This window comes from Mustelus asterias, chromosome 6, assembly GCF_964213995.1.
Source record: "Mustelus asterias chromosome 6, sMusAst1.hap1.1, whole genome shotgun sequence".
Taxonomy (NCBI): Eukaryota; Metazoa; Chordata; class Chondrichthyes; order Carcharhiniformes; family Triakidae; genus Mustelus; species Mustelus asterias.
Genome location: NC_135806.1, coordinates 112,562,581 through 112,623,528, shown reverse-complemented (window position 1 = coordinate 112,623,528; position 60,948 = coordinate 112,562,581). Strand labels below are relative to the sequence as shown.

At 44.1% G+C, this 60,948-nt stretch overlaps 1 protein-coding gene across 1 annotated transcript; it reads right to left on the bottom strand.

Annotated features, from left to right (window-relative positions):
- Positions 1–930: 930 nt before the first annotated feature.
- s100z (S100 calcium binding protein Z) lies at positions 931–28,032 on the bottom strand. The gene is made up of 2 exons (XM_078215442.1): positions 27,892–28,032; positions 931–1,092 (listed from the first exon to the last, which is right to left on the bottom strand). The coding sequence occupies exons 1-2, from the start codon at positions 28,030–28,032 to the stop codon at positions 931–933; spliced, it is 303 nt and encodes a 100-aa protein (XP_078071568.1).
- Between the last annotated feature and the right edge of the window lie 32,916 nt (positions 28,033–60,948).

Below are 60,948 nucleotides of genomic sequence, written 5' to 3'. Positions count from 1 at the left end.
GGAGGCATTCATTATGTGGCGGACTGTACAGATTCAGATTGCTGACTGGGAGAATTGTCTACAAGGTGGATATATGAAAGAAGCAAAGCAGCATGCCTTTGATTTCCTAATACACGTATCCAGCTTGTAAGGCACCCAACTGGCAGCATGCGCTCATTAACATTAGATGAATAAGTGTGGATAAAAGTTCATGACACTAGAATGGAATAAATTTAATATTTCGCAGTTCGTCTCACTGCATCATCTACGTAGAAGATGAAAACCTATTTCAAGTTTAATTTTTAATAACATTTTAATTGGGACAGACAGGAACCACAATAGATCATGCTATATTCTACATTCCCTTGATCATTCTAAGGTTATTTATTAGCGTCACAAGTAGGCTTACATTAACACTGCAATGAAGTTACTGTGAAAATCCCTTAGTTGCCACACTCCCGGCGCCTGTTCGGGTACACTGAGGGAGAATTTAGCATGGTCAATGCACCTAACCAGCACGTCTTTCAGACTGTGGGAGGAAACTGAAGCACCCGGAGGAAACGCACACAGACACGGGGAGAATGTGCAGACTCCGCACAGAGAGTGACCCAAGCCGGTAACTGAACCCAGTCCCAGGCGCTGTGAGGCAGCAATGCTAACCACTGTGCCACCATGCCACCCACTCTTTATGACTAACTGAGGGAGAAGTTATCATCCATTGCACTCTGGATTTTAGGGCGTTTTTAAATATAGCCTGGTGTAAAATAACTTTAAAAACACTCATTTGTGCAACTTGTAGACATTTTATTGCCTTCAAATTGAATCATATATTAGTACTTACAAAATACATAGACATTGAAGTTATAGCAGTTCTACAAAGGAAAACAGACAGGCTTGTATCATTTTTTTAACGTGTTCACCAGATACATGTTTAAGATATGTTTAGTTCTATTAGGCTGTGCCTTTTTTTCTAAGCTGTTCTTCAAAGAAATCATTGCAGGCAACAGTCAGAGCAGCAACCAGAATAACAAATTCATTGAAATCCACCTCATTGTCTCTATTGGAATCGAGATCTTTCATGATATTGTCCACTAGACATGGATCCTTCTGAGCCTGGAGAAAGAAAGGAAAAAGATAATTAGACACATTTAACTTAATCAATGGTACAACTCATTGAAGACAATTAATGTCAATCATACAGCAATTGTTTAGATTCCACACAACACATTGTTGAATTTTTTTAAAAGAAGGGAAAAACTCATTACAATAGCATAGGGAACAAAATGTATAATTAATTTTAAAATGAAAATTTGGCCCCAACATTTCAGTTGCAGTTGGGTAGTCTGTCTCACCCCTTGTACACTATTAAGTGTCACAAAATATACCCAGGTAGGTAAATGCTTGAATTCAAGCTTTACCCAGCACTTAGACAAGATCTGCATCAAAATGAAAATAGCTGCGATATCATCATGGGTTAACAAGTTAAGGTTTGCATAAATACATGTTCCAGTGTTAGGAAACTGTTCGCTGAATTATTTCATCATGCATTTCCAAAAAACTGTGCTTTTAAGCATATCAGGCATGTACATTTTAGCTGACTGTCAGTAATTTTCTTTTGAAATCATTAATTGCCTTTGCTTCCACCATGCTCGTGGGCATCGAATTCCAGCACTGTTCCTGCACTTTCCCAATTGTTCGAAAGAATAGGCAGGATTTTGTCCTTTAGGTTCATGGGGATGGGAATCACACAATGTTGTGAACTGTTACCCAGCAGTCATTTTGAGGTGCCTCTCTCCAATTTATTAAAACCTTTACATTTAAAAGTGTCTTCAGCAGCTGGGCCATTGCATTGGAGTGGGAGGACCTCCACTGGGCTGCCCGAGGCTACAGCTGTGGCCAGGCAGGTGGGGAAGGCCACAAAGCCTGCCTGGAGTTGCTGGACCCTAGTCTACAGTTGGGAGGCTGCCACCGTACAGCTGGCCTGGTTCCCGCTGCTTCTGGGGTCCCATAGTTGGCCTCTGGCATCAGGCCTAATAAGGCCTTTGAGGAGCCTTAATTGGCTAGCTGTTGTTTGCTGGCAGGCGGCCTAAACTGCCTGACCCCCATTTCCCTGCATTGTAAAATGGCTCAGGGCAGGATGGTGCCAGCAAAACAACACACTGGCCAGGCCGTGAATTTTCACACCTGGCTGCCTCCTCACTCACCCCAATCAGGGCCTTAACATCCTGCCAAAAAACATTTAGCAACAAAGTGGAGTATTGAAAATAGAGAGCAGGATGGACTTTACTTAAACAATTGCTCTGAGATCTGTTTACTACACTCTGAAACAACGATGTATAAATCAGATAGTTGGCTTGTTTTGAAGAAATTTCAATTATCACCAAGATCTGGTAATGTTTTCAATTCGTTCATAGAATCAAAGCGCCACAGAACAGTTCCAGCACAGAAGGAGGCCATGTTGGCTCATTGCAGAAGGAACTCAGCTAGTTTCACTCCTATGTTGTTTCAACATAGCCCTGCAAATCTTTCTCTCAGGTTCTTATCCATTTTCTTTTGATTGAATCTGCCTGCCCCACACTCACAGGCATTGCATACAATTTCTTTCCACATGCTGCGTATAAATGTTTCTCCTCATGTCACCTTTGCTTCTTTCACCAATCACCTTAAATTGGTGTCCTTTGGTTCTCAATCCTTCCGCCAATGGGACTGCATTCCCTCTATCTATTCTCTAGATCCACACGATTTTCATAGAATCATAGACTCCCTACAGTGCAGAAGGAGGCCATTCGGCCCATTGAGCCTGCACCGACCACAATCCCACCCAGGCACTATCCCCATAACCCCATGCATTTACCCTAGCTAGTCTCCCTGACACTAAGGGGCAATTTAGCATGGCCAATCCACCTAACCCGCACATCTTTGGACAGTGGGAGGAAACCAGAGCACCTGGAGGAAGCCCACGCAGACATGGGGAGAATGTGCAAACTCCACACAGACAGTGACCCAAGCCGGGAATCGAACCCTGGTGTGAGGCAGCAGTGCTAACCACTGTGCCACCGTGCCATCTGCTCTTTTTCATTCTCACATTGATGGAACACAAATTGTATAGTCTGCTGGCTGGCAATCTTTTGATAGGATTTTAATGGGATTGCAGTTGATTAAAATCCAGCCAGAAAAGGGACATTAGAAATCATATCTAGAAATCACATCCTCATAACACATCTGCACCCCCTTCCTAACCAACTCACGGTCTGGAGACATGCTTGGGGTTACACGAGTTGAGAGTGTGCTGATGTAACTATTTTAAATAGCAGCCCATGTTTGTGCGGAGCTTCTGGATGATTCAGAGTGAATCAGTATAATTGAGAAAGAGAAAATTGAACTGAGTTATGATAAAGGGTCACACATTATCATTAACCACTTTAGATGCTCATCAATGTGCTTCGCATTTCAAGCATTTTCTCCTAAATGAAGTCATAAATTGCCATTGGGGATAAAAGCAGATAAAGGTATACTCTGCTCAAATGATAATACTCTAATAGTGATTTAACTTGATCAACGTAACAGCTTTAATGGCTGCCATTAATATGACAGATGAAGACAATTATTTAAATGCATCATCTGCTATTATTGTGAAGAGTTATCTGGTTTCTGCTTTTTTTGTGCTTTAAGAAAGAGTTCTTCTGTTGGAAATGCAAACCTATTCCACTGTGCAATCATTAAAAAGTACACCAAAAATTGTGCACAAATATGTATTTCTGGTGTCCCTGTTTCCCTTGATATCAGAGAGGGAGTGAAAATTCAGCTGCCCTTATTCCCTGACTTCACTCCGTTTTAGATTGTGGGGACAGAATCATTTAAGTATTTGGTGGGAGGAACCTATTCTTACGGAGGTGCAATTGAGGTGACCACCGCGATACCACTCCAATGGGTGGAACTGGAGAACCGAGCAAGGCCAAGGAAGGGACAGTTCTATTTTCTTCCCCTTGGGAAGGCTTCATGGAGCAAATGATCCTTCCTTACATGTTCCTGTGGGTGTTGCCTGCTCTGGTATGAATGATGTGAGTTTTATCACTGTAAAGGTGCATCCACCATGAGCGTGAAGCTGGTTTGGTTAATGTGGTGCACATTGACTTCTAGAAGTCTATTCAATAACATGCCGTATAATAGACTTGCCAACAAAGTTGAAACTTGTGGAATAAAAGGGACAGCGGAAGCTTTGATGCAACACTGGCTGAGTGACAGAAAACCGACAGTGTGGTGAATGATTCTTTTTTGGACTTGAGAAACGTACATAAAGATGTGCGGGTTAGGTTGATTGGCCATGCCAAAATGCCGATTGGCCGCCTTCTGCACTGTAGGATTCTATGAGACTCGCAAACTCTCCCCCCTCCTGGGGAGCATGAAGGACTCCATTTCCTGTTGACTTTTATACAATTACTCTTCAAAAGTTTCTGAGATGAGCCATCAAAAATGTAATTACTTGTTCTACAATGACTACAACAGGCATGGTAATCAAATTCCTCTAGAATCTACAGCCAGCAAGGCTTTTTAGGAACTGTTTACCAAGTCAGAGTAGAGAGTGGAAAGGTTGCAAAGAGCCATGTCTCTCTCCCTCTCTCTTGGAAGTACTTTGCTCAGATATTGCAGAGTAAACATTCTGAGAAGCAATATCTACTGCAAAGCAAGATCTTTTGGGGATAAAGTCTGTGAATTTTCTCTATGCAGCTACACCCAGGAAGAATAAAACAGCCACAGTATGTGATCACTGCTTTGGGACCAGTGAAATGACATTTTACTGTATATTTCTTCATTATTTATCTTCTCTATGAACTGTAAAATATCTTTAAGTCTATCCTTTTATTCTACCAGTTGTATTAGTATGTGTCGGGGCGGGGGATGGGTGCGGGGAATGTGTGCAATGTAAGAATGAGGGTTACAATTTTCCTAGTTTTGTTTTACTTTTGGAAGTAGGGTCAACATACTTATCTTGTTCTTTGATTTAAACTTGGAAAACCCATCTGATTAATTCTTCATAATCTGAAAGCGTGCATAATAGGACTCCCACAGTATCGACAAAGCACATATTCGCTAAATTCGCAACTCGACCCTGTTATAGCTGTTACTGTTACTGCAGTGATGAATTAGGGGAATCAATTTCTACCCCTCCTCATGTGGCTGTATCAGATGCTGTAATAAACCAGCTTGTTTTGTACCTGTACATTGTCTCACTGCATAAGATTATGGTCGGTAAGCATTGTGAAATATTTTGGTTCACAAAAAGGCAAGACATATTGAGGGTCGGTTGAATGGATTTTTATTCATTTACAGGATGTGGGCAGCGTTGGCTAGGCCGGTGTTCAACATTTTGAGCATAATTTCAGAAGAAATTATGTTTAGCTCAAAAGGCAGAATTGCTGTAAACTCCAAAACATCAGAGGGCGGCACGCGGGCACAGTGGTTATCACTGCTGCCTCATAACGCCAGGGACCCTGGTTCGACTCCCGGCTTGGGTCACTGTCTGTGCGGAGTCTGCACGTTCTCCCCGTGTGTTTCCTCCGGGTGCTCCGGTTTCCTCCCACAGTCTGAAACACGTGTTGGTTAGGTGCGTTGGCCATGCTAAATTCTCCCTCTGTGTACCTGAACAGATGCTGGAGTGTGGTGGCTAGGGGATTTTCACAGTAACTTCATTGCAGTGTTAATGTAAGCTGACTTGTGACACTAATAAATAAACTTTAACTTTACAAATAAAAGAAGTGATTTTCAACTGTTGGCCACCTTTTTATTCGATGAAAATCAGGGTTGGGTGGGTTGAAGGGTGTGGGGGTGGGTGCGGGATTGGGGGTAGGTGATGGTTGCTAACTTGATGCCCCCAGTCTACTGCATGCAATCTTCAAGCTTCCCTGTCAAAGGGCAAATAACATGCAAACAGAAGGTAGGCTGTAGTTCTGCTACACTGTTTATAGGTCGCCGATTGCCATTTTCAGGAACAAATGGCCGCACTGTGCACTCCGAACACTCTGCCCATTTGTCCAGGATCTTTAAAGGGAAGATTGATAGCCGCTCAAAAAAAAATCAGCCCAGCAAACTTTAATTTATTTTTATTCTACTGAAGAAAATCACTTCACCACTTCCAATCTGTTCCTCACTAGCAAATGCAATGCCTGAATACACTGTGTACCTGCCTGCGTAGGTAACGTCAGCTTGAGCACCAGCAGTGTGAGTTGGCTGACTAAAAATAAAATCATTTATTTTAATTAGCCTGTAGGTTAGGTAATGACATTTGATTCCTAATTTAGTGGACCTGTAGTTCTATAGAATTGGTTCTATAAAGCTGGTTTGAGTGCCGATCCTTACTTTCACTGATTATCAGTAACGGTGATAGTGAAACCACTGGACTGTTGTAAAACCCTATCTGATTCTCTAAATGTCCTTTAGGGAAGGAAATCTGCCATCCTTTTCTGGCCTGGCCAATTATGTAAGTTCAACCCACATTAATATGGTTGATTCTGAACTGCACTTGGGGTGGTACGGTGCCATAGTAGTTAGCACTGCTACCTCACAGCTCCAGGGACCAGGGTTCGATTCCAGCCTTGGATCACTGTCTGCGTGGAGTTTGCACATTCGCCCCATGTCTGCGTGGGTTGCCTCCGGGTGTTCCAGTTTCCTCCCACAGTTCAAAGATGTGTGGGTTAGGTGGATTGGCCATTCTAAATTGCCCCTTAGTGTTAGGGGAAGTAGCAAGGTAGGTATGTGGATAGGACCTGGGTGGGATTGTTGTCGGTGCAGGCTTGATGGACCAAATTGCCTCCTTCTACACTTCAGGGATTCTATGATTCCTATGAAATGACCAAACAAGCCACTCAAGTGTCTCAGCAGCAATAAATATTTTTTTTAAAAGTCTAATCTTAGAGTCGGTTAGGCTGCAAAAAGAGTAAGGAAGTTACACAACAAGGAAGAGAAACACAAAAACAGGAGAGCAATCAGGACAAGCAGAGACTGTGGGCCTGATTTTCCACGCTCCCTGCGGTGTCTTTCGCGGAGGTGGAGGGGGACCACAATGGCCGGCGGCAGCGGCGAGATCCTCTACTCCCACCGCTGTCAGTGGGATTTCCCGATTTATGCTCACCCTCCCCTGCCGCCGGGAAACCCGTGGTGGGAGTTCGCCATTGGCAGGCTCGAAAGACCCCCACCGACTAGAACGGCCGGAAAATTCCGGCATATACTGGTGCCATCTGCTTGCACTGACATGGTTTGCCAGAATTGGATTCCTCAGCTTTTTGTTTGTGGCAAAAAAACCTCACACCTCTGTCCAGTGTTGCCAGATCTAGCACACAAGTTACTTTAACAGCCATTCTAACTGGTTGGTCTCAACAGATATTTTAGCCCGGCAGTATGCTGTACCAAAGATTGACTGTTCACTATGTATTCATTATCAGATATTTGGTCCAGTTTATATTGTATTTTTGACAATAACTTGGCTTCATGGGCCTGTTTCCCGATCTCTGTCAATGAAGTACCAATAGCCACAAAACAACAACTACTTGTATCCGTATAGTCCCTTTAACACCATCAAATACCTTAAGGAGCATTTTTAAACAAATTGTAACGCAGCGCCATACAAGGAGCTATTAAATCAGATGACCAAACGTTTGATCAAAACATTTTAAGGACTGTCTTAAAGGAGGGAAGCGAGGTAGAGAGCTATGGGAAGGGAATTCCAGAGCCAAGAGCCTAGGCAACTGAGAGTATGGCCCCTCAATGGTGGAACGATTAAAATTGAGGATGCTGTAGATATCAGAATTAAATGAATGCTGATATCTCAGGGGGTTGTCGAGCTGGAGGAACTTGCAGAGATATGGAGGGGCGAGGCCATGGAGAGATTTAAAAACAAGGATGAGAATTTTAAAATCAGGACCCTTGCTTGTCAGTGAGTATAGGGGGTGTGAGGTGAAAGAGACTTGGTGTGATGTAAGACATGGGCAGCAGAGCTTTGGATACCTTTAAGTTTCTGGAGGGTAGAATGTGGGAGGCCAGTCAGGAATGCATTGGAATAATCATGTCTAAAGCTAACACAGGCATGATGGAGGATTTCAGCAACAGGTGGACTGAGACAGGGATGAAGTCAGAAGTTCAAATGGATCACTTAATGATGGTGCAAATATGTGTCTGGAAGGTCATCATGGAGTCAAATATGATACCAAGGTTGCAAACAGTATGGTTTAGTCTCAAACTGTTTCCAGAGAGGGGGATAGAGTTGGTAGCTATGCAACAGAACTTGGAGGGATCCAAAAACAATGGCTTCAGTTTTCCCAATATTTATTGAAAGGATGTCCGATTAAGCAGTTTGATAATTTAGCGATAGTGGATGAGTCGAGTGGGATGGTGATGAGATATTTCTGGGTGCCGTCAGTATACATGTGAAAACTAACGCTGTGCCTTTGGATGGTGACGCTAACAAGCAGCATTTTTTTAATTCATTCATGGGATGTGGGCTTCACTGGATAGGCCAGCATTTATTTTCCATCCCTAATTGCTCTTGAAAAAGTGGTGGTGAACTGCCTTCTTAAAGTGCTGTTGTCCATAAGGTGTAGGAACATCACAGTGCTGTTAGGGAGGGAGTTCCAAGATTTTGACCCAGTGACAGTAAAGGAACAGTGATATATTTCCAACTAAGGATGGTGAGTGACTTTGAGGGGAGCTTCCAGGTGGTGGTGTTCCCAGGTATCTGCTGCTTTTGTCCTTCTAGATGATAGTGATCATGGGTTTGGAAGATCTAAGAAGCCTTGATGCATTCCTGCACTGCATCTTGTAGATGGTACACAATGCTGCCACTGTTCATTGGTGGTGGAGGGAGTGGACGTTTGTGGAAGGGATACCAATCAAATGGGCTGCTTTGTTCTGGATTATGTTGAGCTTCTTGAGTGTTGTAGGAGCTGCATTCATCCAAGCAAGTGGAGAGCATTCCATTCCACTCCTGACTTGTACCTGTAAATGATGAACACACTTTGGAGGGTCAGGAGGTGAGTTACTCACTGCAGAATTCCTAGCCTCTGACTTGCTGTAGTAGCCACAGCATTTATATGGTTAGTCCGGTTCCTTTTCTGGTCAATGGCACCTCCATGATTTTGAGAGCGAGCAATGATAATGTCATAGAATATCAAGGGGCAATAGTAAGATTCTCGTTTGTTGGAGATGGTCATTGACTAGCACTTATGTGGCATGAATGTTACTTGCCACTTAGCCCAAGCCTGGATATCGTCCAGGTCTTTCTGCAGAGAGGGGGTGGGGCCAAGGAGAGATTTTTGCTAGACACCAGCAAAGGAAGAGAAGTATTACAATGATAGCTGGGATGCAATTAGATACATAAGAATGGAACCAGCTGAGAGCAGTCCCACCCATCTGGATGACAGTGCAAAGGTGTTGAAGGATGATGGTAAGATCGTCTGTGTTAAATGCTGCAGACAGGCCAGGAAGGATGCAAAGGGAAAGTTTACCTTTGTCACTGTTACATAGGATGTCATTTGTGACTTTGATAAAAGTCATTTCAGTACCATGGCAGGTACAGAAACTTGATTGGAGGGAGGAATTCTAACAGTGAGTTTCAGGAAAGATGGGCACAGGTTTTGAAATAACCATGTGTTCAAGAACTTTGCAGAGAAAAGCGAGTTCAGAGATGGGGCGCTGGCTTTTAACAATAATGTCAGGATTCTCCTAAAAAAACCTTGAACTTATCACTGTTGAAAGCTACTGTCCCATCTCCAAACTCACTTTCCTCTCACTATATAAAGGGGGAGGTAGAGAGAAAACAGAATTATAGAGCAGTCAGCCTGACGTCGGTATTGAAGAAAATGCTAAAGTCCATGATGAAAGATTTAATAGCAGAGCACTTGGAAAACAGTGACAGGATCAGACAGAGTCAGCATAGATTTTCGCAAGGGAAATCCTGCTTGAAAACCTACTGGAATTCTTCAAGGATGAAACTAGTAGAGTTGATGGGAGGGAACCAGTGGATGTGGTTTATTTGGATTTTCAAAAGGCTTTCGACCAAGTTCCACACAAGAGATTAGCATTTAAAATTAAAGACCATGGGATTGGGAGTGGTGTATTAAAATGGATAGAAAGCTGGCTGGCAGACAGGAAACAAAGAGTCGTTTTCCAAGTGGCAGGCAGTAACTGGTGGTGTATCACACGGATCAGTGCTAGGATACCAGAAATTCTCAGTGTATATTAATGATTTAGATGAAGGAACTTAATGTAATATTTCCAAATGTGCAGATGACATAAAGCTGGATGAGAGAGTGAGCTGTGAGGAGGATGCAGAGGCAATTCAATGTGATTTGATCAAGTTGAGTGAGTGAGCAAAGGCAGGGCAGATGCAGAATAATGTGGATAAATGCAAGGTTATACTCTTTGGCGGCAAAAACAGGAATCATTATAGATTGAGAGAGAGAGGAATGTGCAACGAGACCCGAGTGTCCTTGTACACCAGTCGCTGAAAGTAAGCATGCAGGTACAGCAGGTGGTGAAGAAAGCAAATAGTATGTTGGCCTTTATAGTGAGAGGATTCAAGTACAGGAGCAGGGGTGTCTTGCTGTGGTTATACAGGGTCTTGGTGAGACCTCAGCTGGAATAAAGTGTGTAGTTTTGGTCTCCTTATCTGAGGGAGGATGTTCTTGCTATGTGGGGAGTGCAGCAAAGGTTTACCAAACTGTTTCTTGGGATGGTGGGATTGACATATGAGGGGAGATTGAGTCAGTTAGTATTATATTTGCTGGAGTTTAGGAGAATGGGCAGGTGGGCGGGGGGGGAGTGGAATCTCATGGGACCTATAAAATTCTAACAAGACCAGACAGGGTAGATGCAGGAAGGATGTTCCTGATGGTGGCGGTGACCAGAACAAGGAGTCACAGTCTAAGAATACAGGGTACACCATTTAGGACTGAGATGAAGACAAACTCCCTAACCCAGAGAATGGTAAGCTTGTGCAATTCTCTACCACAGAAAGCAGTTGAGACCAAAACATTATGTTCTCAAGAAGTTGTTAGATATAGTTCTTGAGGCTAAAGGGACCAAAGGATGTGGAGGGAAATCAGGAACGGTTACAGAGTTGGTTGATCAGCCATGATCGTAATGGATAGCTGAGCAGGCTCAAAGGGCCAAATGGCCTATTCCTACTCCTAGTTTCTATGTTTCTTTGTTTGCATTCCAGGACAATCCTGGAATAATCCTGGCAGTTTTTGCAGATGTGAGCAGGAGCTGATTGTGCTTAATGTGTTCAAGTCACATTTGATGTTGGATGGTTAAACCAATTAATTGTCTGCCATGTTCTTTCATGTCGCCGTCCCTTGAACTTAAGGGAGCGGAGATGAGGATGGTACCAGGTTAAAACATTGAGAGATGGTTAAGAATGATGTTGGTTGATTTGACTTGCCCTTCCATTTCCATTCTTCTGCACAATCTGGAGGAAATCTTCACTTCCATTCAGTCCCTCTCCTGACAATCTAAGTTCAGGATCTCATTGTGTACAAATTGATGGGTGAAAACAGAGGTTAAACCACTTCACTAAACACAAATAGACACAAACAGACCATCTCACATGTTATAAAAATAAAACACCATTGCCTGGAATTTCCATTGAAATTCTCCAGCGGGAGATTGGCAAACCACTTGAGTGATGTTGTTAGTGGCTAAAAATGGTTATATAGGTGATTTTTCCAGGATTCTATCACTATCCTTAGAGATCAGAAGAATACCACAGTTCAAGGTCCATCTACTAGATGCTCTTCTCTTCATTCTTGACTGAAGCATTACGATTGCAAGGTTTAGTTGGCAGAAATTAATTTTGGCTCATTTATTAATACAAAATCATTTTTCTCCTGATCATATTAAACTGATCATTTCAATAATGCTTATTTGCAGAGTATCACAGTGATACAATACATTGAAGCATTAATGCTTAGGTTTGTTAGGAGGTCAGGTTTTGCCTCAACAAATTTGTGAGTGTTTAGTAATGCATGGGTTAATCAGATAGCCAGTGCAGACTTGTTGAGTGGCAAGGTGTGTTGGACAAATTTAAAAGGTTTCTTTCAAGGTGACGGAGTGAACTAATGAAGGGAACAAAGTAGGTTTTTCTTCATTTAAGTAATACTCTTTTTTTAATCTTCCTGCAAAGATGAACAGCTTCACAATTTCCCCATGTTATACTCCATCTGCCAGACTTTTGCCCATTCTCACCCTATTTATATCCATCTGCAAACTCCTCATGTCCACTTCACAACATATTCTCCTACCTATCTTTGTGTCATCTGCAAATTTAGCTACCGTGCCTTTGCTACCCTCATTTAAGTCGTTGATATAAATTGTAAAGATTTTATGCCCCAATACAGACCCCTGCAGGACTCCACTCGTCACATCTGCCAATCAGAAAAAGACCCAGTTATGCATACTCTTTATTTCCTGCTGCCAGCCAATCTTCTATCCATGTTAACATGTTATTCCCTACACAATGAGCTTTTATTTTCTGCAATAACCTTTGATGTGGCACCTTATCAAATGAGTTCTGGAAATCCAAGTCTAGCTCAGGCACAGGCTTCCCTTCATCCAAAGCATGTTACTCCATTAAAGATCTCCAATAAATTGGTTAAACATGATTTTCCTTTCATAATTAAAAGCTGACTCTTCCCGATTATCTTGAGTTTCTCTAAGTGCCTAGCTATAACCTCCTTATTGATTGATGCTAACCCCTTCCTCATGACAAATGTCAAGCTAACTGGCCTTAAGTTTGCTGTTTTCTGCCTCCCTCTCTTCGTGAATAGAGGGATCATACTTGCTACTTTCTAGTCTGATGGAACCTTTCTAGAAACTAGCAAATTTTGGAAAATTAACACCAATACATCTGCTACCTCATTAGCCAGCTCTTTTAGGACTTCAGGATGAAGTCAGCACCCGGGGACTTTCAAGTCCACAGCTCTGTCTGTTTGCTCAGTACCGCTAGTGATTGTAGTTTCACCATGTTCCTCTCTCTCCTCCACCTCCTGATTTACATCTATCACTGGAACATTTTTTTATATCTTCTATAGTGAAGACAGAAGCAAAATATTTGTTCATTTCATCCTCCATTTCCTTATTATCTATTATGAACTCCCCAGTCTCATTCTCTAGAGCAGGGTTTCCCAAACTTTTCCAGCCGTGGAATCCTTTTGATCTCCCAAGAGGACGGAAGGATCCCATGAGAAACATTCTAATTGTGCTCAAAAGCCAAAACAAAATAAAATGATTGTTTTCGTGCAATAGGTACAAACATACAATTTATGGAAGCCTTTTTTGTTTCTTATATTATACGTTCACTATAATTGAAAAGTTTTTTTATTAAAAGTGCTCCTTTGATTCAAATGGGAAGCGTGCTGCTAGAATGCTGGACTCTCATAATGGATACACTCATCCTCAGTCTCTCACTCATCCCTCTCTCACACACACTCAGTAGGGAACCCTGATCTTGAAGACCAACGCTCACTTTACTTACTATTTTCCTGTTTAAATACATGTCAAAACTCTTGTATCCATTTTTACATTTCTATCTAGCTTCCTCTCACATTACAATTGCTTTCTCCTGATTCACATATTAGTCATTCACTGCCATTCTTTATATTATGACCAGTCACCTGACTTGACACTCAACTTTGCGCAGTTATATGCTTCTCGGTAAGTTTGATGTTTTCCTTAATTTCTTTAGTTAACCGTGGATGGTGCCTCCTCCACTTTAAAGTTTTTCTTTACAGTAGGAATATACTTACTCTGAGTATTCTGAAATATACTTCAAATCTCTGCCACCGCTCTCTATTGATCTATCCCCTAGCTCAGTGTTCTAGGCCACATAGAGTCTTAGAGGTTTACAGCATGGAAACAGGCCCTTTGGCCCAACTTGTCCATGCCACCCCTTTTTTTAACCCCCTAAGCTAGTCCCAATTGCCCGCGTTTGGCCCATATCCCTCTATACCGATCTTACCCATGCAACTGTCTAAACGCTTTTTAAAAAACAAAATTGTACCCGCCTCTTCTACTACTTCTGGCAACTTGCTCCAGATCTCACCACCCTCTGTGTGAAAACATTGCCCCTTTGGACCCTTTTGTATCTCTCCCCTCTCACCTTAAATCTACGCCCTCTAGTCTTAGACTCCCCTGCCTTTGGGAAAAGATATTGACCAGCTGATCTATGCCCCTCATTATTTTATAGACCTCTATAAGATCACCCCTAAGCCTCTTCCGCTCCAGAGAAAAAAGTCCCCAGTCTATCCAGCCTTTCCTTATAACTCAAACCATCAAGTCCCTGTAGCATTCTAGTAAATCTTTTCTGCACTCTTTCTAGTTTAATAATATCCTTTCTACAATAGGGTGACCAGAACTGTACACAGTATTCCAAGTGTGGCTTTACCAATGTCTTGTTACACTTAGTTGCAATATAGTTGCACTTATTTAATTTTGAAATACTGGTCTTAGACCCATTCTTCTGCCCTTCAAACTGGACCGCAAGGATCTACAAAAGGTCGTGAATGTAGCCCAATCCATCATGCGAACCAGCCTCCCAACCATTGACTATGCCTACACTTCCCACTGCCTCGGCAAAGCAGCCAGCATAATTAAGGACTCCATGCACCCCAGACATTCTCTCTTCTACCTTCTTCCTTCAGGAAAAAGATACAGAAGTCTGAGGTCACGTACCAACCGACTCAAGAACAGCTTCTTCCCTGCTGCTGTCAGATTTTTGAATGGACTTACTTTGCATTAAGTTGATCTTTCTCTACACCCTAGCTATGGCTGTAACACTACATTCTGCACTCTCTCCTTTCCTTCTCTATGAATGGTATGTTTTGTCTGAATAGTGCGCAAGAAACAATCCTTTTCACTGTATGATAATACATGTGACAATAATAAATCAAATCAAAAATGTAAAATTCAATCATATTGTGGTCGCTGCTGACTAGAGGTGCCTTTACTCTGAGGTCATTAATTAATCCTGTCACATTACACAATACCAAGTCTGATATAACCAGCTCTGTGGTTAGTTCCAGAATGTGCTGCTCTAAGAAACTATCTTGAAAGCATTCTATGGACTCAACAAGCAGGTTACTACTGCCAATTTGATTTTTCCAGTTAGTGTAAAGTCACCCATGATTACTATTGCCGCCCCCCTTGTGACAAGCACCCAATATTTCTTCTTGTATAATTGGTCCTACATCAGAAATGCAGGGCAATTAGGGATGGACACCCGCACTCCATGAATAGAAAAATCACAATCAAAAGAAATGTCTGTAACATACAACCACCATGAAAGTTCCTCACCCAGCCACTTTATATCCTAAAAATTAAACTGATAATTTTGCATGGTAAAATAAAAGCAATAATCACAAAATAACAAATGTTCCCATTAGCTTTGTTCCACCACACCCTTCAAGAAAGAACATAGTACACCTCAAGAACCTTTGGAAACGAGATTACAATCCTTGCCCTGTTTACCCTGTAACTCCCTGATATCTGGATGCACAACATAACAGCTCAAAAGCAATCAAACTAAATACAGCCAAGTAAAATCAGATAATCTAGAAATACTCAACAGGCCAGGCAGCATCTGTGGAGAGAGAAACCAAGTTCACATGCTTCAGGTCAATGACCTATCGTCAAAACTGGAAAAGGTTCAAGATCAAAGGAATGAAAGCGAAGACAGGTGGAGGCTGAAAGGCAGGAGGGATTAAAAGATAGAAGGGATGGTTGTGCAAGGTGGAAGGGGGGTGGTAATGGGACAAGTAAAGAAACAAGGGATGGGGTCTAGAGCAAGGTAACCAGCAGCTACAATCAAAAAACCAAACAAAATGCGAGCAGTTTATACACTGAAACTTTGACATCAGTGTTGAGCCCAAAAGTGCCTCATCAAAACAGCAATTTTCTCTTTTCTTCGTTTCCTCCCCACTTTCCCTCCCAGTGTACTTGTTTTAAGTCTGTCGCATCTTTAACTTGTTCCAGTTCTGATGAAGGAACCTAAACCTTTGGGTGGGATTTTACGACCTCGCTCATCCTGAAAGTTCAATGGACCTTTCCATGGTCCCCCCCTTGCCCTCTCCGATTCCCATGACGGACGAGATGGTAAAATCCTGGCCTTTAACTCTGCTTTTCTCTCCACAGACACTGCCAGACCAGAGCACTTCAAGCATTTTCTGCTTTCAGGGGAGTGACACTAATAAATCGCTCCTTCGGAGAGCTAGCACAGACACGACGGGCCAAATAGCCTCTTTCTGTGTGGCAACAATTTTGTGATTCTATTTCAGATTTCCAGCATCTGCAGTAGTTTGCTTTTGTAAAGGTACGCAAGCTAAGCTTCCCGAAAAGATCATAATCACCAGTAGCCTTTGCATGACAAGGGGTTACAATGCACATATACCAGAAAACATTTCATTTTCACAAGACCAATCTCTGCCTCAATGTATTAAACCATCTCTAATAAATGTCTGATTTTAATCATTTACTTCAGCAACAATCCTGCTGTCTCCTGGTCTCACCCGTAACCTGCCGACTGTACTTCCAACAAGTCAACCGGAAATTGCAAAAGTTGTGTTATTTCTTTTTGGTCAGGGCATTAAGGATGGGGAGATGCAAGATCCATTGTAAGTCATCAGCTAATTGAATGAATGAACGTGCCCAAGGGACTGACTGGCCTAGTCATGTTCTTATGTGTCTAACCTTTATATTATAGTATTAGTGCTTTCTAGCTACAGCTCTGACATGACTGCCTAATAGTCACAAGCAGCCTTGGGCCTGCATTCATAAATTCACAGCTTTGGCTTCAATTTCATCCTCTTGCCAACTCTATGCCCCTCGGCCCAGTCATACCTTCACCAGGCCTCAGCTGTTCCTCCTTCAAGATATCAGCAATAACCTTAATAAGTGGTGCAATTATTATAGAGACAATTCAGGACAGCAATAAGTGCATCCTACCAGAACTAATATACAGCTAGCCGATTGCTTGTGCTGATACTTGAAGTGAGTTGGCAGACACATTCGTTTTACAACCCAGATGCAGATGCCGTGTAGGAAATAATATCCGGCCACTGATTTACAGTGATTAAACAAACAAATTCTATTTTTATTATATAGTGCAGGAGACAGGTCTGGACTTTAGTAGCCCTGGGGAAATTCCCTTGACTTTACAGGGGAGGAATTCTGGAACTTGGCAGCACAGTGAGGTCATTAAAACGGGTAATGTTATGTAAGGGGAAATTTGGGGGGCTTGCCAGAGGGATAGAATGTCAGCTTGACAACTGCAGTTCCTGGTATTGTGCGTTATTTTGTTGTTTCCCCTGAGCATCTGTGCCCTTGAAACCCGTGTACATAACCCATGCTCACACTACACGATCTGGCTGCAGCTTATAAAGCCATGCTGTTGAGCAAATATACCAAGGCCAAGTAACATGAATAGGCTTTTGAGAGAGGCTGAGGCCTTCAGATAAAAGATTCAATTCAGCTCTGTTACAATTCACTGATATGTGTAATCCGAGTATTGGGAAATATGGATGCTTTTGAATTTTATTTTAAGTATGTGTATATATCAGTTGTTAAGAAAGAAAGTAAATGAATTTTGGATGATTTGATCATAATGTATTGATCATAAATTGTTGACATGTTTAGAAAGGGTTTCATGACGATAAATGTTTGCACAAGAACACAAAAAAATAAAGAGCAAGGGTTGACCAAATGGCCTGCTGAGGCTGCTCCATCATTCAATACAATCATGGCTGACCTTGGACTTCAACTCCACTTTCCCACCTGCTCCGTGTATTCTTTCCTTCCCTGAGAGAACAAAATGCTGTGTCTTCCAGCCTTAAATACATTCAATCCACAATCAAAGAACAAAGAACAATACATCACAGGAACAGGGCCTTCGGCTCTCCAAGTCTGCACCGATCATGTGCCCACTAGCCCATTCTTTTGTATCCCTCTATTCCCAGTCTGTTCATGTGGCTATCTAGATAAGTCTTAAACGATCCCAGCGTTTCCGCCTCAATCACCTTGCTTGGCAGTGCATTCCAGGCCCCCACCACCCTCTGTGTAAAATACGTCCCCATGACATCTGTGTTGAACCTTGCCCCCCTCACATTGAACCCGTGACCCCTTGTGTTCATCACCTCTGACCTGGGAAAAGGCTTCCCACTGTTCACTCTATCTATGCCCTTCATAATTTTATACACCTCTATTAGGTCGCCCCTCATCCTCTGTCTTTCCAGGGAGAACAACCCCAGTTTACCTAATCTCTCCTCATAGCTAAGACCCTCCATACCAGGCAACATCCTGGTAAACCTTGTCTGTACTCTCTCCAAAGCCTCCATGTCCTTCTGGTAGTGTGGCGACCAGAACTGGACGCAGTATTCCTAATGTGGCCTAACCATCGTTCTATACAGCTGCAACATCATATGCCAACTTTTATATTCTATGCCCCGTCCAATAAAGGCAAGCATGTCATATGCCTTCTTCACCACCCTCTCCACCTGTGCTGCCACCTTTAAGGATCTGTGGACTTGTACACCCAGGTCCCTCTGTGTGTCTATACTCCTGATGGTTCTGCCATTTATTGTATAGCTCCCCCTTACATTATATCTACCGAAATGCATCACTTCGCATTTATCTGGATTAAATTCCATCTGCCATTTCTCCGCCCAATGTTCCAGCCTATCTAAATCCTGCTGTATTCCCTGACAATGTTCATCACTATCCGCAACTCCAGCAATCTTCGTGTTGTCCGCAAACTTACTGATCACACCAGCTACATCTTCCTCCAAATCATTTATATATATATCACAAACAGCAGAGGTCCCAGTACAGAGCCCTGCGGAACACCACTAGTCATGATGTGGAGATGCCGGCGTTGGACTGGGGTGAACACGGTAAGAAGTCTCACAACACCAGGTTAAAGTCCAAAAGGTTTATTTGGTAGCAAATACCATAAGCTTTCGGAGCACTGCTCCTTCGTCAGATGGGGTGGAAATGTGCTCTCAAACAGTGCAAACAGACAAAATCAAGTTACAGAATACTGATTAGAATGCGAATCCTACAGCCAGCCAGGTTTTAAAGGTACAGACAATGTGGGTGGAGGGAACATTAAACACAGGTTAAAGAGATGTGTATTGTCTCCAGACAGAACAGCTAGTGAGATTCTACAAGCCCAGGAGGCAAGCTGTGGGGGTTACTGATAATGTGACATAAATCCAACATCCCGGTTTAGGCCGTCCTCATGTGTGCGGAACTTGGCTATCAGTTTCTGCTCAGCGCCTCCAACCGGAAAAAGACCCCTCTACTGAATACTTTGCATCGGTATTCACGAAGGAGAGGGACGTGTTAACCGGGAGTGTCTCGGAGGGAGGTGTTGACCCGTTAGAGAAAATCTCCATTACAAGAGAGGAAGTGTTAGGTTTTTTAGGGAACATTAAAACTGACAAAGCCCCAGGGCCTGATGGCATCTATCCTAGACTGCTCAGAGAGACGAGAGATGAAATTGCTGGGCCTCTGACGGAAATCTTTGTCGCTTCTTTGGACGCGGGTGAGGTCCCTGAGGATTGGAGGATAGCGAATGTGGTCCCGTTGTTTAAGCAGGGTAGCAGGGATAACCCAGGAAATTATAGGCCGGTGAGCTTGACGTCCGTGGTAGGGAAGTTGTTGGAGAGGATTCTTAGAGACAGGATGTATGTGCATTTAGAACGGAACAATCTCATTAGTGACAGACAGCATGGTTTTGTAAGAGGGAGGTCGTGCCTTACAAATTTGGTGGAGTTTTTTGAGGAAGTGACAAAAACGGTTGATGAAGGAAGGGCCGTGGATGTCGTCTATATGGATTTCAGTAAGGCATTTGACAAAGTCCCACATGGCAGGTTGGTTAAGAAGGTTAAGGCTCATGGGATACAAGGAGAAGTGGCTAGATGGGTGGAGAACTGGCTTGGCCATAGGAGACAGAGGGTAGTGGTCGAAGGTTCTTTTTCCGGCTGGAGGTCTGTGACCAGTGGTGTTCCGCAGGGCTCTGTACTGGGACCTCTGCTATTTGTGATATATATAAATGATTTGGAAGAAGGTGTAACTGGTGTAATCAGCAAGTTTGCGGATGACACGAAGATGGCTGGACTTGCGGATAGCGAAGAGCATTGTCGGGCAATACAGCAGGATATAAATAGGCTGGAAAATTGGGCGGAGAGGTGGCAGATGGAGTTTAATCCGGATAAATGCGAAGTGATGCATTTTGGAAGAAATAATGTCGGGAGGAGTTATACAATAAATGGCAGAGTCATCAGGAGTATAGAAACACAGAGGGACCTAGGTGTGCAAGTCCACAAATCCTTGAAGGTGGCAACACAGGTGGAGAAGGTGGTGAAGGCGGCATATGGTATGCTTGCCTTTATAGGACGGGGTATAGAGTATAAAAGCTGGAGTCTGATGATGCAGCTGTATAGAACGCTGGTTAGGCCACATTTGGAGTACTGCGTCCAGTTCTGGTCGCCGCACTACCAGAAGGACGTGGAGGCGTTAGAGAGAGTGCAGAGAAGGTTTACCAGGATGTTGCCTGGTATGGAGGGTCTTAGCTATGAGGAGAGATTGGGTAGACTGGGGTTGTTCTCCTTGGAAAGACGGAGAATGAGGGGAGATCTAATAGAGGTATACAAGATTATGAAGGGTATAGATAGGGTGAACAGTGGGAAGCTTTTTCCCAGGTCGGAGGTGACGATCACGAGGGGTCACGGGCTCAAGCTGAGAGGGGCGAAGTATAACTCAGATATCAGAGGGACGTTTTTTACACAGAGGGTGGTGGGGGCCTGGAATGCCCTGCCAAGTAGGGTGGTGGAGGCAGGCACGCTGACATTGTTTAAGACTTACCTGGATAGTCACATGAGCAGCCTGGGAATGGAGGGATACAAACGATTGGTCTAGTTGGACCAAGGAGCGGCACAGGCTTGGAGGGCCGAAGGGCCTGTTTCCTGTGCTGTACTGTTCTTTGTTCTTTGTACTGCTACCCTCTGTCTTCTATGGCTAAGCCAGTTCTCCACCCATCTAGCTCGCTCACCTTTTATCCCGTGAGATTTAACCTTTTGCACCAGCCTGCCATGAGGGACCTTGTCAAACGCTTTACTAAAATCCATATAGACTACATCCACAGCCCTTCCTTCGTCAATCGTTTTTGTCACCTCCTCAAAAAACTCAACCAAATTTGTGAGGCATGACCTCCCTCGTACAAAACCATGCTGCCTATCGCTAATGAGATTATTCAGTTCTAAATGCGCATATATCCTTGCTACCCTTCTTAAATAGCATTTGCAACCTCAGATTTTTCATGACATGTGAATATAAATTGTAAATCAGAAGGGCACAGTGACAATAAAATCAGGGTTGATATGCATTTCTTGTAGGTGCTGCCGTGAGCTGAAAGCGAGACTCATTCATAAAATAACTCAGATTTTGATTAAGATCTTGCTATTGCAACTTTGCAAACCAGAAACATGAGTTTGACCTTCTTAAGCTGCCTCTCAGCCGTGTTAATTCTTTCCCCTTCTCATTGAATCCCAACATTCTTCCCATATTGCCAGAGGAATCAGTGAACAACCAAAGGAGCCGTGTAGACCCTTCCCTTTATATTAATTTATTTTGATTTCAGCAAGAATAAAATGTTTGGAAGTGCAGCATACAGAGCGGCCAGTGATAGTGATGTGCGGAGACATCAGCGTGAGCTGCACGTCAGCACTACCAAAAAAGTGGTGATCGCCTGCCAAAGTGTATCATGTTCACAGTGTTGACAAACAGCATTATGAAATGAATTGTTCTGCGTTCAAGATTCAGCTAGCAAGTACCTGAGCGAGTGAGTCAGATTCCAACGAGCAACAGTTGACATTAATTATCAATTTATTAAAATGGCAAAGACAGAAGCTTTCCAAGATTAGTGCATTTTTACAACAGAGACCCTCCTTGAGTCAGGCAGGTGATTGCAGGCAGGTGCCTTACAGTGCAGCAAGGTGGCACAGTGGTTAGCACTGCTGCCTCACAGCACCAGGGATCTGGGTTCAATCCCGGCCTCAGGCGCTGTCTGTGTGGGAGTCTGCATATTCTCCCCGTGTCTGTGTGGGTTTGCTCCGGGTTCCTCCCACAGTCCAAAGATGTGTGGGTTAGGTGAATTGGCCATGCTAAATTAATCCCAATGTCAAGGGGATTAGAAGAGTAAATTAGGTTTATGGGATTAGGGCCTGGGTGGGATTGTGATTGGTACAGACTTGAGGAGTCAAATGGCCTCCTTCTGTGCTGTAGGGATTTTATTCTATGATTCTGCTTTACGCCATGTTTGTGAAACTCCAAATGTCCACATTCAGTGACACTGACTGACATCTGCTTGTGGACAAAATAGTGTTTAGGCACCAAAAGCACGCAGAAAACAAAAGGGATGAGTTGACATTGAACTACACATCCAGTTTTAATGTAATCACTTGACAAAATACCTGAAAATGTAACAACATGTAATCCAAGAAATACAAAATACTGACTGATATTTAAGGTGACAATTTTGTGAAGATCTGTCCAGAGCTACAGACCTGATTACAGATGTCCAATGATGATATTAGAAGCTGTCTTCAAGCACTACTCATGGCCCTATACAACTCCCACAGCAAAAACCTACAAAATTAAACTGGCGGCCTAATAATATTTCATCCCAAAGGTTACATCCTGTTGATGGGGATTTTCTTCCTGCTGACCACATTGAATAAAGCAAAGACTCTGACAACTGGCCAGATGTAGTGCTGAAGACTGATGCTCCAGATTAGGCTCTATCCAAGCTGTTCCAGTACAGTTACAACACTTGCACCAAACCAACAATGTGGAATATTGTCCAAATATGTCCAAATATAAATCCAAACAAGCCAATTACTGCCCCATCTAATTGCAATCAAAGTATTGCAAGGTGTCACCATCAGTACAGTTATGCTGCACTTACTCGCCACGGTACGGTACGGCGGCACGGTAGTACAGTGGTTAGCACTGCTGCTTCACAGCTCCAGGGTCCCGGGTTCGATTCCTGGCTCGGGTCACTGTCTGTGTGGAGTTTGCACATTCTCCTCGTGTCTGCGTGGGTTTCCTCCGGGTGCTCCGGTTTCCTCCCACAGTCCAAAGATGTGCGGGTTAGGTTGATTGGCCAGGTTAAAAATTGCCCCTGAGATGCGTAGGTTAGAGGGATTAGCGGGTAAATATGTGGGGGTAGGGCCTGGGTGGGATTGTGGTCGGTGCAGACTCGATGGGCCGAATGGCCTCCTTCTGCACTGTAGGGTTTCTATGATTCTATGATTCAATTACCTGTTCTCCAATGTTTAGTTTGGGTTCCATCAAGACCACTCAATTTCAAATCTCATTACAGCGTTAGTCTGAAGATGGACAAGAGAACTGAATTCCCAACTGAATAAGATGAAGGCAGCATTTGACCACATTTGTGGCATCAAGAAATCCTAATAAAATTAAATTAAATGGGAATCATGGGGAAAACTCTCCACTAGCTGGAGTCAAATCCATCTCAAAGGAAGATGGTTGTGATTATTGGAGGCCAATCATCTCAGCTCCAAGGCATTGCTGCAGAAGTTCTTTGGGATGGATTCCAAGATCAACCATCTTCAGCTATTTCATTAATCATCAAATACCCTACCATCAACATCTTGGGGTCAGCATTGACCAGAACCTTAAAGTTAAAGTTTATTTATTAGTCACAAGTAGGCTTACATTAACATTGCAATGAAGTTACCCACTCCAAAACCTGTTTGGGTACACTGAGGGAGAATTTACCATGGCCAATCTACCTAACCTGCACATCTTTAGCCTGTGGGAGGAAACCGGAGTACCCAGAGGAAACCCATGCAGACACGGGGAGAATATGCAAACTCCGCACATACAGTGAGCCAAGCCAGGAACTGAACCTGGGTCCCTGGTACTGTGAGGCAGCAGTGCTAACCACTGTGCCACTGTGCCGCCCTGGGTCAACTGTATAAAAAAAACTATGGCTACAAGAGCAGGTCAGATGCTGGGTATCCTGGATGAGTGACTCAACCTTTAATGTCTCAAATCCTGTCCACCATTCACAAGATACAAGTCAGGAGTGTGATGAATACTTGCCACTTGCTTGGATGAATGCAGCTCCAACAACATTCAAGAAGCTCGACACTATCCAGGACAAAGCAGCCCACTTGACTTGTGCCACCATTTTCAACATTCACTTCCTCCACCACCAGGTGCAACATGACTACAGTGTACACCATCTACAAGATGCACTGCAGAAATTCACCAAGCTGCCTTTGACAGCACCTTTCAAACTCGTGAACTCAACATCGTAGAAGGGCAAGGGCAGAAGATACATAGGAACATAGGAATTAGGAGCAGAAATAGGCAATTCAGCTCTTCGAGCCTGCTCTGCTTTCAATGGGATCATGGCTGATCTCTTCCTGGTCTCAAATCGATCTCCCCGCCTGTTCCCCATGTCCCTTTAACCCATTTTTTATAATCAAAAATATATCTATCTTCTTCTTGAAACCATTTAATAGTTCAGGCTCCACTGCACTCTGGGGCAGTGAGTTCCACAGATTCACCACCCTCTGCAAGAGGTAGTTCCTCCTCATCTCAGTTTTAAATCTACAGATACTCTCAACGTATACCTGTGACCTCTTATTCTAGATTGTCCCACAAAGGGAAACATTTGGTCTATGTTTACTTTATCAATCCCTTTTAAAATTTTATATACCTTGATCATATCCCCTCTCGTCCTTCTAAACTCCAGCGAGTATAAGTCCAAACTGTTTAGTCTCTCCTCTTATGTCAACCCTTTCACCTCCTGGTGAACCTCCTCTGAACTGCCTTCAATGCCACTACATTCTTCCTCAAATAAGGAGACTGGACACAATACTTCAGATGTGGGCTCACCAACACTCTATACAATTGCAACAATACTTCTCTACTTTTATATTCCAGTCCTTTTGCAATAGTGCTAACATTCCATTTGCCTTTTTTATTAGATGCTGTACCTACATACTGTGATTTGAGATTCATGAACATAGACACCCAGATCTCTCTGCCCGGATGCATTTTGAATCTGCTTTCCATTTAGGTAATAATTTGCCTTTCTATTTTTTCATCCAAAATGGATAACCTCACTCCTATCCACATTAAAGTCCCTCTGCCAAATTTTGGCCCATTCACCTAGCCTATCTATATCTGTCTGTAAAATCTTTATTTCCTCTTCACTGCCTGCTTTCCCACCTATGTTACACTCTGTCCCTGCTTGCAGATCATTTATATAGGTTGCAAACAGGTGCGATCTGAGGACTGACTCCTGCAGCACCCCACTTGTTTACCAGTAAGAGAAAGACCCATTTATCCCGACCCTCTGCTTTCTGTCAGTCAACCAATCCTCAACCCAATCCAGTACTCTAATCCCTAATTCCCTGCGATCTCACCTTCTGAATCAATATTTTCTGTGGCACCTTGTCAAACGCCTTCTAGAAGTCCAGATATACCACATCCACAGGTTCCCCATTATCCACCTTGCTGGTTATGTCCTCAAAGAACTCAAGCAAGTTTGTCAAGCATGACATACACTTCATAAAACATGCTGATAATGGTGGATTGAGCTTTCTCTTTCCAAATGTTCAATCATCACCTCCTTAATGACTGATTCCTGCAACTTCCCCACCACAGAGGTCAAGCAAACTGGCCTGTAGTTTGCTACTTTATGGCCCTCTCCCTTTTTGAATAGGGGCGTCACATTAGTGTGTTTCCAGTCCACTGGGACAATGTATTGGAACACAATCCCCTGTAAGTTCCTCTCCAAGTCACACGCCATCCTGACTTAAGAGTTATATCGTCATTCCTTCACTGTCACTGGGTCGAAATCATGGAACTTCCTTCCCAATAGCACTGTGGGTGTACAGTGGGTGTACCACAACACATGGACCACAATAGTTCAAGAAGGTGGTTTATCATCATCATCTCGAGGTAATTAGGGATGAGCAATAAATGCTGGCCCAGCCAATGATCAGCACATCTTCTGAATGAATAAGGTTAATTTGGAAATTATTGACTTTGTTTTAAAATAATGAGGCTTTTAAAAAAAAAATAGGCGACAGAAATGTTCACTGTTGTCTTAGCTCTATCTCCAAGCCTTTGTATAAATATCCACTCAGAAAAACCAGTCAGTGAGACCACAGCCTGAGGTTGGATTTGAGATTTGATCTGACTGCACAAATAAATGGAATAAACGGAGTGAGTGTACTGTAACAAGTAATGTTACTCAGACCAGGCTGCTGAAAAACATCATGCCTTATGAACACAATGTTTTGGTGAGAGAACCAAAGGAAAGGGATTTTTATTTGCTATGATTTGAGTTGTTATGATCTGAGGTAACACTGGCTGAAGTGGTGGTGAAGGCAGATTCATTGGCAACTTTTGAAAGGGAATTGGGTATATAATTGAAAAGTAACTATTTTCAGGGGAAGGGCAAGGTAGCAGTGTGAATTGATCAAAGAGGTCACAACGGGCTGTAGAGACTCCTGTGTGGATGATGCTATTATGGTTGCATTTTACCCATCCTCACTGGGAAGTAGAAGTGATGTGGAGATGCTGGCGTTGGACTGGGGTGGGCACAGTAAGAAGTCTCACAACACCAGGTTAAAGTCCAACAGGTTTATTTGGAATCACGAGCTTTCGGAGCGCTGCTCTTTCCTCAGGTGAGTGGAAGTAGAAGGTGTGGGAATGGGTTTCAGAGAGTAAACATTCATTGAGGCGGCAAGGGCAGGGGGTGGCACGGTGGCACAGTGGTTAGCATTGCTGCCTCACAGCTCCAGGGACACGGATTCAATTCCAGCCTCGGGTCACTGCCTGGGTGGAGTTTGCACATTCTCCCCGTGTCTGCGTGGGTTTCCTCCGGTTTCCTCAGATGTATTTATTTATTTATTATTTATTACTTCCTCCCACAGCCCAAAGATGCACGGGTTAGGTTGATTGGCCAGGCTAAATTGTCCCTAGTGTCAGGGGATTAGCAGTGTAAATATTGGGGTTACAGGAATAAGGCCTGGGTGGGATTGTGGTCAGTGCAGACTCGATGGGCCGAATGGCCTCCTTCTGCACTGTAGGGATTCTATGAATGGCCAGTCTGTACCTTGTTCTTATGTTTTGCTTTCACAGAGCGCTGGCCTTTGTTCTATTAGTAACACATTCTGCGAACTTGGGTGGGATTCTGCGGCCATTCATGCCAGCTGAATTCTCCTGTCCTGCTGCAGTGAATGGAGATTTGGCTGAGTGCCAAATTCTCTGTCCTCTCTTGCAGCGGCGACGCGGCTGGAGAATTTCGACCCTTATCTCTATGCCATTATCAGCACCTTCTTTAGTCTGTAACACTATCATTAACACTCCCTTTGTCTTGTACCCATGACACCTTGGTCAAATCTCTCCTCACCTACTCTCATCTTCTATTTTTCTCCACCTGTTCCACCCTCTCTTTAGCAGGACAAAATTCATCATGTTTCTACCTCTCTCACAGCTCTGAAGAAGAGTCATACAGCATCGAAACAGTAACTCTGTTTCTCTCTCCACAGATGCTGTCAGACTCGCTGGGTTTTTCCAGCATTTTCTGTTTTTATTTCAATTTCTAGCATTCGCAGTATTTTGCTTCTACTGAATAACTGCTATTTAATTCCCTTATAATTCCATCCCAGTGCTTAGCGTCTAACCCTACAGAACTGCAGAATGTGAGTCGCTGTGGAGAAATCATTCACTGTTAACTGAGGAGGTGAGACAGAGAAAAGGCAAGAGAGAGGAGCCTGTTGCACCAAGGTCAACATGTCCTTTCCCCTCTCATGTTCTTACCGCCAGGAAATTCCCCAGCTCACTCCGCAGAAGGTCCTTCAATTCGCCCTTGTTGAGTTTGTACTTGTCCCCCTCTTTACCGGAATAATTGTGGAAGATGTGGATTAGTGAATCCATGGCTCCCTCCAGCTGAGATGGCATCTTGGCAGGGGTCTGTGAAGCAAGGCACAAGCAGAAACCAGTGCGTTAGTGCAATGTAACTCTACCTGCCTCCTGCATGCACCAGCAGTAAGGATGTAAATGCACGTGATCCCTTTGAAGAGGGGTGGTACACACGATCTAATTATCAGAAAAATATAGCCTCGTAAAATATATCCCTGGCAATAATACAGTAATGCCAGTCCCATTGTATCCACCACCCATATGAATACTAACAGTAGTCTAAAAATGCTACATTGCAGAATGTCTGCAAATAATGAATGTATCCCCACTTCATAAACAATTTCGACCAGCAAATTATCATAAAAACGTGTTCACATAAATATATTAACTAACTGGAACATAAAAGAAGCTGAGTAAACTAGGAAGCAAAATAAGAGAGTGATTACCTTCTGTAGGAAAGACAGTTAGAATCAATCACCGTGATAATGGACTAACTAGCAACAACTCTCCTCTCACTCGATTTATAGCTGGATTGTGACTTGAAACACACCTATTCAGTTGCATCAACCAGTAATAATTACGAATAAGTTTGATTGGTTAAATACAGAAACACAAACAATTATCCTCCCAAGATACTGAACTAAATGCCCAGATTAGTGCTGGATCATCAGTTTGCTGGATTCAGGGACGTCACCTGTGAGGGTCACAAGCATTAATTTCCTGTCTCGGTACAGCCGATGTGTTCAGGTGAATTACTCACCAACATGGCTCTCCCGCACATTGTAAGCTAGTATCACAGAGGGCCTTTCATATCATTTCCAAAATCCTCCTCACCAACTTATAACCCACAATTTATACATTCATTGTAATCCAATGTAAGATAATTTCCTCACTCACTGCCCTCTAATTTACTAAACCTCCATTGACTGTATTCGCTTCTCGGTGTTTGTTATTCTCCCTACTTTGTGGCAGCTGTGTCAATCCCCTTGTTGGAAATACTTTTTCCTTCCTTTCTGTCCCTCTCTGGGAAATAGATGCATTCAAATATATCACCTATTATAAAACAATATCAATTAAATAATATCCCCCATTTCCTCTCCCTGGCTCCCCTCTTCTCTGTGCTGCAATATATTGCAGTCCTGTAGGCATTGTCCTATTGGGGGTATGTTACTGGCCTTGCAACCCAGAGGCCTGGACTATATCTGGAGATATGAGTTCATATTCCTACCACAGCAGCTGGGGAATTTAAGTACAGTTAATTAAATAGATATGGAAAAGCTAGTATCAGTGATGGTGACCATGACACTAAAATATCATTGGAAAAAAACGCATCTGGTTCACATCCTTTAGGGAAGGATAATTGTCTTCCTTTCCCAGTGTGGGTCTATGCGTGTTTCCAGACCCACAGCAATGTGATTAACTCTTAACTGTTCTCTAAAATGGCAAACCACTCCGTTTTGTTCAAAGGTGATTAGGAATGGGCAATAAATACCAGCCTTGTAGTGATGCTGCATATGAAGGAATAAAGAAAAAATATAACATCAATTTACAGTGCCTTTTAATGGAGCAAAATACTCCAAGCTGCTTCACAGGAAGGTTAGCAAACACAATTTAGCACTGAGCTATATGAAGAGATTTATTATTTGTGATTCCAAGATGAGCTCTCTACAACATATCTGTGCCATCATGAAGACCGACAGGTGGCACAGTGGTTAGAACTCGCAGTGCCAGGCACCCACGTTTGATTCCCAGCTTGGGTCACTGTTTATGTGGAATTTGCACGTTCTCCCCATGTCTGCGCGGGTTTCCTCCGGGTGCTCTAGTTTCCTTCCACAGTCCGAAAGACGCGTTGGTTAGGTGCATTGGCCATGCTAAATTGAACCTCAGTGTACCCAAACAGGCGCTGGAGTGTGGTGACTAGGGGATTTTCACAGTAACTTCATTGCAGTGTTAATGTAAGCCTATTTGTGACACCAATAAATAAACTTTAAACTTTATTCCCACCTCTGTAATGTCACTCAATGCTTCCCATAGCTCAGGTTACCTGCTGCCGAACCCCCTCATTCAGAACTTCGTTACCTCTAGACTTGACAATTCCAATGCACTCCTGGCCTGCCTCCCATTATCCTGCTCTCCGCAAACTTGATGCCATTCTGCCCATGTGCTAACTCTCACCCAGGTTCTACTCTCCCATTTCTCCTGTGTGGTTTGATCCACGTTGCTTTCTTATCAAAGCAACACCTCAGTTTTAAAATTCTCATCCTCATTTTTAAATCCCTCCATGACCTCACCACCTCTGCAATCTCTTCCAATCCCACAACCTCCCCATGGATCTCTGCATTCCACCAAAACAGGCCTTTTCAGTCATTGGTTTTTAACCTCTCCACTGTAGCGGTAAAAAGAGAAAGTTCGGCACTTTTTGTCTTGCACTTGTCAGGACATTTCTCAAGAATACCAGTGAAAGGATATTCTTGCTAAGAGTCCTAATGTGTGCAAGGTGAAAAGTTTCAACATGTCTCTTTTTTTCAGCCAACGACTGCTCTGCACGATACGTGGCTGGGTACCAGTTGCCCACTAAAGCCAAAGTTCTGGATGTTCCTCTCTAAATCTTGCTATCTTTCTATCTTGCTCTTCTCCTTAAAACCAAATGCATTAACCGAGCTTTTGGTCATCTGACCTAACGTCTCCTTATGTGGCTCAGTATCACTGTTTTGTCCCTGAACGCTCCTTGAAAGTGCTTTGGGCTGTTTTATTATGTTAAAGCTACTATAAAAATACAAGTTATTGCTGAAATAACTGGTATTTACATAATGTGGAGATGCCGGCCTCAACTGGGATCTAGGGTTCATGTCACACAATGTGTAACCCACACCATTTGGCCTGGGTTTGCAAAGTCCTACTAACTGTCCCGGCTTGAGACAATTCACACCTCTTTAACCTGCGATCATCCCTCTCTCCACCTGCATTTTCTGTACCTGCAAAGACTTGATTACCTGTAAAGACTCGATTCCAATCTTATCTTGCAGTTGAATCTGTGTCTATATATGCCCTGTTTGTGGACCCAACTCTCCACTCACCTGGTGAAGGAGCAGCGCTCCGGAAGCTCGTGATACCAAATAAACTTGTTGGACTTTAACCTGATGTTGTGAGACTTCTTATGGTTTTTGCATAGTGCTGTTTACATTGTAAAATGCGCCAAGGACTTTCACAGGAGTGTCATCAAGCAAAATTTGATTGATATTTAGTAATCAGAAGCTTAGTCAAAAAGGTAAGTTTTAGGCAATGTCTCAAAGAAGGAAGGAGAGGTAAATAGGCAGAGAGGTCTGGGGAAGGAATTCCAGTGCTAAGGGCCAGAGCCGCTGCAAGAATATTAGGCTATCCTTCTGTCTTGCTTCCCCCATCTCTATCAATGATGAATTCAGTAAATTGTTGCTGACACTTGGTCCCCCTCAGCCCCACTCTCACACAACGTTGTCAAACTCGCGGGTGGTTGTGATAGGCTCCAGCGTCAGCCTCCCACTATTCTGCAGCACGATGTTCCCTTGGTTCCACTCACCAGACTTACACACTTCCGTACCCCTCACGAGACCTCAACACCCAGATCACCGCAAGATCACCCAGGAGCTTTCTGATTTGTTGAAATCAGGGAATTTTTTGGTAACCGGCGGGAGCAGTGGCAGAGAGCAGGAAAGGGGGGAAAACTGTGATTGGAGGAGGATCAGTGAGCATGTGCGGGAAGGGGCAAGGAACAGGAAAGCCAAGACTGGGTGGTCGGCAAGCACGTGGACGGAACCAGGAGGCCGTGATTGGAGAAACAGAACATCTGATTGGGTGTGGAGCGGGGAAAGGGAAAGCTGTCATTGGTGGATCAATGAGCATGAAGGGGAATTGGAGGGTTTTGTTTGGTGGATTAACGAGCTTGAAAGGGAAGGGCAGATTTTGATAAAGACAAAATATTGCGGATGCTGGAATCTGAAACAAAAACAGAAAATGCTGGAAAATCTCAGCAGCTCTGACAGCATCTGTGGAGAGAGAATAGAGCCAATGTTTCGAGTCAGAATGATCTCCAAAGATATGCGAGTTAGGTGGATTGGCCATGTTAAATTGCCCCTTAGTGTTAGGGGATTAGAAGGGTAAATACCATGGGGTTACAGGGATAGGGCCTGTGTAGGATTGTGGTCGGTGCAGAGTTGATGGACTGAATGGCCTCCTTCTGCACTGTAGGATTCTATAGAATCTATGATTCTCTGAAGGGTCATTTGGACGCAAAACGTTGGTCTATTCTCTGGAAGTTTTGATTGGTGGATCAGTGAGCACGGAAGGAAAGGAAAGGAGAGGCTGTTATTGGTGGATCAGTGAGCACGGAAGGAAAGGAAAGGAGAGGCTGTTATTGGTGGATCAGTGAGCACGGAAGGAAAGGAAAGGAGAGGCTGTTATTGGTGGATCAGTGAGCACGGAAGGAAAGGAAAGGAGAGGCTGTTATTGGTGGATCAGTGAGCACGGAAGGAAAGGAAAGGAGAGGCTGTTATTGGTGGATCAGTGAGCACGGAAGGAAAGGAAAGGAGAGGCTGTTATTGGTGGATCAGTGAGCACAGGGGAAAGGAGAGATTTTGATTGGTGGATCAGCAAGCATAGAGGGGATGGGGTTGCTGTCATTGGAGGTTTAGCAAGTGGGTGGGCGGGGCCAGGAAAGACCTGCTTCAGAAAATTCCAGAGGTCACATCCATCTGAATTCCTCAGGGGAGTGTCCTCAGCCTGACCATGTCTCTCCATCATAAGGTCAAAAATGGGGAAGTTCGCTGATGACTGCACAATGTTCAGCACCATTCGCAAATTCTCCGACACTGAAGCAGTCCGTGTCCAACTGCAGCAAGATCTGGTTAAATACCAGGCTTGGGCTAATAAGTGTCAAGTAACATTCACGCCACACAAGTTCAAGGCAACAATTATCTCCAACAAGGAAGAATCTAACCATCGCACCTTGACATTCAATGGTATTACTATCGCTAAATCCCCCACTATGAAATCCTGGGGGTTACCATTGACCAGAAACTGAACTAGTCTAGCCATATAAATACTGTGGCTACAAGAGCAAGCCAGAGGTTAGGAATACTGCGGCGAGTAACTCACCTCCTGACTCCCCAAAGCCTGTCCACCATCCACAAGTCAGGAGCGCAATGGAATACTCTCCACTTGCTTGGATGAGTGCGGCTCCAACAACACCCAAGAAGCTTGGCACCATCCACAACAAAACAGCCTGAATGATTGGCACCATATGCACCAACTTCAATATGTGTCCCATGAAAGAATAAATAATTTTTTGTAAATCTGTGGGTGTGGAAACTTTTGGAAAGTTGCTCATATCATTTTAAAGCTCAGTGTGGTTTCAGTGAAGGTTTCTGCTGCCCCCTGAAATGCCGCTGCTCTCGGGGATCACTTTATTTTGCATCAGTCATCCATCGATGACTTGGCAATGATGGAGAAGTTAAAATAGAGATTACTTAAAAGGCCAGAATGAGAGAATCATACAATCCATACAGTGTAGAAGAAGGCCATTTGCATCGACAACAAGCCTGACCCTGTAAAGCCACAGATTTACCCTGCTAGTCCACCTGACACTGAAGGGCAATTTTCATAGAAATCTCTACAGTGCAGAAGGAGGTCATTCGGCCCATTGAGTCTGCACCAACCATAGGTGCAGGCCCTATTCCCGTAACCTCATGTATTTGCCCTGCTAGTCCCACTGACATTAAGGGGCAATTTATCATGGCCAATCAACCTAACCCGCACATCTTTGGACTGTGCCAGGAAACCGGAGCATCCGGAGGAAACCCACAGGGAGAATGTGCAAACCCCACGCAGACAGTGACCCAAGGCTGGAATTGAACCCGGGTCCTTGGCGCTGTGAGGCAGCAGTGTTAACCACTCTGCCACCGTGCCGCAGGTATGTGCAGAACTGCAGATATCGCGGAGAGCTGTCGGGCTGAAGGAGATTGCAAAGAAAAGGAGAAAATGATGGAAACACGCAGCAGGTCTGGCAGCATCCGTGGAGTTAGAAACGGAGCTAACTGCTCAAGTCCAATAAGAGCAGTTCTGAAAAAGAATCACATTAGACACAAATGTTAACTTCTGCTGCCGGACATGCTGGGTTTTTCCAACCTTTTCTGTTTTTACCCAATGTATATCGGAGTGTTGAATGATGTTACGGAAGGTGATGGCTCAAATCTAAATGAAGCCATCAACATGCCAGATGGAGGGATTGAGAAAAGATTACACAGGGATTTTTGTAGCTTCAGAATATTTCCTGTGTAGCCCAAAACAATCACTCAGTTCTCATTGCAATGATAAATATTCTTGACAATTCAATTGCCCTAAAAGTGAAGGAAAAATAAACAATTGTATTCTGAAAGTAAAATGCTGTGGATTCTGGAAATCTGAACCATAGAAACCCTACAATGTAGAAGGAGGCCATTTGGCCCATCAAGTCTGTACTGACCACAATCCCACCCAGGCCCTATCCCCACAACCTCTCGTATTTACTCTGCTTATCCCTTTGACACTAGGGTTAATTTGGCATGGCCAATTAACCTAAACATCTTTGGATTGTGGGAGGAAACCAGAGCACCCGGAGGAAACCCACGCAGACACGAGGAGAATGTGCAAACTCCACACTGACAGTGACCCGAGGCCAGAATTGAAACCGGATCCCTGGTGCTCTGAAGCAGCAGTGCTAACCACTGTGCCGCCATGCCGAATCAGAAACAATAAATGTTGGAAACACCCGGCAAGCCTGGCAACATCAGAGGGTAGAGAAACTGAGCTAACATTTCAGATTGACGACCTTTCATCAGAACTGGAAAAAACCTTTCCATGGCCAGAATTTTATGCTCCCCCAGTGGATTCTGAGGTGTAGTGGGTACATGAAATTCCGTGGACGCGATTCCCTCCAGGTTCCCACCTACTTCAATCTGGTTAGTGATTTTATACAGGAATGAGTAGGACCTCAGTCGGAAAGCCAGTCCTTGCCCCAATTATGGCCCATTTAGTTGCCACTTAATGGCCACTTAAGGGCTTTTCCCCCGCCCAGCCTCAATTTTTAGGCTGGCATGCAGATGACAGTTCAAGAGGGGAAGGCCAGGAATAAACAAAATTCAATCTTGGGTGGGTGGGTACGCGACTCCACCTGAAGGCCTCTAACCTAAGGCCTGGTGGCCACCAGACCGCGCCCCTGCCCCAGCCTATCCTCCGAGACCCCAATTAGCTTTGCATGGTCCTCTGGACATTCCCTCCCCTCCCCACCCCACCCCACCCCACCCCGGTTCCCTGCCACTTACCTGTCCTCTGGCTCCCTGCAGTGCCTCTTCCAGCCACTGCAGCGCTGTGCCTGGAGGGATGGGGGAGTTGCCAGTCAAGCTGATTAGTCGGCAGCTCGCCAAAGTAAGACCTCCGCCCTCACTCATGAAGAGGCCCCATGTTAGCCAATCAATGCTCGTTAGGGTGTGAAGTGGCATCAGGGCTGCTGGAGTCAGCATGGATTTGTTCTCCAGTGACAAATTCGGGCCCATGAGTCTACTCCCTTTGCTTTTCTGGGCAGTAGACATTCCAGTTTTTGAAATGCTGTTGAAGAAACCTTGATGAGTTGCTGCCATGCATCTTGTGGCCGGTACAGACTGCTGCCACTGTGAGCTAGTGATGGAGGGAGTGACTGCTTAAAGTGGCAGGTGGGTGTTAATTAAATAAATTACTTTGTCCTCAATGATGTCAAGTTTCTTGAGTGTTGTTGAAGCTGCACTCATGCAGGCAAGGTTCTTCTCATTTGCTCATGGGATGCGGGCGGCGCTGGCTGGGCCAGCATTTATTGCCCATCCCTGAGGGCAGTTAAGAGTCAACCACATTGCTGTGGGTCTGGAGTCACATATAGGCCAGACTAGATAAGGAAGGCAGATTTCCTTCCCTAAAGGACATTAGTGAACCAGATGGGTTTTTATGACGATCGACAACCATTTTGCGGTCATCATTAGACTTTTAATTCCAGATTTTTAAATTTCACCATGTGCTGTGGTCCCCAGATCATAACACTGGGTATCTGGATTACTAGTCCAGCGACAATGCCACTGCCTCCCCATCACACTTCTGACTTGTTGCTGTGGATGGCCAGGAGCCTTTGGAAAATCAGGATATGGATTACTTGCCCATGGAATTCCCAGCCTCTACAAATCTATCCTTATATCTGGAGCTTTTATATGGTTGGTCCAGTTACGTTTCTAGTCAATGGTGACATCCAGGATATTGATGATGAAGGATTTGGAGATGGCAAGTCATTTTGGAGATGGCAAGACATTGTCATTGCCTGGAACATGTGTGAGGTGAATGTTACTTGCTACTTAACAGTCCAAGCCTGAATATTGTCCAGTTCTCACTTTCTGTGGGCATGGACTGCCTCAGTTTCTGAGAAGTTGTGAATGGAAAGGAACACTTTGTAATTCTCAGCAAAACTCCTCACTTCTGACTTCCTGATGGAGGAAAGCCATTGGTGAAGCAACTGAAAATGGCTGCACCAGGGAAGCTACCTGAGGAACCCCTACCGCAAAGTCCTGGAGCTGAGATAACAGGCCACCAAAAACCACAGCTATCTTCCTTTTGTAGTAGGTGTGACTTCAAAACTGGTGGAGAGTTTTCCTCCTGATTCCCATTGACTTCAATTTTATTAAAGATCATTTTTCAAACGCTGCCTTGGTGTCATCCTCAGCTCTCCCTGGCTCTTTTGACCATGTTTGGACCAAGGCTGCAAAATGAGGTGTGGAGATGAGTGGCCCGGAAGAACCCAAGCTGAGCACTGATGAACAGGTTATTACTGAGTAAGTGCCACTTGATAGCACTGTTAGCTAATGATCATTCATTCCATCATTTTGCTAATGATTGAGAACAGACTGATGGAGCGGTAATTGGCTAATTTAGATTTGTCCTGGATTTTGCGTACAGGACATATCTGGGTCACTTCCCAATTTATTGAGTAGATGCCTGTTGTAGCTGTACTGAAAGTTTTTAAAAATGTATTAGTGTCACCAGTAGGCTTACATTAACACTGCAATGAAGTTACTGTGAAAATCCCCTCGTCGCCACACTCTGGCGCCTGTTCAGGTACACTGAGGGAGAATTTATCATGGCCAATGTACCTAACCAGCATGTCTTTCGGATTGTGAGAGGAAATAGGAGCACCCGCAGGAAACCCACGCAGACACGGGGAGAATGTGCAGACTCCACACAGACAGTGACCCAAGCTGGAAATCAAACCCGGGTTCGTGGCGCCGTGCCACTGTGCCATCCTGACTAAGGCTGTGACTCATTCTAGAGCACAAGTCTTCAGTACTATAGTCAGGATGTTATCAGAGTCCATTGTCTTTGCTGTATCCAATGCCTTCAGCCATTTCTTGATACCGCACAGAGTGAATCAAATTGCTTGAAGGCGTTGGACTGGGGTAAGCAAAGTAAGAAGTCTCACAACACCAGGTTAAAGTCCAACAGGTTTATTTGGTAGCACGAGCTTTCGGAGTCTCGCTCCTTCTTCAGGTGAGTGAAGAGTTGTGTGTACAAACAGGGCAGATATAGACACAAACTCAATTTACAAGATAATGGTTGGAATGCAAGTCTTTGCAGGTAATCAAGTCTTAAAGGTGCAGACAATGCGAGTGGAGAGAAGGCTAAGCCCAGGTTAAAGAGGTGCATATTGTCTCCAGCCAGGACAGTTACATTAACAGAATGTGGCATCAAAGAGCCTTTTTTGAAATTCATGTGGGACATGAGCATCGCTGGCTGGCCAGCGTTTATTGTCCATCCCGAGTTGCCCTTGAGAAGGTAGTGGTGAGCTTCTTGACTGCAGTCCACGTGCTGTGGGTTGACCTACAATGCCGTTAGGGAGGGAGTTCCAGGATTTTGACCCAGTGACCGGAAAGGGACGGCGATATATTTCTAAGTCAGGATGACGGGTGGCTTGGAGGGGAACTTGCAGGCGGTGGTGTTCCCATTTATCTGCTGCCCTTGTCCTTCTAGATGGAAGTGGTTGTGGGTTTGGAAGATGTAATGCATCTTGTAGATAGTACACACTGCTGCTACTGAGCGTCGGTGGTGGAGGGATTGAATGTTTGTAGATGTGGTGCCAATCAAGCGAACTGCTTTGTCCTGGATGATGTCAAGCTTCTTGAGTGTTGTTGGAGCTGCACCCATCCAGGCAAGTGGGGAGTATTCCATCACACTCCTGACTTGACAAAATTGAAGGCAATGGAATGAGGGAGAAAGCTCTCCGCTGGTTGGAATCATACCTGGCACAAAGGAAGATAGATGTGGTTTTTACAGGCCAATCATTTCAGTCCCACGTCATCACTGCAGGAGCTCCTGATGGTAGTGTCTTAGGCCAAACCATTATCAGCTGCTTCATCACTGACCGTCCTTCCATCATAAGGTCAGAAATAGTAATCAATGCACAATGTTCAGTACCATTCACAACTCCTCAGATACTGAAGCAGTCCGTGCCCAAATGCAGCAAGACCTGAACAACATCCAGGTTTGGGCTGATAACTGGCAAGTAACATTCGCTCCTATTCTGTGCCAGGCAATGACCGTCACTAACAAGTGAGAATCTAATTATCTCCTCTTGACATTCAACCCACCATGGCCCCTTCGGCAGCACCTCCCAACCCTCCGACCTCTACCATCTGGTAGGACAAGGGCAGCAGACGCATGGGAATGCCACCAGCTACAATCTTTCCTCCAAGCCACATACCATCAAAACCCAGGAACTATCTTCCTAACATCACTGTTGGTGAACCTGCACCATGTGCACTGCAACGTGCTCACCACCACCTTCTCAAGGGCAATTAGGGATAAGCAACAAATGTTGGCCTTGCCAGCAACACCCACATCCCAAGAAAGTATTAAAAGAAATACTTCTTCCACGGACTTGAACCATCAGGGAAGGGGAGCTTTAGGTGGTCATCGGCAGGAGAATTTTCTTGCTCATTTTGACCCGATACCATGAATTTTCATTGGGTCCAGAGTCCATGATCGGGAGCTCCAGAGCCAGTCTCTCCTGACTATACACCAATGTGCTGGGTCTGACCTACTGCTGGCACACCACATAGCCACGGACTGATAGAAGAATTCGGGACTTTGGCTGAAAGGTATGATTCTCTGGTATGACAATGTCAGGCTGTTACCTCACTGGTTTGTGGGAGAGTTCTCCCAGTTTTTGCACAAGTCAGTGGAAGTTAGTGAGAAAGATCTTGGGGGATTGAGTAGGCTTGGTCTGGCTCTGTCACATCTGATGCCCTGGTCGATTCTATGTGGTCTATCCAGTTTTACTCTTTTATTATAGTTTTGCATGGTGACTTGAGCAACAATGGGTGCCAATTCACATATAAGCAAAGCTGAATAATCATGGTAAAGTTCTTTCTGTAAAGGACTTTAGTGAACCAGGGTGGGATTTTCCAGTTGTGTGCGTCCTAAGACTGGAAATTCCCGTCCAAGCTCAATGGACCTTTGAATGGTCCGTTGAATTTTCTGCCTCGCCCGCTACGACTCCTGCGGCGGGCTGAGAAATGTTTGGCTCGGATATCCTGTTAGCATGTCAGCAAACAACAAATAATTGTTGGTGCTCACAGTCAAGCTTGGGCTTTTGGATGGGGAGATGGGGGCTAGGGTCAGGAAAGAGGAGTAGGTCGTGGCTCAGGTATTGCACTGTTGGTGCTAGACGCCAAGGGGAAATCCGGGATGGAGTATCAGGATTTGCGCTGGGATCAACGATGTTGACGGATGTCGAGATCAGTGGTGATGGGGAGGGGGTGGGTCCTGTTTAAAGTTTATTTATTAGTGTCACAGGTAGGCTTACATTAACACTGCAATGAAGTTACCGTGAAAATCCCCTAGTTGCCACATTCTGGCACCTGATCGAGTTCACCAAGGGAGAATTTAATATGGACAATGCACCTAACCAGCACGTCTTTCGGACAGTTTACTTCCTGTTTATAAAATATATATCAATGTATGATTTTTTTAAAAATCATTCTGATCAAATTTATCAGACTTCATCTTAAAGACTTTTAAAAAAAATAATCAATGATGACAGATTCTATGGAAAAAAAGATAAAAGTAACTGGTTAAATATTTGAAAAGTATGTACAAAATTTTGCCAGGATAATACCCAAACTAAATGATTTCTGCAATGCTACTTTTAATTTCTCTGATTTGATTTGTGAGAAGGTGCAGGATTGACAAATGAACCTTTTTTTAATATTCATATTCTCTCTGCATTCTGAACTCTTTTTTGTGAATATTACACAACATGGAAACACAGCACAGGCAGCATTCCAAGAACATTTATATTACTATTCACCGGGATATTATGTTCTACAATATTGTCACAGATTACTCATGATTAAAAAGTCCCTGATAGGAGATTATAGGGTGCGGGGTATACGCCCTAATATCTGAACATGATGTGTCCTTGCTGATGATGGTTCTTCCAAAAGCGTTTTCTTTCTCACTCGCAAGGTCGCATTCAGTACTTGTTGTTGCCAAAGATTCTGACTCCATGAAGTTGAGGCAGCTTTGGGATGAGGATTACTGCATATATAAATGTCCTTTATCCACTGTTCTAATTGAGCTATTAATTCATTCAAAATAGTGAATAGAGGAATTTGATACAACTGTTCCTGCAATAACATTACATAGTCTAATTTTAAGATTTTAATAATTAGCATAAGAGATCTTTGAATCGTGCGGAGGTGAGGATATGCATTTGTTATTATAAGTCAAGCCCTCAAAGGGTTTCTGTTTTGGAAATAAACACTCGGAAGATGTTTCCATAAGTTTAGAGACACAGTAACTTATGTTGCCACAGCTCCCTCTGGTGTCGAAGTGTGGCATTTTAAAACTGGATGAAACAAACATTTACTATTAAAGGTTATTTTTTAGTGTCACAAGTAGGCTTACATTAACACTGCAATGAAATTACTGTAAAAATCTAGTCGCCACACTCCAGCGCCTGTTCAGGTACATACACTGAGGGAGAATTTAGCATGGCCAATGCACGTAGCCAGCACGTCTTTCAGACTGTGGGAGGAAACAGGAGCACCCGAGGAAACTCACGCAGACACGGGGAGGACGTGCAGACTCCACACAGACAGTGACGCAAGCCAGGAATCGAAACCAGGTCCGTGGTGCTGTGAGGCAGCAGTGCTAACCACTGTGCCACCGTGCAGTAATCCATGGAAGAATTAACACCCGGAACTCTTTGACCTCTGATCTGCAAAATAATCTTTAAACCTCAGAATATATTTTGGTAAAGGTTTCCTCTGGTAAGGTGAAACTATGGGAAATTAGCAGACCTAACTGTGTTTGGCATTTGAAGCGTTTGTAGACTTTGGATTTGCGTTCCAAGATTAACTCTTTGAACTTGAATCAAAAGTCTACAAAGGCTTCAAGTGCCCAACTCAACTAAATCTGCTTACTTCCCAAAGTTTCACCTTACTGGAGGAAACCCTTACCAAAATCTATCCTGAGGTTTTCAGATTATATTGCTGATCAGGGGTCAAAATTATTATTTAAGATTTTGAGATTTCCTTGAGGGCTACGCTTTGATGTTATGGGTGGGCTACTTTCTGGATTTCAGTGGCTCCTTTTTTGTTCTCACTAACCCCTTTATCAGGTGATAACACCAATCGTAGGCCTGAATTCTCTGACCTCGCCCGTGGCTGGGATTCTCCGGTCCCACTGCAGTGAACGGAGATTTGGCTGAGTGCCAAATTATCCATTCTCACTGGCAGTGGCGCCGGGACTTGCGAGAGCAGAGAATTATGCCCATAGAGTTTTACACTCGAGAAGAGGCCCTTCGGCACATTGTGACTCTGCTGGCATAGTCGTCTTACTGTTGTATTTGTGTTGACATATTGGGTAAATGGACTTTCACAGATATATTGGCAAAAAATTTCATCCTCACCTTGGGCGTCGGGCCTGGGCAGTCGACTTTGAATTTAACTTGACCATTTTTAAGATGTTTTCACGTTATATTCACTATAGTAAGCTAACAAGATCAAGGTGCCATTTTGTAACTGATATAACTCTAAAATCTACAAAGGCCACACACATGTATTAAGCACGAATTGCTGCGTAATTGGTAACCAGCCACAAACAAATGATTAAATAAGTAGTGTACCTTAATTATCTTATGATTGAAGACTAGGTCATTTATCAAGGTGGGGGGGAGGGGAAGAGGGAATGCGAGAGTGGGAGGGAGAAGGGGGGAGGGAGTGATAGAGAAGGGGGAGGGAGAGAGTGAAACAGAGAGGGAGAGAAAGGGAGGGACAGAGGGAGGGAAGGAGAAAGAGAAAGAGAGGGAGAGGAGCGGAGGGAGTGAGGGATTTTGATGAAATCACTGTTGGTGCGATAACTTGGGGTCGATTTAGCTTCCTACCTGGACTGCTCACCTAATTAAAGTCGAGACCAGGCAACATCTTGGTGAACCCAGTTGTGTGCTGTCTGCAAATTTGGACTGATCACCCAATTTCACCAAAATCCTTCCCCCGAGAGCACTTAATACAACTTATGACTTCCTCCTTTCTTCTCCCTCTCTTTCTCCCTCCTGCCCTCTCTCCCTCCCCTTCCCTCCCTCTGTTTTTCTCTCTCCCTCCCCCTTCTCGCTCCCTCCTACCCCCTTCTCCCTCCCACTCTCTCATTTCCTTTGTGTAGTTAAAAGTTACCTCTTTGCTTTTAAAAATAAACTTTTTAAAAAATCTACTATCCAGGGAGACACTGAAGGACCTCTGCATCCTCTTCACGGCTCACCCTCACACCCAGCTGTGTGTCATCTGCAAATTTGGAGATATTACATTTAGTTCCCTCATCTAAATCATTAATGTACATTGTGAAGAGCTGGGGTCCAAGTACCGATCCCCGTGGTACCTCACTAGTCACAGCCTGCCATTCGGAAAAAGGGAGGGAATTTTCCCTACTACCAATGTTAAGCTGACTGATCTATAATTGAAATGACAAAGAACAAAGAAAAGTACAGCACAGGAACAGGCCCTTCGGCCCTCCAAGCCAGTGCCGATCATGATGCCCTAACGAAACAAAAAAAAAACCTTCTGCCCTTACCCGGTTCGTATCCCTCTAGTTCCTCTCTATTCATGTACCCATCTAGATGCCTCTTAAATGTTGCTAATGTGCCTGCTTCCACCACAGTCTCTGGCAGCACATTTCAGGCACCCACCACTCCCTGCATGAAAATGTTCCCAGTACATCTCCTTTAAACTTACCCCCTCTCAACTTGAACCTGTGCCCCCTTATAATTGACACTTCTACTGTAAAAGCTTCTGACTGCCCACCCTGTCTATACCTCTCATAATTTTGTAGACCTCTATCAGGTCTCCCCTCAGCCCCTGTCTTTCCAGTAAAAACAATCCTAGTTTATTCAACCTCCCCTCATAGTCAATACCCTCGAGACCAGACAACATCCTGGTGAACCTTCTTTGCACTCTCTCCAAAGCTTCCACGTCCTTGTAGTGTGGTGACCAGAACTGCACGCAATACTCCAAATGCGGTCTAACCAAGGTTTTATATAGCTGCAACATGGTTTCCCAACTCCTGTACTCAATGCCCCGGCTGTTGAAGACAGGCATGCCATATGTCTTCTTAATCACCTTGGCCACCTGTGTTGCCACTTTTAGGGAACTGTGGACCTGCACGCCCAGATCCCTCTGTGTCTTAATATTCGTAAGGGTTCTGCCATTTATAGTATAATTCACAGCTAAATTTGATCCTCCAAAATGCATCACCTCGCATTTGTCCAGATTAAATTCCATCTGCCATTTCTGTGCCCAAGTCTCCAATCGATCTATATCCTGTTGTATTCTCTGACAATCCCCAGCACTATCAGCAACTCCACCAATCTTCACGTCATCTGCAAACTTACTAATCAGACCACCTACATTTTCCTCCATGTCATTTATATATATTACAAGCAACAGAGGTCCCAGCACTGATCCCTGCGGAACACCATTATCTACAGATCTCCATTCTGAAAAACGCTCTTTTACCGCTACTCTCTGTCTTCTATGACCAAGATGTGGAGATGTTGACGTTGGACTGGGGTAAGCACAGTAAAAAGTCTCACAACACCAGGTTAAAGTCCAACAGGTTTATTTGGTAGCCCAAGCCACAAGTTTTCGGAGCGCTGCCCCTTCATCAGGTGAGTGGGAGTTGTGTTCACAAACAGGGCATGTACAGACACAAACTCAATTTACAAGATCACTTGTGGCTTGTGCTACCAAATAAACCTGTTGGACTTTAACCTGGTGTTGTGAGACTTCTTACTGTTCTATGACCAAGTCAGTTCTGTATCCATCTAGCCAGCCCACCCCAAATCCCATGTGGTTTTAGTTTTTGTACCAGTCTACCTTGTCAGACTGAGACCTTGTCAAACACCTTACTAAAGTCCATATAAACTACATCCACAGCCCTTCCCTCATCAATTATCTTTGTCACATCTTCAAAAAACTCAATCAAGTTGGTGAGATGTGATCTTCCCCGTACAAAACCATGCTGCTTGTCACTAACTAGTCCATTTTCTTCCAAATGTGCATATATCCTGTCCCTCAGTATCTTCTCCAAAATCTTCCCCACTGCAGACATCGGGCTCACCGGCCTATGATTTCCTGGATTATCCCTGCTTCCTTTCTTAAACAAGGGAACAACATTTGCTATTCTCCAGTCCTCTGGAACCTCGCCTGTGGTCAAAGAGGATGTGAAGATATCTGTTACGGCCCCAGCTATTTCTTCCCTTGCCTTCTGCTGTAACCTGGGATAGATCCCATCCGGCCCCGGGGACTTGTCTACCTTAATTCAATTTAGGATACCCAACACATCCTCCTTCGATATGTTTACATTCTTTAAAGTCTTCACACACCTATCCCTGACCTCAACATCCATCATGTCTTTCTCCTTTGTGAATACCGATACAAAGTACTCATGCAGGATCTCACCCACTTCCTATGGCTCCAGGCATAATGTCCCTCCATTGTCCTTGAATGGGTCTACTCTTTCTCTTGCTACCCTCTTGCTCCTAATATATGCATTAAAAGCCTTCCCTGCCGGAAGATATGTGTGTCAATTTGGGAATGGCCAGATCCACTCCCATGGGCAGAGGGTGGAAGTAAAAAGGGATCCCACCTTTGTGCTGACTTGTGTGACTCCTCCATCTCTTCTAGTTCCTCCAGCCATGTGTTCCCTCCCTCCTTCTGAGAAAACATCAGCTCTTGTCTCGGTAGTATCATGAGTGATTACCCAACACACACAGCGTGGATTATTATATGAGAAAGAAAGGTTTGTTCCTCTCTCCCACACTGAATTACAGACTTGTGTCAGGGAGTTAGGAACACTTAAAAATGGGGATGGTTCCCCCTGAAGTGAATGGATGGTGAGGATTCTGTTATCACCTTTGTGGGTCTTAGCTTAGGCACAGTAAGAAGTCTCACAACACCAGGTTAAAGTCCAACAGGTTTATTTGGTATCACGAGCTTTCAGAGCACTGCTCCATCATCAGGTGAATACAGGTCTTCATCACCTGATGATGGAGGTTTCATATAGAATTATCTCTCTGCATGCTCTGTTATCATATGATTTTAGACCACTGATAATTTAGACTGTCTATTTACATATTCAACATTAACCTTTACATTACATCTCCCCAAGGTCTTTGACTCGATTTAATACATAATTTACATTATCGACACCCTCTCCTTTCCTTCTCTATGAACAGTATGCTTTGTCTGTATAATGCACAAGAAACAATACTTTTCGCCGTATACTAATACATATGACAATAAATCAAATCAGAAGTCCCCCTCCCAAGTCTCTGCCTTCATCCCTTCATAGTGATAACCATTATGGTGGTTTCTCCTGACTTTGTTCTAAGGTTGTAATCTCATATCCATCAATTCTGAGAGTATTGGGTCACTCTGAGAATTTACATTGTTGATGGACCATTGTGCATTAGCTACCATTTTTGTGCCTCACAAAGGATTTCATCACTTGCAGCAAATAGAATGCAAAGATGGGCATTGCTATTGCCTGCACATATTGCCTGCACAAGGAGCAGCACGGTGGCACAGTGGTCAGCACTGCTGCCTCACAGCGCCAGGGACCTGGGTTTGATTCTTGACTAGGGTCACTGTCTGTGTGGAGTTTGCACATTCTCCCTATGCCTGTGTGGGTTTCCTCCGGGTGTCCCGGTTTCCTCCCACATTCTGAAAGACGTGCTGTTTGGGTGCATTGGCCAGGCTAAATTCTCCCTCAGTGTGTCCCAACAGACGCCGGAGTCTGGCAACTGGGGGATTTTCACAGTAACTTCATTGCAGTGTTAATGTAAGTCTACTTGTGACACTAATAAATAAACTTAAACTTATGCCATTAAGTATCGACAGTCAAGTCTACATGATAACGCAGAAGGACTTTCAAGATTGCTATTGCCAGGAAGCTCGTCAGACTGCTCAAGGGAAATATCTTCTGCTTTGAACAAATGGACACTACACCAGTCACTTCGAGGTAAATGAGGAATCATATTCTGAGTGACCCAGAAGTGATGGATATGGGATTACAATTTTAGGACTGATAGTTAACCTGAAGGTGTACTACTCCAGGAGATTGGAACTGTCAGTACAGTCAGGATGTCTTCTGTGGGGATTCAGAGTGATTATTCCAGATGTTAGCGAAGCTGCATGAGGGCTATTTCAGAATCATACACATGAAGGAAACAGCAAGAAAGTATTTCTGGTGACCTGGACTGGACGCGGATATTGAAGGGAAAGCTAGAACGTGTTCTTTCTGTGTGAAGGTAAGAAACCTGCCACCCTTAGCACCAGTGAATCCATGGGAATGGCCTGAAAATGAGTGCACGTGGTCTTTGCAGAACCTTTTGAAGTACATGTGGTCTTAGTAATGGTTGATGCTCACACCAAGTGGCCAGAGGTCACAGTGATTAAATCTATTTCATCAGAGAAGACTATCTTCTGGGGCGGCACGGTAGCACAGTGGTTAGCACTGTTACTTCACAGCGCCAGGGACCTGGGTTCAATTCCTGGCTTGGGTCGCTGTCTGTGTGGAGTTTGCACGTTCTACCCGTGACTGTGTGGGTTTCCTCCGGGTGCTCTGGTTTCCTCCCACGGCCTGAAAGACGTGCTGGTTAGGCACATTGACCCGAACAGGCGCAGGACTGTGGCGACTAGGGGAGTTTCACAGTAACTTCATTGCAGTATTAATGTAAGCCTTACGTGTGACTAATAAATAAATAAACTTTATTGAGAAGCTAGGAGAAGTGTTTAGTCATTTTGGATTCCCTGAACACCTAATAAGTGACAACGGACCCCAATTTGTCTCACAAGAATTCAGAAGTTCCTTACAAGAGAATGGTATTCAACATATTCGATCCACACCATATCATCCTGCTATTAATGGACTAACAGGACATTTCATCCAAACCATGAAACATACCTTGAGAGCAGCCAGGGAACAAGGTTCACTTATCAAATGTCTTAACAAATTCCAACTGGTCCATAGGAGTAGCACACATTCCACAACCAAGACCACTCCTGCATTGCTAATGATGAAAAGATAACTTTCCTCATTTAATCTGGTGATATCTTTGAAAATGAAAGAGATCGTACAACAGCAACAGCAAGGACAAATATAATGGTGGGAACGCAAAACAAAGCATTGAGTTTTCCACCAAGGACAAGGAGTTTTGGTTAGGACTAACTCCATTGGAAAGAAATGGGTTCCTGCCATAATCCTTGCAAAGACAGGACCTGAGTCTTATACTGTCCAAGCCAGAGATGACGTTATCTGGAGGAGACATGTAGACCAGTTGTGGCTGGGAGAACAGATCTGCCAGAATCGGAACCTACAGAAAATCCAGCTTCAACCCTACAAAGTCCTGGCTTGAAACTTCCTACAACCCCGACGCTAACAGACACTTGTGACGATACTGTGCGTTTAAGAAATGTATTCTAATCATGTTTCTCTGCAGGTTTTGCAAACAGGCCCTAGTATTTTATTGTTGTTGAACTGTCTGTGGCCGGTGTCTTCTAATTGTTGCTGAAGCAATATAATGGACCTCATGTTTATTTTTAATCTGGTCTGATGCAGTGTCCTGGGTTTTTATGACCCTTTTGGAATTGCTGGGTGGAGCATGATTGACTGGTCAGGTGCTACCTGGAGACAGTTTTTCCCACAGACAAATCTAAGGTTTTAGCTTCATTTTTCTCAGATACTGTTTGGATGTGAGACAGGAGACAATGGTTTTTGTTTTCTCCTTTCTCTAGAGTTTAAAATTCTGCTGTCTGTGAGTTGCTGTTAGAATCTGGTGGAAGTAGGCAGTGTGTTTCTGCCTCTCTTTCTCGAGAGGCATGCTGAATGTTCTAGGCCTGGGAAGCCTCAGAGTTTAATGCAACATTCAAAGGACCAATTCACAGCAGATGTTAAAAAAGTTGCAAAATCCAGCATCACGTAAGCATACGTGTTTTTTGTGCCAAGTCTAGAAAGGGGTATATGAGTGTGGGGTGTTGTTTGACTTGGAACATCATAGAGAGCTAGCTGCTAAGGTTTCTACTATATCATGGTTGTTTCTTGTAAACGGTAAAAGTTGTGTTAATTTTTCTTATTATATTTTAACTATGTGCATAAATAAATTTTGTTTGATAAAAGCTTCTTAGTGGGTCACTTGAATCATACATGGACTGAAACACCCTGATGCTCACCTATGCCAAATTCAACGGTAAAACCTTAGGGTTGTTCTGGCCTGGATCATAACACATTGTTGAGGAAACAGAGCATATAAATAGAGACACAGAGACAACCTCTAGTTCCTAAGTCAATGCTGGTCAAACCAGCCACCATTAGTAGGAGGAGGAAAATGCCAGAGGTTACCACCAGTGTAAGAAGAAGACACCAGAGGTTCGCTGTCAACCATTCCGAGAGTGAGAACCTCTATGCCATCTGATGTATTGATTATTGTTCATGTTGAACTTGTTTTGAACTTGTTGGGGATGTTCAATTTAAGGGGGGAAGAAATGTTATGTATTTGTACTAATTCTTATTGGCTTACTGAGCTCTGCTGTGTTAATAAATTCACCGGAAGTGATGTTCAACTTTGTTAATGTCAATTACATTGTTAAGGTTAAGAGAAACAGGTGATGCTTATTTATTGTCTTTGAACACATATAAATAAGGGATAAGGGGCTGTCACCCACCCCCCTCTCCTTAACTTGGAATCATAGAATCCCTGCAGTACAGAAGGAGGCCATTCGGCCCATCGAGTCTGCAACGACTACAATTCCACCCAAATCCTATCCCCGTAACCCCACATATTTACCTTGATAATCCCCCTGACACCACGTCAATTTAGCATGGCCAATCCACCTAACTCGCACATCTTTGGGGAATGTGGGCAGAAACAGGAGCATCCAGAGGAAACCCACATAGACACAGGGAGAATGTGCAAACTCCACACAGACAGTGACCCAAGGCTGGAATTGAACCCAGGCCCCTGGCACTGTGAGGCAGCAGTACCACCCTGCCACCATGCCACCCTAATTTATTGATGATTTGTTTTAATTTAAAAGAGAATAAATAGGGGATATCAGGGACTGTCATCTCTGATTAGTTTATTTTATTATTCATTGATTATACTTAACAGAGCATATAAATAGGGGATAACTGGGACACTGGGTGGACTGGGAAGAGAGCTCTCAGATTGAACAACTCAATAAACTCTCTTGGTAAAGAAACGCTCTGTGTCTTGGCTTTGGCCTCATTAATCAACTTGGATCCTATTACCGCGCATGCAATTTAAGAATAGTATTGCAATAGTTTAGGATGAAGTTGAAAGATACTGGTGGTAGATTTTAGCTTTTGAATGGGCCAGTGGTGGAGAGCAATGCACAGAGATAGTGAATAATCCCTCCAGAGTGATCAAGATAAATCAACGACAGTCTACATCTGGTACCACTCATCTTTTACTCGTACTCTCCTCTGTAAATGGTGTAACGTGGAAACTACACTAAGAGTATCCTCATCAAAAATACCCAAAATTAAATCCAGAAGTTGTGGGGATTCATTTTGCGCTGTTCTGGAGACTTGCTATCACACATGCCAACCTTGAGATTAAAACTGAAGAAATAGCACTGGAGATCATCCAGGCTGATTGGTCGCTGATATTTAAGCAATTTTTTGCCGCAACATTTTGAAACTGGTGTTTCCAAGCAAAATGAGCCTCTGGAGTCAGTTTGCCAATACCTAATGTAGAAACTAGTACTCGCTGCCGGGGGAGGTAGTGGAAGCGGATACGATAGTGACTTTTAAGGGGCGTCCTGACAAGTACAGGAATAGGATGGGAATAGAGGGATAGGGTCCCCGGAAGGGTAGGGGGTTTTAGTTCAGTCGGGCAGCATGGTCGGTGCAGGCTTGGCGGGCAGAAGGGCCTGTTCCTGTGCTGTAATTTCCTTTGTTCTTTGTTCTTTGTATTGATATCCCCTTCCAAACTGCTGTCAGACACAAATTATTCAATTCTCCTCAAATGTTTCTGCCTTCATAGCATGGACTTTTTTTTTACAAGTTTTAAGGTATATAGCTTTTGAACAAGGTGTAAAAGCTATCAGGTATTTTACATGTACAAAAGTAAATGATTTTGTAACAAGATTGATCGCATTTTAATTATTTAAATGTATATGACTCTTTTTCTGTTATCTAACCTTTTGAATGTTGGAATGTATAGGCCTCTTTAATGTGATTTATTATTCTTGTTTGGATGTTTTAATCTATGATTTTTTAAAAATAATTCTGGATTAGATTTAGGTGACAGCACAGTGGTTAACACTGCCGCCTCACAACGCAAAGGACCTGGGTTTGATTCCGACCTTGGGTGACTGTCTGCGTGGAGTGGAGTTTGCACGTTCCCCCTGCGTGGGTTTTCTCTGGGTGCTCTGGTTTCCTCCCACAGTCCAAAAATGTGCAGGTTAGGTGGATTGTCCATGCTAATTTGCCCCTTGGTGTCCAAAGATGAGTAGGTTAATTGGATTAGCCATGGTAAACATGTGGGGTTACAGGGATGGAGTGGGGGTGGAGGGGTGATAGGGGGTGGGCCTGTGCAAGATGCTCTTTCGGAGAATTGGTGCAGACTTGATGGGCCAAATAGCCTCCTTCTGCACTGTAGGGATTCTATGATTCTAATCCAATTTGTCAGACATCATCTTAATAAGATTTTAACATTTTAAAAAATTGATTCATGGGACATGGGTGTCACTAGCTGGTCAGCATTTATTGCTCATCCCCAGTTGCCTACGGGCAGTTGAGAGTCAACCACACAATGCTGTTGCTCTGGAGTCACATGGAGGCCAGACCAGGTAAGGACGGCAGAGAGGTGGAACAGCGAGCACCTACCCTTGAAGGTAGAGCACCTTCCCTAAAGGACATTAGTGAACCAGATGGGATTTTCTGACAATTGACAATGGTTTCACGTTCATCGGTAGATTCTTAATTCCAGATATTTTTCATTCAATTCAAATTCCACCACCTGACATGGCAGGATTCGAATCCAGGTCCCCAGAACATTAGCTGAGTTTCTGGATTAATAGGCTGCCGATAATATCACTAGACCACCACCTCTCTGTCGCATTATGTCATAGTAAGAAGTTTAACAACACCAGGTTAAAGTCCAACAGGTTTATTTGGTAGCAAAAGCCACACAAGCTTTCGGAGCTCCAAGCCCCTTCTTCTGGTGAGTGGGAATTCTGTTCACAAACAGGGCATATAAAGACACAGACTCAATTTACATGAATAATGGTTGGAATGCGAATACTTACAGCTAATCAGGTCTTTAAGATACAAACAACGTGAGTGGAGAGAGCATCAAGACAGGCTAAAAAGACGTGTATTGTCTCCAGACAAGACAGCCAGTGAAACTCTGCAGGTCCAGGCAAGCTGTGGGGGTTACAAATAGTGTGACATGAACCCAATATCCCGGTTGAGGCCTTCCTCGTGTGTGCGGAACTTGGCTATCAGTTTCTGATAGGTGGATAGGTTGGACTGGGGTGAACACGATAAGAAGTCTCACAACACCAGGTTAAAGTCCAACAGGTTTATTTGGTAGCAAATACCATAAGCTTTCGGAGCACTGCTCCTTCGTCAGATGGAGTGGAAATGTGCTCTCAAACAGTGCAAACAGACAAAATCAAGTTGCAGAATACTGATTAGAATGCGAATCCTACCGCCAGCCAGATCTTAAAGGTACAGACAATGTGGGTGGAGGGAGCATTAAACACAGGTTAAAGAAATGTGTATTGTCTCCAGACAGAACAGTTAGTGAGATTCTACAAACCCAGGAGGCAAGCTGTGGGGGTTACTGATAATGTGACATAAATCCAACATCCCGGTTTAGGCCGTCCTCATGTGTGCGGAACTTAGCTATCAGTTTCTGCTCAGCGACTCTGCGCTGTCGTGTGTCGCGAAGGCTGCCTTGGAGAACGCTTACCCGAATATCAAAGGCCGAATGCCCGTGACCGCTGAAGTGCTCCCCAACAGGAAGAGAACAGTCTTGCCTGGTGATTGTCGAGCGGTGTTCATTCATCCGTTGTCGCAGCGTCTGCATAGTTTCCCCAATGTACCATGCCTCAGGACATCCTTTCCTGCAGCGTATCAGGTAGACAACGTTGGTCGAGTTGCAAGAGTATGTACCGTGCACCTGGTGGATGGTGTTCTCACGTGAGATGATGGCATCTGTGTCGATGATCCGGCACGTCTTGCAGAGGTTGCTGTGGCAGGGTTGTGTGGTGTCGTGGTCACTGTTCTCCTGAAGGCTGGGTAGTTTGCTGCGGACAATGGTCTGTTTGAGGTTGTGCGGTTGTTTGAAGGCAAGAAGTGGGGGTGTGGGGATGGCCTTGGCGAGATGTTCGTCTTCATCAATGACATGTTGAAGGCTCCGGAGGAGATGCCGTAGCTTCTCCGCTCTGGGGAAGTACTGGACGACGAAGGGTACTCTGTCCACTGTGTCCCGTGTTTGTCTTCTAAGGAGGTCGGTGCGGTTTTTCACTGTGGCGCGTTGGAACTGTTGATCAATGAGTCGAGCGCTATATCCTGTTCTTATGAGGGCATCTTTCAGCGTCTGCTTGTGAACCCTGTTTGTGCCCTGTTTCAGCCCTGTTTGTGAACAGAATTCCCACTCACCTGAAGAAGGGGCTTGGAGCTCCGAAAGCTTGTGTGGCTTTTGCTACCAAATAAACCTGTTGGACTTTAACCTGGTGTTGTTAAACTTCTTACTGTGTTTACCCCAGTCCAACGCCGGCATCTCCGCATTATGTCATGACAGACTCTGTGGACTTGATTGCCCTCACAGACGTCCACATTTGTGGACATTATTAACAAACCTGTCCTTTTTGTGCATGTTAGAGAACAATGTAGTGCCATACTCAGGCCCAGCCAGGAGGGAATACTTTCTCCTTGCAAGTGAAATTCTTGCCTCCACAATCATTTTAAGTAAGTTTGTATCTTAGCTCAAGGTCAGGGTGTTGTTTTATGCTGACTGCAAAATTTGGCCCACTGTGCCTGCCAAAAAAGGGATTCTGCTTGTCTTCAGGGACATTTCTTTAAAAGGAACGTTGTGCCTTGAGTGCCTATCATCATGGTATGCATGACTTCAAATCCAAACTAACAACAGGGCATATAACCAACACCACAGAAGGACAAGTACGAGGAGCACTATTGCTGAGAACTTCATTGTCGTTGGGTCAAAACCCTGTAATAATAATCCTGTGGGTATTCCTTCAACGCGTGGACTACTGCAGTTCAAGAAGGCAGCTCACCACTACCATCTTCTCAAGGGCAATTAGAAATGGACAATGAGTGATGGCCTAACTGGTAATACCCACATGCCATGACTGAATATTAAAACTCTCGAGTCACCGGATGGAAAGTCATTCAAATTAATTGCCAGGTGGACAGGAGAGGGTGAAGTTAGAGGCGAGCTGGCGAAAGAGAGTTTATTGATGAGACTTATTAGATGAAAAGGTGGATTTTCCTCATATATTCACATTGTGTTCATTATTTTGCTGCATTTGCTGTGCTCAATCTCTTTCAAATTGAGAATCTCGGCCATTGTGTTCACCAGAAGTATATAGAATAATATTTAATATGAGCAAATTGGAAACTTGAGACTTGGCTTCCCATCAGAGCATTTGTAAGAAAAGTTTAACCCTTGATTAAATGTTCTGCATAAGACAGGCTTGTTTGTGATGGACTGGTTATCCATTTGTTTGTTTATATGGGCTGCCCCAGGGCGGCTGATGAGGCTGCTGGCCTCTGTACAGATTTTCCTTGGTAATAAGTGCCCTTTGTGTTCCTGACAAAGTCTGTAGCATATCATGACACATGCATCAATATAATGTGATGTGGAGATGCCGGCGTTGGACTGGGGTGAACACGGTAAGAAGTCTCACAACACCAGGTTAAAGTCCAACAGGTTTATTTGGTAGCAAATACCATAAGCTTTCGGAGCACTGCTCCTTCGTCAGATGGAGTGGAAATGTGCTCTCAAACAGTGCAAACAGACAAAATCAAGTTGCAGAATACTGATTAGAATGCGAATCCTACCGCCAGCCAGATCTTAAAGGTACAGACAATGTGGGTGGAGGGAGCATTAAACACAGGTTAAAGAAATGTGTATTGTCTCCTGACAGAACAGCTAGTGAGATTCTACAAACCCAGAAGGCAAGCTGTGGGGGTTACTGATAATGTGACATAAATCCAACATCCCGGTTTAGGCCGTCCTCATGTGTGCGGAACTTAGCTATCAGTTTCTGCTCAGCGACTCTGCGTTGTCGTGTGTCGTGAAGGCCGCCTTGGAGAACGCTTACCTGAAGATCCAAGGCTGAATGCCCGTGACTGCTGAAGTGCTCCCCCACAGGAAGAGAACAGTCTTGCCTGGTGATTGTCGAGCAGTGTTCATTCATCCGTTGTCATAGTGTCTGCATGGTTTCCCCAATGTACCATGCCTCGGGACATCCTTTCCTGCAGCGTATCAGGTAGACAATGTTGGCCGAGTTGCAAGAGTAGGTACCGTGTACCTGGTAGATGGTGTTCTCACGTGAGATGATGGCATCCGTGTTGGAGACAATACACATTTCTTTAACCTGTGTTTAATGCTCCCTCCACCCACATTGTCTGTACGTTTAAGACCTGGCTGGTTGTAGGATTCGCATTCTAATCAGTATTCTGCAACTTGATTTTGTCTGTTTGCACTGTTTGAGAGCACATTTCCACTCCATCTGACGAAGGAGCAGTGCTCTGAAAGCTTATGGTATTTGCTATCAATATAATATGCCATTGCTTAACAAACCAGGTTTTATGGGACCACAGGAATGTTCCTCAAATTAAATATTACAGATATTTATTGCCCTGTGTGCCCACCGTTGCACCGAGGGTGAACTCACAGCACCAGAAAACAATTCAGCTGAAGGGGGAGGTTGTTGGATGGGTCAAGGAAGTCCTGCCACTGCAGGACTCCGAGAGTGATTTTATCACCAGGGGTCAATTAAGAGGCCACACCAGGGCTACCAGCCAATTACAGTGGCTGGTCCAATTAGAGAGCCGGCAGCCTTGGCAGTGTGACTGATAGAAGTGTCCCCTGGGAGAAGGAAAGAGTGCCTCAAAGGCGGGGAAGAATTATTTGACCTGCTGGTCCCTGGCGATCAGAGTGTTGAATCCTTCAGCAGTAGCACTGGAACTGTAGGGAGCAGGTATTGCCCATTTGTGAGCCACAGAGCAACCAGAAAGGAAGGCCCCTGTGTGTGTTGGCTTTAAAGGGATATTCAGAGCCCCTCTCCACCACTCCTAGGAAAAGTGTTGGGGGCTGCTTGGATACCTGGTGATCTTCCCACAGTATGGGATCCTGTCCGAATGCTGGTAAAGTGCAGCAAGAGGCACTAAGTGGTTGCTAATTGATCACTCGATTGGATTTGTTGGTCACTTGCCTCCAGTTGGTGGGTGGCCGTATCTCTGCTTCTTCTGCCTCTGAGAATATCCCATAGTATGGGAAAAGGCCAGGTTTACCCCCTGACACCATTGACCACTATTCAAAGTACCATCCCACCTCCCTCTCCATCTCCAGAGGTGTGGTTAAATTCCAGCCTTTTGTCACTGATACAGCAGAGAAATAATGTGACCATCAATTCACTTGTTACAGCTGAAAGAAACAACATCCGGGAATCTTTAGGTGTCCAAGATCCTGAGCTGGTCTCCACTGTAGCCAAAAAGCAGGTTAGCATGCTCCCTCCTGCCTGGTATACTCACTGTCCAGGCATGAAGACACTTTGATCCTGGAAGTTTCTACCCCCTAGTCACAAACTTTCTGATGCGGGTCTAGAGTTTCCTCAGGGGTTTTACCAGAGCATGTCACTTGTTATCATGTCTCCAGATTCTCCATCCAATTAGGTAGGGAAAGTGGAATGACATGTCCATTCTGTCGAAGGAAGGATTTCTAATGAAAGAGACCATTGCCTGGGTTACAAGGGCTCAGCAGCACCTAGAATTTTGAGTGTGCAGCAACCACTGGAATAGAGAGTAGACCTGAGAAGGTTGCTTCCAGGGTATCTCACTCTTGGAAGTCCTATTGTGAAATCTGAGGGGTGGAAGTATTGAGCCTCCAGTCTGGAGACTGCATCAGGAAGACCCAGGACCTCAAGGGTTTTTTTAAAGAAGCTCATTTATGACATGTAGGCATTGCTGGCTAGGCCAGCATTTATTGCCCATCACTAGTTGCCCTTGAGAAGGTGCTGGTGAGCTGTCTTCTTGAACCATTGCAGTCCCTGAGATGTAGGCATATCCACAGCACTTTTGGGAAGTATTTTGACTGAACAACAGTGAAGAATATATGTCCAAATTAGGATGGTGAGTGGCTTGGAGGGAAGCTTCCAGGTGGTTGTGATCCCTTCTGCCGACTGCCCTTGTCCTTCTAGATGGTAGTGGTCATGTGTTTGGAAGATAGTGCTAAAGGAACTTTGGTGAATTCCTGCAGTATATCATGTGGATTATACACATTGCTGCCACTGTTTGTTGATGGTGGAGGGAATGAATGTTTGTGGAAGGGGTGCAAATCAAGTGGGCTGTGTTGTCCTGGATAGTGTCAAGCTTCTTGAGTGTTCGAGATGCACTTAGCCAGGCCAGTGGAGAGTTTTCCATTAAACCCCTGACTTGTGCCTTGTAGATGGTGGATAGGCTTTAGGGAACCAGGAGATGAGTTACTTGCCACATGATTCCTAGCCTCTGACATACTCTTGAAGCCACGGTATTTATATGGCCAATCCAATTTCGTTTCTGGTCAATGGTAACCTCCAGGGTGTAGATAGTGGGGATATTCAGTGATGGTAATGCCATTGAATGTGAAGGGGTGATGGATAGGTTCTCTCTTATTGGAGATGGTCATTGCCTGGCATTTGTGTGGTGTGAATGTTACTTGACATTTGTCAGTTCCAGCTTGGATATGGTCCAGGTCTTGCTGCTTTTGGATATGGACTGCTTCTGTGTCTGAGGAGACACAAATGGTGCTGAATCACCAGTCAACATCCGCACGTTTGACCTTATGATGGAGGGAAAGTTATTGATGAAGCAGCTAAATTAGTTGGGCCTAGGACACTACCCTGAGGGACTCCTCCAGTGACGCCCCGGGACTAAGATGATTGGCCTCCAACAACGACAACCATCTCCCTTTCTGCCAGTTATAGAGTAAAACAGTTAATACAGCATATAATATTCTGGGCTTTATTAATAGGGGAATATAGTGTAAGAGCAAGAACAAGAAAGTTATACTGGACTTATACAAGACACGAGTTAGATCTCCGTTAGAATATTGTGTACAGTTCTGGGCACCACACTATAGGAAGGACGTAAACACACTGGAGAGAGTTCAGAAGAGGTTTGCAATCATGGTTCCAGGGATGAGGATAGACTGGAGAGATTGGGACTGTTCCCCTTGGAGAGAAGGCTAAGGGGAGCACAGTCATTAGCACTGCTGTCTCACGGCACCAGAGACCCGTGTTCGATTCCCGGCGAGGGTCACTGTCTGTGTGGAGTTTGCACGTTCTCCCCGTGTCTCCGTGGGTTTCCTCCGGTTTCCTCCCACGTTCCAAAGATGTGAGGGTTAAGTGGATTGGCCATGCTAAATTGCCCCTACATGGCAAGGGGACTAGCTAGGGTGAATGCATGGGGTTATGGGGATAGGGCCTGGGTGGGATTGTGATCAGTGCAGACTCAATGGGCCATATGGCCTCCTTCTGCACCGTAGGGATTCTATGATAGTATGCAATTTGATAGGGATGTTTAAAATCATGAGGGGGCTGGACGGAGTAGATAGGGATAAACTGTCCCCGCTCATAAAATGACAGGACACAGATTAAAAGTAGTTTGTAAAAGAAGCAAATGTGATGTGTGACCTACATTTGTCTTCACCAGTCTTTTTCTCTTTACATATCTATAGAAGCTTTTGCAGTTAGTTTTTATGTTTTCTGCAAGCCTACTCTTGTATTCAATTTTCCCCTTCCGAATTAAACTCTTTGTCCTCCTCTGCTGCATTTTAAATTTCTCCCAGTCCTCAGGTTTGCTGCTTTTTCTGGCCAATTTATACGCCTCCTCTTTGGCTTTAACACTATCCCTGATTTCCCTTGTTAGCCATGGATGAGTCACCTTCCCCGTTTTTACTCTTATGCCAGACAGAGATGTACAGTTGTTGAAGTTCGTCCATGCATTCTTTAAATGTCTGCCATTGCCTATCCACGGTCAACCCCTTAAGTATCCTTTGCCAGCTTATCATTGATGGTAATGATAGAGTGGGGGTTATGCCAGGCCATGGGGTTACAGATTGGGATTGAGTGCAGTTCTGCTTCTGTTGATGACTCACAGCACCTCATGGATGCCAGTTTTGAGTTGCTAGATCTGTTTGAAATCATGAATTTGTGTGATATATGGTAAGAAATGATCTGATCAGAGTCGCCATTATTCCACAGGATGACTTTGATAGGCCCTGTTTCAGCATCAGTATTGCACAGTGAGCTCAGGCCCTATTTATAAGATTGCTGGTAAGGCCAGTCTTATAGTGCATGGGACTGCAGGGACCCCAATGTGTACGTTGCCCAGTGATAGTAGGCTTGTGATAAACAGTAGGAGAGAATCTGTAAGCAGATTTCTCAATCGCACATTGAGGAAATCGCACATTTGACTGCTCCATTTCAGAAGTGAATTTAAGTGCAGGGTGGAGCCCATTAAAATTGAATAAGGAATATCATGCATACAACTGCAGATTCAAATCTAGCAAATGTATCATCTACATATGGGAATTTTTTTATTCATTCAGGGGATGGGCAAGCATTTATTGCCCATCCCTAATTACCCTTGAACTGAGTGCTCAGCCATTCCAGTGGGCATTTCAGAGTCAACCTTGTAGTTGTGAGTCTGGAGTCACATGCAGGCCAGACCAGGTAAGGATGGCAGATTTTTCCTTTCTCTAAAGGACATTAATGAATCAAGTGGGGTTTTACAACAATCGACAATGGTTTCATGGTCATTGTCAGACTTTTAATTGCAGATTTTTATTGAATTCAAATTTCACCATCTACCATGGTGGGATTTGAACCCAAGTCCCCAGATCTTGCCCTGGGTGACTGGATTACTAGTTTAGTGACAATACCACTACACTACTGCCTCCCTCTATGCAAATGTGCAAGGAGTAGGAAGTTCAGGATCATTCCATTGAAGGTGCGTTTCTTGTGGAAATCAACAAAGATGTTGGCTAGAGCTGGGCCTAGAGGGGATGATGTGGAGATGCCGGCGTTGGACTGGGGTAAACACAGTAAGAAGTTTAACAACACCAGGTTAAAGTCCAACAGGTTTATTTGGTTGGGAAAGCGTGCTGTCAATAAAACTGAACGTAACTGCGCGAGTTGCTGATTTCATAATCCAGTGAATACAGATTCTGACAATGGTGGTGTGTCTAGATCTCTGTGATATGTTGACAGGGTGCCAATGTCTATGACTTCCTTGAGTTGTACATTAGTGAATAGGCCAGCATTGTCGAACCAGCGCATGAACCCCAGGCCATTATCAATATCCAAATAGAAGCAAGATACTGCAGATGCTAGACATCTGAAATAAAGACAAGGGAAAATCTCAGCAGGTCTGGCAGTGTCTGTGGAGAGAGAAACAGGGTTAACTGCAGTTCAATAGGTGAGTGATGCTGGACTGGGAAAGGTTAACTCTGCTTCTCTCTCCATGTGTAAGCCTTCGCAAAGGTGAATATAGCAAAGCTTCAACTTTGAATTTCCCCACAATCTGATGTGCTTTTCCTTATTATAATTAGATCTCTTTTTTTCTCTCATATTTGTTCCAAATTCCCCAGGCAGCTCCAGGTCACGCTGTGCAGGGGTCGGTCCCTGTTCTATGAGGTTAAGATGTGGAGATGCCGGCGTTGGACTGGGGTAAGCACAGTAAGAAGTCTCACAACACCAGGTTAAAGTCCAACAGGTTTATTTGGTAGCAAATACCATTTGGTAGCAAATACCATAAGCTTTCGGAGCACTAATACCAGCGTGAACCTGCAGATGGCTCATCTGGTTAAGGAGTGAAAGAGGATTTTCTCCCTTCTATCATTGAACCCTCGATGTTAAAAACAACGGGGCGATTACTGTTAATTCCTGCCGAGAGGCTTTCAATTCTGTATTGGCCGTATGTGATATTTAAAATCAGCAGCTTGGGATTGCTAACTTTACCTTAAGTATTTTTGGACTGATGGTGTAAGTGTGTGAGGGATGGAAAGGAACAAGTGACGAAAAAAGTGATGTGGGAGCTCAAAAGCAACCTTTAATTCTGAAA

What these genes read in the sequence shown, in the direction of transcription:
- s100z (XM_078215442.1), bottom strand. Translation starts at nt 28,032, where the DNA reads ATGCCATCTCAGCTGGAGGGAGCCATGGATTCACTAATCCACATCTTC. An exon ending in AGCTGGGGAATTTCCTGGCG is followed by an intron (nt 1,093 to 27,891) that starts GTAAGAACATGA and finishes TTCTTTCTCCAG; the next exon opens with GCTCAGAAGGATCCATGTCT.